The sequence below is a fragment of the Kogia breviceps genome, chromosome 17 (assembly GCF_026419965.1).
Source record: "Kogia breviceps isolate mKogBre1 chromosome 17, mKogBre1 haplotype 1, whole genome shotgun sequence".
Taxonomy (NCBI): Eukaryota; Metazoa; Chordata; class Mammalia; order Artiodactyla; family Physeteridae; genus Kogia; species Kogia breviceps.
In genome coordinates this window covers 52289097-52361185 of record NC_081326.1, presented here as the reverse complement: position 1 = coordinate 52361185, position 72089 = coordinate 52289097, and positions in this window count along the sequence as shown.

Genomic DNA, 72089 nt, shown 5'->3' with positions numbered 1-72089 from the left:
TGTTTTTTAGACACAAGGTATTGCACACTTAATAAACTACATTATAGTATAAACATAACTTTTATATGCACTGGGAAGCCAAAAATTCCATGTGGCTTGCTTCACTGCAATATTTGCTTTATTGTGGTGGTCTGGAACCAAACCCACAATATCTCCAAAGTATGCCTGTATGACCCAACCTGCAACTATTTAGTGTCTTCCTTTTAGAGTCAGTTTAGGGGATTGAGAAAGCAAAGCCCATATCAGTTTTTTTTTCTTACCATTTTATTCCCATTCCTACTGGCATGGTACCTTACACATAGAGGTGCTCAGGAAACTAATGACTTCATTTTTCTTTACTTTGTTTTGTTTTTCTTGCAGGAAATTCAACAAATGTTTACTGAACGCTTACCATGCGCAAGACACCTGCTAAGCTCTAACTCACTTTTGTCTTGAACAAAAGGGACAGGAGACACTGTCCACGTGGAGCTGCTGTTCTAGTGGGTGGAAGTGAACAATAAACCACATTAAAAAATAATACACAGTTGGTTAGGAGGCATAAATACTGTTGATTAAAAATAGAGCAGAATTGGGGATAGTAATTTTTAAGGGTTGCAATTTTAAATTAGGTGTTCAGGGAAGACCTAGTAACAAGGTAATATTTTTAAAATGTAGATTACATCACAAATATGCATGTAGGCAAGGGACAAAAATAGTAGCTAGTTCAGTAGAAGCAATTCTTGGAACAATATAAGTTCAAAATGTGTGTTATTGAATATTATTTTATTGAGAGGCTATTTTGGTCATATACGGGAACGACACAAAATCATACATCTGGAAAACAGAAATGCGTAATCTATAATTAGGCAGCCTTGGGAAAATTAGAGCAAATAGAAAATCAGCATTTTGTGAAATCAGTATTTTGAGGAAACCAAGCAGCAAGGACATTTTAATGTGGTGTCTATCATACTCTAATCTTCCAGGCATAGGTTGAATGCCATTTATAAAATATGTACCTATGTCTTCCTTTTATGTCAAACCTAAAAGCATGTCTTTGAAGTTTCTATTCTCTAGGGTAAATCCAAGAATCAGTTAAGGTTTCCTGCTGCTGATCATTTAGAAACACAGGGAATCACAAACTAACATAACAAAGAAAGTCTCTATTTATTAATATTAGGTTGGAAAATATATTTTAATATTTTAGTGGAAAGTGTCTTGGTCTGCAAAAGTTTAAGGATCACACATATCATTAAGGAATGCACCATATGAAGAGATAGATGTAAGGAATAGATTTTTTAGCAGATTTTGGTTAAATCAAATATTCTAGGTAGTACAAAAAATAAACCTTTTGTAAAGTGGCTGTCATTACATGTTAAGGTGCATATTCACCATGAGATGTCTTTAGGTTCCGATACTACTCAAAAGTAATAAACAGATATCCAAGAGTCTAGCTTTGATTTTTTTTTTTTGTAATGAACATGTCAGTTTTGATTTTGGAAAATAGGCCTGTCAACTAAGAGTGTAATACATAAAAATGAAATCAAATTGATGCAAAAATGTATGTGGAATGCAAACAAGACGATCTACAAGTTTTCACTAAAAAGTATTTTGATTTTTTTAACATATATACAACTTACAGTAACAAAGCATTAATATTAGGAGGTATCTTAGAAATACATAACTGAAGTGTCTTACTCGATGTATGAATCCTCAACAAATGCTCCTGTAGTCCATAAATGACCACCTAGAGTAATAAAAATTTTATTTCTTTGTGAGATTAGTAGCTCCATTTTTATACGGCTCTCAGTTTATAAAGCTCTTCCTAGTATTGCACTGTAATGAGATTCCTGGTTGGAAGTGGAGGGTTAAAGAATGTGGGGTTTGGAGATGATCAGTCCATACCAGCAGTATGATTCTGGAGAGGTGGCTTAAGGCCCTGAAATTTCAGTTTCATCAGCTGTAAAGTGAAGATGATGACAACTTCATCATCAGGTTATTGTAAAGACTGAGATAAAGAATGCATGTGTTAAGTATACATTAAGAGCTCTAGAAACATTATATTCAAAGAGTAACTATTTAGTCATACTGACTAGTTCTTTGGCTACTTGTAGAAAGTCTAATTACAATTTAGTTACATAAGAGCAACATGTAAATAAAGGGTTGAGCTATATAGCTCAAGTATAATTTCTGGATTTAAAGTTTCCGGGTTACTTCTAGCAACCCATCAAATTGCTGAGAGCTATTATCTTTTCTTCTCTGTTCGTCCTCCCTCCTGGAAGGCTTTTAACATGCTGACCCAGTATTCTTAATCCTTCCATTGCTCTTTATATGATGTGGCTTTAAGTTTCCTCACTATATTGACTTCTTCTTTTGGATCACTTCTAGTTTTCTGTGGCCTTTCTATAATAAAACAAAATACATAAAATTTCATGCAACATTTCACAAGCAGACTGACCAGTATTAAGCAGCATAGGGCTCTCACTTTACTTTTATCTAGATCTTATTTTTCACAATGAATACCAAAATATTTTCTTTGGGAGAATACACATATAATCTTATTTTATAGATGTATTAATTATAAATAGCGATTTAAATAACACTTCAGAAACTGAACTTGCAAACTTCCGTGCAAAAAACAAACGCATTTTGGACACAGGCTCCCATATTCTTCCTGGAACACAGAAGGCATGCTCCTGCTTTGGGGTTTTGGCACTTGTTCATTGCTCTCACTGAAATATTCTGCTCCAGTTATCTATTGATACATGGCTCATCATTATTTTCCTTTATGTATTTGTTCAAATGTTATCCTTTCAGTAATACGGTCATTGACCACTCCATTTAAAATTTCAGGGGCTTCCTTGGTGGTGCAGTGGTTAAGAATCTGCCTGCCAATGCAGGCGACACGGGTTCGAGCCCTGGTCTGGGAAGACCCCACATGCCGCGGAGCAACTAAGCCCGTGCGCTGCTACTACTGAGCCTTTGCTCTAGAGCCCATGAGCCACAACTACTGAAGCCCGCATACCTAGAGTCCATGCTCCGTAACAAGAGAAGCCACCGCAATGAGAGGCCCACACAACTCAACAAAGACCCAACACAACCAAAAATAAATAAATAAATAAATAAATAAATTTAAAAATACATAAATAAAATAAAATTGCAGACCCCTATCTTAGAATTCTCTCTCTTCTTCTCTGGCCCTTTTGATTATCTAACCTCTTATCTGCTTTACTTATTTTGTTCATTGGCTGTCTTGCCCTACTATTGTAGAATGTTAGCTTCATTGAGGGCTAGAATTTTTCTTTTTTGGTCTGTTTTGTTCATGGTTGTATTTCCAATGATACAACAGTGCTTGAATAAAATTAATATTCAATAAATATTCATTTAATGAATGAATTCTTTTGAAAACACTCAGTAATTTCATATTCTTTCCATTAAAAGTGAACTCAGTCTGGTGAGGTACAAAAGTCACTCAGAGACAAATACACTAAATAAAATTTGGACCCAGCAAATCAAAAAGCAAAAGCTAGCTTTTGCATATATATTAAAATATAAATGTTATAGAAATTCAACTTCAAAATATATGCTCTGCAAACATTGATGAAAGCATCACTGAAATAAATAAATGACTTCTTCAAGAGTACTCAAGTGTAAAACCATTTTAAATATACATCCTAATATTTCTATGAAAAATCAATCTCACTGCCCATTTGTGTAAAGGAAAAAATATATAATATTCTATTTTGAATCTTTATTAATAAAAATTACAATTTTGTAACTAAGGTAAAAATCAGTTTATAAAGTGACTCGAAAATTTACCAGAATGTTATTTAACATCATGTTACTTTTCATTCAAATGCCTTTGATAACTTCTTTATTTATATTTCAAAATGAAATAAAGTAAACATAGATACTAATAACAATAATTAATCTTCCATGAATCCTGTCACTAAAAAGAATTTTAAATACCTCTTTTTTCCTTCTATCAGGGATAGTTGCTTTAAATTATGTTAAGATAAAGAAAAATGTGACCTAATTCTAAACTATAAATTTAATATAAATAAACATATCAAAATACAATTGATCTTCAAATAGGTAGCAGTACTCTTCCTTGTTGGTTTTTGTTTTTTGGGTTTTTGTTTTTCTTTTTGTGATATTTGAGCAGAAGGAAAGAAATGTCAAAGATGAACAGACAAAAAAAGGAAAAAGATGACAAATTCTTTTGCTATCTAAATCATGAACTAACACTAGATTAAGGCAGTTTTTCTTTCCTCAGGCCAACTATAAAAATTCAGACCTTAAATGTCAAATCTGAGTGTTACGGTTCAGATCTGTTTGTACTAGATAAACTAAGGCTTCCTCAAGTTTTCCTGTTTTTAAAATGATGAATTATTTGCCTTCTTCAAATCAAATCATAAATAAAGAGGTACCCTTGGGGTTAAATGGACACGGTGTTAATAAATGAAAATTTAAGTAATAATACTGAGTCTCTCTCAAAAACAATAACCAAAATTAGTTCATTAGGGTCAATTGAACATTAGTCTCAAAACAAACTATACAAAAATTTGGAAGAGGAAAATATAAGATCCACAATTCTTATAGGAAACCTTTACTACTAGATATGTTATGGACTTGCGGCCTCTTTGTGTTTTCAAAAGCTGATATGCAACTACTATACATTGGAATCTAGGGTAGCACACTTTAAAAGAACATAGTAATATTTATCAGAGAAAAATACATTTTTTATAACTTTCTGAATTTTAGAAATGCAAATACAGAATTGCAGATCTGCATTTCAAAAACAAAATGATATGAGGTTATAAAATATATGAAATTGGTTAATGTGTTATAAGTCATGCTAAAAGTAATTCAGGAGTAACATAACTAAGGAATGCTTTTTTATACAGCTTAACTTTCCACTTTATGCAAAAGAGCTTCATAAAAAACACATCTAGATTCCCACCAGGGAGGTGGAAAAACAGAAACAAGTATCTACCACTGAGAAAGTAGCCCCAACCTCAAAAACATACCAGACCCTGTATCTCAATTTTCTTAACAGAGTATGGTATTCTTTCAGATAAACACGTTCCTGCTTTTAAGTTTGTCCCATATTTATTCAAACATCAAGCACAAAATTTACTGTATCATTTAGGTAGCAAAGCCTGATTATAAAGAATCACTGTGCTGTGTGACCGCCTGGGGGGGTGGGATAGGGAGGGTGGGAGAGAGGGTGATGCAAGAGGGAGGAGATGTGGGAGCATGTGTGTATGTATAACTGATTTAGTTTGTTGTAGAGGGAAAACTAACACACTATTGTAAAACAATTATACTCCAATAAAGATGTTAAAAAAAAAAAATAAATAAAATAAAATAAAATAAAATTATATTTATTTAAAAAAAAAAAAAAAAAAAAAAAAAAGAATCAGTTCTTTTCACCTTAATTCTTCTAAACTTAACCTAAGGGTTTCCATGATGTTTTATATGAGAATTCAAATAAAATAACTACAACTTTTCTATAGCATTCATGGGGGAAATGAGAGGTAAAGAAATATCTTTATCCTCCAAATTTTGTTAAGAGAAAAAGAAAACCATTGCAATGGCTCTTTTCAAGATTATTTTATCTATGTAGTTGAGAAGAAATATTTCGCAAATAGCCTCATCATTTTTTCAAAAATATGGCTGGTTGAAACGATGGGGCTGATTAGATTTTGTTTTGTTTACGAGAAATGACTTGTCATGTTTTCTGTTTAATCATTCAATACATATCAGAGAGAGGTTTTTAAAATAACCAGTACAGTCTATGTTTCCATGGCCAGGAGAGAATTCTCAGGTAGTTCTGATTGCTTTTCCACATACGGACCCTCTAACCTGTGCTGTTCAAAGCCTGTGCTGCTTGCTGTCTTTTCATCAGGTTGAATAGCTAGAAAAAAATACCTTTTGTGAAGTCTATTTATTTTTATCACCACTTATTTTTAGAGCGTGGATAAGCAGAAGCACTTAGGAAACCCACTACATTGGACTAATTCTCAAAAAAAAAAAAAAAATATCACCTTGAGGCTAAACTGGGATTAGACAATGCTTTGACTTTGGAAGAAGTTCTAGACCTGATCGAGCACTTCTTTTACCTCAACAATACATTCACACTTCATTTTCTCTTCTAGTAATGGTGTCCATTCCAGAGCCCCATTGCACATAAAACTTGAATATTCACAAAGTTTCCAAAAGGAGTATTTACTTGCCTAGTCATGTTTAGCGTATGAAAATAAATGCAGCAGAAATCACAGCTGTACTTTCTAAAACACTCTGGAAAATAAGATCTTGATCTTCAGTACAGAGAATTTCTACAACCTAACCTAGAATTTTGCCTCCAGGTATGGAAATTTGGAAATTTTCCATCAGAGTTTTCACAAGTCAGTCAGACATTCTTTTTAAGGAAACAATTATACTATTTCCAAAATCACTACAGTATAGGACCTAGAAGCAACAGCTGCAATGACTATTTAAAAGACAGATTGTACCATTATAGTCCTTGTGCAAGATCTCCAACAATCTTGTTGGCTACTCCTGCATATCAGTACCCATCCTGCCAGAAGCTTCATCTACAAAATGGATGGCATATATGCTCCTTAATTTCTGTCCTTACAATTCAGAAGGTGTGCAGTTTAACTGAAGTTGAAAAAAAAAAAAACAAAAAAGGAGGGAAAATGAGAAATATAGATCCATACCATATTACAGTTATTCTTCAATGAAATAAATTGTTTACTGTGAATTCAGTATATCTATACCAAGGACATAGATTGATATATGATTGACAGATGAATATTTAGATAGATATAGGGGTATATTCAACTAGCTTTATTCAGTCTAGTATAAACTTAAAAATGCCACTTGAAAAAAGTCAAGCCTCCCATCTGCCCCAATAACAGAAGTTAAAACCAGAGGTCAATAGTCAAACAGATGACCTTTGTTTTAAAACTTAAAACCAATATGAAGAAACTACTGTGGAGAAATGTGCATACTAGCCTTGATGAAGAAAAAATTTCACTCCTACAAGGACCCTGGCTCTTTCTTGATATGTATTATTTAGATTCCTATTTAGGTTTGATAGCTCAAAGGGCATGCTTTAGAGCTAACCCACATGCCTTATAAATAGGGCACCCAGAGCCACACCAAATGAAATACCTTTAAAAACTTCATTATCATAAATGTTAAGTTCATCTTCAATGCATCCCATTTATTTTTGTTTATTCACTGCTATTCCATGCTATAACTTTCGACCTTTTAATCCATTACTTCTGAAAAAAGCAAGGACCTGCTGATACAGCATCATCCTCTGAGTAAAAGTCATTTGTGCTTATTTCTCAATGAGCTATATATGTATTTTAATACTCTGATCTCAAAGTATAAAATGAAATGTGCTTTTACATATCAAAATAATTTAAGATAGGAGGTGGAGGGAAGGATAATTTTGTGGAGGTATTCTATTACACAAAGATACAATGTATTCTAGCATAACAAAATGTTGGTACAGAGATTTAGTATATTTCCTTAAATTTTAAAATTTTAGCATATCTGGACAGTCAATCACAAATTGATGGAATTCCATCTTGTTCTATATTGCAAAATAGTTCCCTTCTTCCTTGGAAAGGGTGACTGTTGAGCCAAGATAACTGCAGTCTCTCATTGAGAAAATAGCACAACCCACTAGCGTGTTATTCATTCATTCATTCATTTCCTCATTTGTTTATGCAAGCATTATTTGGTAAATTTTTATGGAGCACTTATTATGTGCCAGGCATTTGTTACCCAAAGAATGTCCTAAAATGATCAGACTCAAGTTGGAGGAAGACCGTTGGTAAAAGAAAATCCTAATTAACCAGGATTTCAACAGATTCTTCTTCTAATGTGGTGTGTGTATGTGTGTGTGTGCCCAGCCACAGAGATGCTCTAATGTTGGAAAAACTTGCACACTAAGTTTGACTCTCAGCCCTGATGCCTATTAACTGAGTTATCATGAAGATGTTCCTAAATATCCTTAAATTTCATTTTTCTTTTCTATAAAATGGGGATCATAATCATCTCATGGGTTTGTTATAAGGATTAAATGGTTAAAATATTACTTAGATAATTGAATGGAATACATATATTAACTGGTATATACAGGTTATCTTTTTTTTTTTTTTTTTTTTGCGGTATGCGGGCCTCTCACTGCTGTGGCCTCTCCCGTTGCGGAGCACAGGCTCCGGACGCGCAGGCCTAGCGGCCATGGCTCACAGGCTTAGTTGCTCCGCGGAATGTGGGATCTTCCCGGACCAGGGCACAAACCCGTGACCCCTGCATCGGCAGGCGGATTCTCAACCACTGCGCCACCAGGGAAGCCCCAGGTTATCTTTTATTAACTATGTGTTCAATATCATTGAGCAGGTGTGATGGTTAGTTTTATGTGTCAACTTGGCTAAGCTATAGTACCCAGTTATTTAATCAAATGGTAATCTAGGTATTGCCATGAATGTATTTTGTAGATGTGGTTAATATCTACAGTCAGTTGCCTTTAAGTAAAGGCCATTGTGCCCTCAATAATATGAGTGGTTCTCATCCAATCAGTTGAAGGCCTTAAGAGCAAAACTAAGGTTTTCCATTAGAAGAGGAAATTATGCTCAAGACTAGTACATTAATTCCTGCCTAAATTTCCAGCCTCTTGGCATGCCCTACAAATTTTGGACTGACCTGGCCATTCCCAACAATTAAGAGAGCCAATTTCTTAAAATAAATCATGTATATGTGTATATACAGACACATACACTATTGGTTCTGTTTCCTGTATATATGAAACATATGTGTAGATGTATGTACATATATGAGTATATATGTATTCTGTCATATACTACGGGTTCTGTTTCTCTGGAAATCCTGACTGATACAGCAGCGAAAGCACAACACTGATTTTCTATTAGTAAACTGTATCCTTTATTTTTGTCTTTGTGACTGATAATCAGCTGTCTTCTTCTCTTCAATTGCAAACATCACCTAAGTAAAATTTCACATGTGTAACAGCATCAGTGACTAAGCTAGAAATGATAGAAGCTTCCGTAGGTAAAGAGAAGAGAAAAGGTATTGTACAGAGACCACAGCCCTAAAATAATTTTTAAAAAGCCCTACAGCCCTGTAATGGCTAAATTATATCTCCTTTCTCAAGTTTTCCCTCTGAGCCATACACTTTACCTTTTTTATTCTTTTTCTCTTTCTCCTTCCTCCTTTCCAAGATGCTGCATTCCTCTATACACTGTCCTGACAGGCTTGGTCCCATTTATATGCAAAGTAATTTAATTCTATTTCCTATCAGTATTAAGCAGTGCACATAATCCCACATATAATTTTATATCTTCAAGCAAGTCAAAAATCATTATACTGAAGATAAAAACTTGCCTTGCCTTTAGAAAGTTACCACTACAGAGAATTGTATTGTACCTTCCTGTGATTAATACCATAGCTCACCATTTTGTTCAGTCATTTATATTCTTTTATAATGCTTGATGATATTTAAGTAATACATCTTAATATATGTTAATTTATTCTCTACCTTATAGTTTTGGGTATAATGGTAAATAGAATATTTCTATTTCCTTTTTAATTGTGTTTTGCTGATATAAAAGAATGATATTTAATTTTACATAATGTTTTTTATCCAATTATTTGGATAAATTATTAGTTTCAATTTACAGCCTCCTTTGAATTTTTTGTGGAAATTTTTAGGTACTGATGAATTTTCTATGGCTTTCTTTACAATTTTTAAGATTTTTATTTCCATATTTCTATGAAGATTAAACAATCATAAAATTGTATGCATCTGAAATTTGTCTTGAAAATGTAAAGAAAAAAACTAAAACTGAATTACAAGATGAAAATTTTAAATATTTTTTTATTTCTAATTTAATTTAATTTCCATTGAGAACATTATCTGTGAGATCCTCGTTCTCAGAAATTTATGGTTTACTATAGATGTATCACATGACTTTAAGTAGTAGAATATTTTTTAAGTATATGGAAATAAATACCAAAATAAGTAGCTAAAAGCTTGAGTAGTGTGGCTTATAGGGAGTGGGAATTTGGGAAGATGCTGTTTTTATATAATACACTTGGAAGGTCTATTTAACTCTTCAAATGTTTGAATGTATAACTTCTTAAATCTAACTTTATTTTTTTTGGAGGGGGGCTTTCTCTTCTGTGAATGCTTATTCATGTTCTTTGCCATTTAAAAAATATACCCACACTTCAATTATACCTTCATTTTGTTTCTACATTTCTTTGTTTTATTTTTTTATATTGGTGATTCATTGGTTTTAAATGCTGCAAATATCTTTTCTTAGTCAGTCTCTTGTCTACTAATGTTACCTGTGGTGTTATTCCCTGAAAATAATTTTTCCTTTAATTTTGATGTAGTCAGCATCTATATTTCATCTTATTGCTTGCCTTTAGGATCTTGTTTAGGTAGCCTGTCTTTAACCATATATCACAAATATACTCTCCTGTATTTTCTTCCATTAGCTCTATGTTTACCTATAGTCTGCCTATATATATGGATAAGATAGGGATGCAGTTGTATATTTATTTTAAAATTTTTATTGAGATATAATTGACATGTAATATTATATTAGTTTTAGGTGTACAGAATAATGATTCTATATTTGTATATATTGCAAAATGATTGCCACTATAAATATAGTTAATATCCATCACCATATATAGCGATAAGAACTTTTGTGTGTATGATGAGAACTTTTAAGATCTACTCTCTTAGCAACTTTCAAATATACAATGCAGTATTATTAACTATAGTCACCATGCTGTACATTATATCCCAAGGACTTATTTATTTTCTAACTGGAAGTTTGTACCTTTTGACCACCTTCACTCATTTTGCCCACCCCTCATCCTCCACCTCTGGCAACCACTAACCTGTTTTCTGTATGTATGAGTTCATTATTTTTTTCTAATTTTATTTTTAATCAAACTGTAATGTAAATTATAGCTATAGACAGACATAGCTGTGACTCTAGATCTTTCTACATATTTAGCTATGAAGTCTTAGGTAAGATTCTCAACCTCTTTGAATCTAAGTTGCTTCATTTGTAAAATTAATACAATAACATCTAATAGGGTTGCCACTAAGATTGATTAAGTTGTAGAGCATGTCATATTCTTAATACATTCTCCAGCACACTAAATAGATGAAGGTTAAAAATACACAGAAATGAAAATTTATTTTTAGAATATTTTGAAAGTTTTTATAATGGCTACTTTGCAACTTGTTAAGTTGCAAAGAGATTTATGTACTATAGAAGATTAAAAGTTAAGGCATGGGATGGACAGGATATATAGTTAATGTAAAACAAAACTATTAAAAATTCAAATACAGCTTTGTAGAGGTTTAAAAATTAGAATTAATAGTCAATTAGTAACCATTAAGAATTTAGTATTTTATTAATATATGTGCCCTCTTTGTATCATAAAATGTTGAATATACTTAATTTACTTTCCAGTAGAACTATAAGATTAATTAAATCCATTGCTTTTCTTTCTGTTCATAACTTGTCCGACTGCAGCATTCTTTGGTTCTGAATTGCAAGTCCTGAACCGAATACATTGCAACATTTTATTGCTGTTTTCCCTCCTGCCTGGTGCAGGACTAAAGCTATTTCAATCTCTGACTGGTCTTGCTGAACATCAACGAATGCTTACTTTCACAGTGAGGTTTTATATTATGTTCTACAGTTGAGAAACACTCATATTTGAGGAAAAGATATTGTTAAGCTCCAATAGAGGCAATTTGAAATGCAAATTTTATTTTGATTTTCTAAGATTTTTAAGGAGGGTACAATGGGAATAAAGTTGAATTGTGATGTTTATAAAATGGCATAAATATTTATTTTGAGAATTTGTAGAAGAGCTAATTGACTGATATGAATGGGAATGTTTTACCTAAAATTAAATATATCATTTCGCCCTCTCTCCTTTTTGTGGACAGGATATGAGGTGGGAAGAGAGAAACAGGTGTTCTTCAAGTTTTAAGACATTATTTTTTATGAAAAAGTTGTTCTTTTAAATCTCACTCTTATGGTGTTATTGTTGCTCTTGTTTCCCTTACTTTTGTGCAAGTAACAGCTAACATTTATTGAACATTTGCTATATACTGATCACTATGATAAATGCTTTACTTATGTCATCTCACTTAATCCAGACTACAAATTTTCTAACAATTGTTTTCCCCATTTTACATATTTTTTAAAAAGCCTGAAAATATTGGGGACAGGGAATGCATTGCCTAGAGCCTCAGAGGTAGTGATTCTTGAAGTTACACTTTGTAACCAGGTATTATTTGATACTGTGCCATACTCTTTTTACAAAGAAAAATAGATGGTTCATTTTAGAGTATGCCCAGACATGTCTTTTCCACAGAATTGGCATTGGCACCTGAAGTTTCGTCATTAAAACTAAATTATTTTGAATTACATAAGCATTACTTAAAAACAGGAGTATTCTTCAACTGATAACATATATTTAATACAGGTATTTAGTGTCTTAGGGGAGACAAGATTATCAGACCTTTCCCCCCCAAAAAATGAACTGGGAAAAGCTCTCTTGTTGCTTGAAGTAGTTTCATATCAACAAGGCCATATCTTCATCCAAAGAGAAAAAATAGAGTCTGCCTGCATTTTGCCAAACAATAATACAGCCTAAATCTTTTCAGTATTCTGTGAAATAATTTCTCCACAGTCCACCTGCTAATAACTATGAGCTTTTTTAAAAAATTTAGATTTTATTTTTGGCTGTGTTGGGTCTTCATTGCTGTGCGCGGGCTTTCTCTAGTTGCGGCGAGCGGGGGCTACTCTTTGTTGCGGTGCGTGGGCTTCTCATTGTGGTGGCTTCTCTTGTTGTGAAGCCAGGCTCTAGGGGCGAGGACTTCAGTAATTGTGGCATGCGAGCTCAGTAGTCATGGCTCGCAGGCTCTAGAGCACAGGCTCAGTAGTTGTGGTACATGGGCTTAGCTCCACGGCATGTGAGATCTTCCTGGACCAGGGCTCGAACCCATGTCCCCTGCATTGGCAGGCAAATTCTTAACCACTGCACCACCAGGGAAGTTCCCCAATGCTTTTTTTTTATGTAAGTAGTTCTGATACTAAGTTTAGTCCAAAGACTTCAATCAAAACTCCATTTCCCACATAACCTAAATAGAAAAATTCACTATCTTCCATTACTACTAGACTCTTTCCTTGTTTCCAGGTTTTTAGAAGTGAGGAATTGTCAGGGTCAGGGACTACTGGCTGCTAGGAGAAACTCAAGAATTTGAAGTTATAATAGATCCTATTCTTCTTGTCTAAGTCTCTCAGAATATTTTAAAGAATTCTCTCTGCAGGATGAAGTGAGAGTTCTTTTACCAGCTGGATTATATGAAATTAAATTTCTGCATGTGATTTGATTTTACTTAGAGCAAATGGGTTGTTCTCAGGTTGATAAGAACCAGTATCTCTCACTTTGCACACTACCCCCTGGCAGAAAGTTATGTACCTCAGAGAGTGCAATCATTCTTTCAAGCCCTAGGATATTATTTAGCTTATTGCAACAGTAATTTACTAAATGTTAAGGAAGCATTTAGCATAATCCAAGATTTCTACTCATCCTGGAATAAGCTTGACTATTATCTTATTTGTTCAAAAGAGTTGCCGTAACTTTAAAAGATAGAATTCTTGATGCAGCAGTATACAGCTTAAGCATTAGGAGAGCTTGACTCTTTTAGTCTCATGAATGTAATGTTGCTATTATGATTTCAGAGAAACAGCATTTTCCTAAGCAAAGAGAGACCTTAGAATTTGTGTGACCAAATTGTTTCATATTACAAATAAGAAAGCAGATTCAGAAAATGGCTTGCAGAATACTAGGCATCCATTCCTACCATTCACACACACACACACACACACACACACACACACACACACACACACACACACACATACACTTTATTATTTCACTGATTACCTTCTTTTCATCCTTTAAATTCAGGTTGAAATCATTTCCTCTAATGAAAATTCCTTAGCTTCCCAACTAGATTATTTCTTCCTGCTATGCCTTTCTCCTACCAAGACATTTACCATAATTCATAGCTTACTTAATTACCAGCCTACCCCCACCAGACTCTAAGTATTTAGTGTTAGGGACTATGTCTGTACTGTTCCTGGTCATATCACTAGAAGCCTGCACAGTTTAAGGTGATATGGCATATGCTCAATAAATATTTGGTGAATGAATAAATGCAGGAATTAATGAAACTTTAACTCAGGACTCAAATAGAGACCCATCATTACCTATCCAGAACTTCTGAAGTTATATTATGTAGACACATCAATGTATAACCCTATGTGTACAATTTCCTGATTGCCATCATATTCTACACAATAATGTTATTTTTTTGTTTCCTTCTTCCCAGAGAATATTTCAACAAATATATTTTATTAAAAATAATTTCTTTTAGTGTAATAATATTTTATTTTGTTCTATTTCCCACAAAGAACATCAGAAGAAGTGGGGGGGGGAGGGCGTTTCTTTAAGCCAGCTGATAAGACAAATTTTAGAGACGAGAAAGAATCTTGGATTTTGTTAATCACTATAAATCATTGGAAGGGCATACATCTTGCTAACTATAGCTACTCGGATGCTAATCAGAGGCTCATCAGCTTTAGAAATATCAACCTTGTATGATTTCTGTGCTATATATGTACTCAGAAGACTAATGAGTTGCATTAGAGATATCCAGCCAAGACCCACATATGAATGCATTTTCCCACTACTTGGATATTGCACCAAAGATGTGAGGAAAGTTAAAGCAAATGAAAAAGTTCCATTGAAAAAAATATCAACTTTACATTGCCCTAATATTTATGGGGACAGAGGAAGGAGGGAAAGTGAAGTGGAAAGGTGGTATGATCCCTATTAGCCAAATCCAACTACATCAAAAACTTGCTATTATAATTCAACAGAAAACTTCTTTACAACCCATCTCATTTTATTATCTCTCTGAGACAAAAGAGACCTTACATCTTCAAATATATTAAACATGTAGCTTTTATCATATAAATAGCAAATCACCTGCAATCATAGAGCATTATTAATTATGCCTATTTTAGGCTTATAGAAAAATATGAATGTTTGTCATAGAAATGCTAATCTTAAGATAATGTTAAAATTATACAAACCATTCAAAAACATCTGTATCTGATAAAAGAGCCACAACAATATAAGCCCAACATAAAAATGCTTGATCATGAATGAATGGGTAGCTGTCCTTAGTCGCACCACTTATTACCTATTTGACGTTAACCTTTCTAAGCCTTAATTTCCTGATATGGAAAATGAGAATAATAATAACCCCACCTAATAAGTTATTGTGATGTTTAATAATGAAAAGGCCTATAGTATAGTATGTGGCACACAGTAAACATCCAGTGAATATTAGCTATTGGTGTTTGCTTAAGTTTCTAGATTTAGTGTATAAGAAGACTCAAATGTACATATATTACCAATTATGCTATGATAACACTGTTTCTAAAATGCCAAATTAACTTCTTGAAATTATTCCTGATTTAGAAAAATAAAGCATCGTTTTTCTCAGTAACAGATAAGCAAACAATGGTAGTTTTAATACCACTTCCAGGACTGTTTGTTTTGTTTTCTGTTAGGTCTCTATCATTATATATTTTATTTCCCCAGTGTTTAAAAGATTGGAAGTGAAAAAACATAAACATAGATATACAGGCTAAAAAACGAGAATCCCAGTGTTAATTTAAGTCATTTCAAGAGGATTTCAACAAACTCCTTTCTCATCAGTCCAAACACCCTTTGGTATTTGGTATTTAACAGAAATCCTAATGATCAACTTACTTTGGCAATATGAACTAACCCAATTCAGCCATGTTATTTGAACATTGCTCCTATTAGCTAATTCCCTCTGGCTCAAAAAAGAGTAATACAAAGATTTGAAAAAACAGAAGCCCATAACTCAGTTCCAGACATGTTTCCACTTCCTCCAATACCCAAGCACGCATCTATCCTGTGCCTCAGTTTCTTTTGGTTAAGTGGGAATTAAATTACTAAATATGGAAGAGTAACAAAATAGATAGCCAGAACACTTTCCAAAACTAAATTTATGGGTTGCTGCTAATTTGCATATTGCTGCCCAATTTGAAGTCTGTTGAGATGCCGTACTCTTAAAGCAAAAATATGAGGTAATCACCAAGTCATTAAGTGTTGAGAAAGAAGCAACTCTATCCTCTAATCTGGAATGGAGGTCAGGGCAAATGAAAAGTAAGAAGAAGATTCGGTGGCTTCTCCCAAAGAACGTATTACAGTATATAAACATATGTAGAGTTTAAAAGCGCATGATAGTGTCACATAACAATATAAACAACAATTCAAGAGATGCCAAAAGGAAGGGCATGTAATACAGGGAAGTAAGAGGGAAGAAGCAACCAAGAAAAACAAACACACTGAATTAACAAAACTTTCCATGAGGGCTTCCCTGGTGGCGCAGTGGTTGGGAGTCCGCCTGCCGGTGCGAGGAACGCGGTTTCGTGCCCCGGTCAGGGAGGATCCCGCATGCCGCGGAGCGACTAAGCCCATGAGCCATGGCCGCTGAGCCTGTGCGTCCGGAGCCTGTGCTCCGCAACGGGAGAGGCCGCAGCAGTGAGAGGCCCGCGTACTGCAAAAAAAAAAACAACTTTCCATGAGTAATTTCCCCAGGTAACCTACGAAAAAGGAAGGTGATGATGCCGGAATATACAAGAAGTAGAGTTTCCCAGTATATAGACAAATATATGACAATAGATAACACTACAAATGGAAAGAAAACTTCTAAACGCATTAAAATACCATTTTTTTCCAAGAGAGAAAACCTGAAGCATTTATGCTTAGTTGGAATAAGTTTGCTACATACACTTTTCTTAGTGTGGATAGGTGGAGCAAAAAGCAAACTGAGAAGCTGAGCCTAATATATTTTGGTACATATTTTAAAGAACTGTAAATGATTTGTGAAAGGGAAGATATCCAGTCAACTTTATAGTAAAAAATATTTATTCACAGAGAATTTTGTAATTTGTCAACAGCCCAATGCTGTTGGGGATCATCAGTTCCAAACTTTTCTGGGCATTTACATATTTCAGACAGGAAAACCAGAACTGGAGCTGTCTTTTTAAAACTAGTGCTTTGGGCCACTGTCCCAAAAAGAATAATAATAGGTTGCTCCTTCACGAAGGATAGTAAGACCTAATTAAGAAAAATGAGTTCTGTACAATTGCCTGGGTAGTAATGACTACTATATTTTACATACTATTGTATTACAGTAGATCAAAGTGAATCTACATCAAAAATTTCTGTATTTGTACATATTAACAAGAGCATAGAGAGAATGCTAGAAATAGAAGATTTTTTTTTTCATTTTTGTGAAAGTAAAGCAATACAGGTCTTATTATTTACAGTGCAATTATATGAGGTGACAGTGACTTATGTGTTAGTCAATAGAACAATACTCATTTCTCTCCAGGATTTTGTGTTTAGAGATGATCTGGGTAAAATGGGACTGATCCCTAACTCAAGATCAAATTTGCTTTATAGATGACATTTTTCTCATACCTTCTAAAAGAGTGTATTTGTAAGTGGTATTATTCAAGTACTATCTACCATCATTACAGCACCTCATTTACAGTTGGCACTCTGACTTGATTAGCCTCAAAGCATACCTATATTTTTAAAGGGAGTATAAAACTGCCCCTCCCCCACCAACACCCCACTACAACCAGTCTGGATTTACCAGAAATCTGATGATTATGGAACTTGGTAAGGATGTTAGCAAAATTGCACTTGAAGTGTCCTTTTCGAATATCCCCTTAGCTACTGAAAATTAAATATGACCCAGAGCATTACCTTTGAAATCAAAAGGTTGGTTCATGGAGATGTAGGAAAAAAAGTTTATCTTATATATGTGATACGTCTATATTTAGAACCCAAGTGCATATCATTAACTAGCATATTTATGCACTTGAGCAACAGGCTAAATTAGATTGACAGAAAATTAAGGGATTAAGGAATTATCATACAAATGAATCTGCATGACACACAAGTTATTTTTACATTCATGTGGACAAATTGTCTTTTAACCAAAGCAGCTGTAACTTGTAGCTGATATGTGAAATCAAAATACTTAACCATTGCCATATTAATTGGAGTATATTCCTTCCAACATCTTGCCATATTAATTAGAATACTTTCCAAACAATTTAGCCATGAAATATGGCATCAAAACGTAAGATCAACTGCTGACTGGTGACTTAGATGATAAAGGTCACATCTGAAGTTGGAACGAAAAAAAAGTCCAAGGAAAATTGTGAACTGCAAATGAAGTAAAATCAAAGCTGTGTAAGGTCTTCAAAAGAGTAGATAATAATTTTGAATTTTAATATTTTATGCTCAAGAAATAAAAGAATTTCGTTTTTAGGGTAAACATTTCCCTTAAAATTACATTATATATGTGTGTGTATATATATGTATATACATATATAGAGGAAGAGAGAGAAACCCTACAGTATTTACTAACCTACAAATTTTTTTGCAGCCCTAGACCTGCTGACATTTTGCCGCAGAAAACATTTTTGAGTGAATTTTATCAATGGCACAGCTAATAACACACATAATAATTTATAAGTTAGGATTAGATTCAGCTGCATGTAACAAAAATATCAAAAAATAGTGGCAACAAACAACAAAATAAGGTAGGTGTTTATTCTTCTTTCCCATAAAACAAGATTCCTTCAATATTTCTGCTTTACCACCTTGACTACATTGGTTCCTTTTCCAAGGGTACCTATAGTCCAGGAGACTTCCTGTTGTTTGCATTACAAGAAGCAAGAAACAGACAAGAGAAGAAACAATTCCCATTTCGATAAAATTCAGCTCCCATACCTTTCTTGAAATGCCCCACTACAATTTTATTTGCATTTCACTGGCAAGAAACTGGTCACATCACCCCTAGCTATAAGGAATTTTGGAAATGTGGTCTTTTAGCTGTCTTATTGCAACCTACGTGAAAATGGAAATTCTATTACTTAAAAAAAAAAAAAGAATGGATATTAAGTGAAAAGATATAATCTGCTATAACGTTTTAATTTATATATGCTTCTGTGTGTGTGTGTGTGTGTGTGTGTGTGTTTCTCATTTTACCACACCCTAACTTTTTAAAAATAAATTGGTAAGCCCTTAGGTCAGTGTCTTGGATACCCACAATGTGAAAGGAGCCTAGAGAAAGTTCTGTTAGGAAGGCTGGGACTACAGTATCATTTTTACTCAATCTAGAGTCAACTGAAAAAAAATGCACAATGTGAGAGTTGTGAGTTAAGTTTTACTTGGGGCAAAATGAGGACTATAGCCTGGGAGACAGCATCTCAGATAGCTCTGAAGAACTACTCTGAAGAGGTAGAGGGGGGGAAGTCAGTATATCTGTGACTTTGGTGAAGGCGGATACATGCAATCACAAACACACATTTTTGCAGAAGCTAGCTGCTAGTCATGTGAAATTTGCCACTAGTCATGTGATATTTGCCACTAGTCATGAGAAGCAGGTGTCTCCGTTAATGATTTTAGTGCTTTTCTACATATGAGAATATGCAAGAATTTGGACCCCTAAAATCTTCTGAAAATCTCTGTCTGAAAGCCCGTTCTGCAGCTTTCCCAGAGCACAGAGTGCCTCATTCCCGATATCCACCCTGAAATCCTTTCAGGGCTGTTGAAGGTCAGTGACTGCAGTGGCTAGTGACTTCATTCTTGTAGTGCCAGATGGTGAGTGACAATTTTTGTTTGACACTAGGCATCCGAACTGTCACACTGTTGTGTGGGCAAAGACTACTCTGTCAAGTTCCTCCATGAAGGGTTACTTCAAGTTTTCGGTTCTTGTTTCTTTTTACTTACAGGTTTTATGAAGATTAAAATTGATTTTGTTGGACATGGTCAAACCTTTGCTATGTAAGAGACCTAATCCCACAAACTACAGGCAATATCTGATAGCACCCTGATGATAACCAGGCTGGCTGGAGAAATAATTCTCTGAGTTAGTGTTGCCGGTCGCGAAAGAATTCGGAGGTGAAGTGATAGGTATAAAGTGAATTTATTTAGAGAGTAACACAACAAAGACAGAGCGTGGGCCGTCTCGGAAAGCGAGAGGCCTTGGGAGGAACACACTCCACAGACAGAGTGTGGGCCGTCTGTCTCGGAAGGCAAGCAGCAGGAGGCTTTGAAATACGGTGTGGTTAGTTTTTATGGACTGGGTAATTTCATAGGCTAATGAGTGGGCGGATTATTACAACTATTTGGGGGAAGGTGCGGGGACTTCCAGGAATTGGGCCACTGCCCACTTTCTGACCTTTTATGGTTGACCTCAAAACTGTCATGGCACTGGTGGGTGTGTCATTTAGCATGCTAATGTATTACAGTGAGCGTATAATGAGGCTCAAGGTCTACTGAAAACTGAATTTTCCACCATCTCGGACCTAGTTGGTTCTCACTATTTTTCATCCTGTACTGTGGCTATGTCATTCTTCTAAAGGTTGTGCCCTGCCCCCTTGCCTCCTGTTTCATTAGTACTGTTGAGATGCTCTGATTTCCCTCTCTCTCCCTGATATACTAGGACGGCCAATTCTTTCTTCATGGCTTTTATTAGTAAGTCTTAGTCATTTTCTTATTTATATGCTCTAAATATAGTTATCAAATATTGAGTCTTCTCTTGTTACTCGGGCATTGTTGGATTTACTCTGTATCCCTATCCCTCTAACTTGAGCACTGTCTATACTCTATCTGGAGGAACAAGATTTCTCAACTCTTGGGAATATATACTCTCTGGCTTCAATACAGAAATATTTCAATGACACTTCAGCTGTTTGAGTTCCTTAAAGCTTAGAATTTGGATGAAATATGGGTACCGTATTTGTATGGTGCCAGGGCAATTTAACTAAACAGCATGAAACCAGTAGGAGGTTGGGTCCCTGAATGCCCAATATCATTTGGATTATACTTGGTTCTTGAATTACCTAAATCTTTTATTTTATGAGATTTCTGTAGAATCAGGAGGGCTTTCTAATTTCAATGTTCAAATAGTGTTTCAGTTTCTAATTACAATGTTTCAAGTAGTAAAAATGTTCACTACTTCTGCAAAGAGTAAAGTTCAATCATGAAGGAAAAAGAAATGTTTTACTAAATGCCTCTGAATTAGCCTTCCTTATTAGGCTAATTTAGGACCGAATAACTAAAGAGTACTACCAAAGAGTAATTGGTGAGCACAGATCTTTGGTAACATTGCAATGAGAATTGATAATTGTAGTAGTTTGAAAAATGGACCCCCAAAAGACATCCGAATCCCTGGAACCTGTGAATACTACTTTATATGACAGTCTTTGCAGATGTGATTAAGTTAAAGCTCTTGTGATAGGGAGATTATCCTGGATTGTCCAGGTGAGACCTAAATGCAATCATATGCATCCTCTAAGAGCAAAGCAGAGGGAGATTTGACACACACAGAGGAGTAGTTAATATAAAAAGGAAAGCAAGGGCAAGCTGAGACAAAGTGAGAGAGTGGCATGGACATATATACACTACCAAACGTAAAATAGATAGCTAGTGGGAAGCAGCTGCATAGCACAGGGAGATCAGCTCCCTGCTTTGTGACCACCTAGAGGGGTAGGTTAGGGAGGGTGAGAGGGAGGGAGATGCAAGAGGGAAGAGATATGGGGACATATGTATATGTATAACTGATTCACTTTGTTGTAAAGCAGAAACTAACACACCATTGTAAAGCAATTATACTCCAAAAAAGATGTTAATAAATAAATAAATAAATAAAAAGGAAAGCAGAGATTGGGGTGATACAGCCACAGGCCAAGGAATGTCAACAGCTACTACAAGCTGAAAGGGAAAAAGAATGGATTGTTTTCTAGAGTCTTTAAAGGGAGTGTAGCCCTCACTGGCACCACGGTAATGCCAGTAATGTATCATTTTAACGAATTTGGAATTGATTTCTTCTTCACTTTTCTTCATATGTTATATCTGAATAACATATATCATACTCACATAGGATTGGCATAGGTATGTAATTGTATTGAAATTAAATTAAATTAACTTTCTTTTCTTGGCTCAATATGACCTAAAATTTTCTGATTGACCTCATTCTCTTATATTCCATCAATTTTCTTTGTGATTTTCTAAAAAACATAAAAGTGTTTATAATTTAGAGAAAAATAAAAATGAAGAAAAATAAAACTGTCTAAGGAGCAGCATGCACTGTATCATTTATTTTCAGAATTTCACCTGGCTGCAGCTGTCAACTTTAGACAGAAGTCAGCTAGCTGATTCCAGGACTGGTGGTGCCCCTAAAGTTACACCATTCAACTTACACATCCCTGTTTTTAAACTATACGATAGGCCAGTGATTAAAATTTCTTTGTTGATAGTTTGCTTGATTTTGCTATGTTTTGTTTTTATTTTCCATTTGAACCTGTTTTCTACATTTTTCCTAAACTGGACAGGCATAATCGCTAGATATGCAAGGAATAGGGAGTAGGGTGATGTTCTGAGTTAATTGGCACCATATTTCAATGTATTTCAGTGCTCTTCTAGTGACTTCTACAGACCGAGAATAATTTTGTCTCTTAATCCACTATACCTTATGTGCAAAAATAAGGGGTAGAGAGAATTGCTAGGAGAATTTGGCATGTGCAAATTAATTCACATTTTTTCTGCCTATCCTGGGCACCGCTTCTTTTGTCATACATAAGGGAGCCTGAGGGTAGGGACATTTTATTTAATGAGGATGAGTTCTTCACTCACTGTGTATATTCACCCTGGTCAATTAGGTCCACAACTGACCCTCGAATGCTTTGGAAAGGGAGAGCCAGCTTCACGCTTTATTGATCCAGCATTTCACTAGTCTCCCATTTAACTAAGGAAAGCTAATTTGGCAAGCTACAGGTATACCTTTATGCATTTGGATAGCAGCAGTATATTTGTGCATGAAAATTAACACCTCTGTGCATGGGTGTATTTCGCAAACATAGCTTCTGTTCAGAATTGCTTTAGCTTTTCCTGGAGCAAATAAACTCCTTATTTTGGAACTTTTGGATTTTGAATGCTATGTCACCCTTTTAAGTATTTATCTGTACAATTTTACAAGGCTAATAGGCAGAGAAAAGTTTGAGGCACTGTAGTGTACATGGAAAGCATTAATAATCCAGATACTATAAATATCCCTTAGACTAATTCACTCAAAAAAATGTTGTTTTACATCATATCTATAACAATTCATTATTGCAGGAACAATTTCATCCTGGTCAAGAGTGAATAGCACCTGACTCTGGGCATATTTGAGCTGCTCACAAAAAGATGATCCAAGGACTCTCCTAAATCTTGATCTAGTGTGTGAGTACACCTTGCTTCAGTGACAGCAAAGTCAATACACACAGATAGTGGCCACCTGGGCTCCTCGTCGTCCAATTCAGAATTCCAGGCTAATACAATTCAGTACAGAAACATCAAGTCATGTTGGTTTTAATGTATTATTATTCCACATCCATCAAAAAAAATTTTAAAAAGCAAAAACAAGAGAGGAGCGAAGATAAGGTAAACAGAGAAGTCACTTTAATAAGCGCCACTTACATATTTTTTCCCTTTTCCTTTCTCACTCCCTTCTTATGGGCATAGTGTCTCCTTATAGCAATATGAAAATTCTGGAAGAAGTGATTAATCTTATTTCCGGTCATTGTTATAGTCATAGGTTTGTTCAGGAGCTTGTATTGTGTTCTGCCTTCAAAATCCATTAAATGCCTTTTTTCTTGTCATAAAATCTCTGCTATTCTACATTTTTTAAACAGAAATCCCTCTAATGGAATTTACCAATAAGCAATTACTCCGCACTCAGTTCTGTGAGCCGAGACTGGCACCTACTGGTAAAATAAATTTGGTTCACAACTGGGATAAAAATTTTTTCAGCTCATAGCTAGTAGTGTATTGTCTTGTGAGCTACTGTGATATTGCTTTCATTTTATTCATTAGTATTATACAGAAAAATTACAAAATATTATCTATATTCATATTATCTAAGTTACATTTAAAGGATAAAAGCTGGCTAATGTCCACTGAATTAAAGAAATTCAGTAACTGTAGATGTTACTATTTGAGTTTCAAAACAAATTAGAATCAATCTGTCTGGACTCTTAGTGTGTTCCAAAAGAACACAAACTTAGTGTGTTCCAAAAGACCGAGTTAGGAACTACAGAGGAACATTTGGACATTACATAGATCTCAGATAAGCCTAAAACAGTTTCAAATCAGGAATATGTTATCTCACAAGGTAGTGTTACATCACTGATGTTTCTAAGCCTAGGCTATATAAATATCAATTTAAAAAATAATAAATACAAGGTAGGCAGTGACATTTAAGATACTTGTTTTCTGTCCTCCAGATCTGTTTTTACAGATATGGAATGTAGCACCATTATCTATCTAGTTGCTCAAACCCCCAAACTTAAGATTCATCCCTAATTTATTCTTTCTCTTAACATTTTTCATCCAATTCATCAACAAGTCTTCTTAAATCTCCACCCAAAATATATCATATTTGTCTATCTTACAAACTTTACTGCTAACCTATGTCAAACAACCATCTTCTTATCTGGAATACTAGGCTGTTAACTGGGGAATCTTGTTTCTACTATATGCAATTCTAATACTTAATCCTCTTCTCAATGCAGCAGACAGAGTGAAATTATTTTTTTAATGTAAATCTCATATTTAAATTGGATCTTGAGCTGCTGAAGGGGAAGTGCCTGCCACATATTATAAATGTTTTGCCTCACACACACATGCATTTAATTAGGTATTTTTTAAAGATATATAAACACACATTTACAGGGTTAAGCTTGTGATTAAATTAATTACATTTTGATACATTACATAGTCTATATCATGTTTGATACATTTTAAAAAATATCTCAGCCAAGGAAAATATTACTTTTATAATTGTGGTTCCACAACTTTGCATTCTAAGAGTAATAAAGTAATACATGTTATTTGTCTTTACATTTTTACATTAGGTAGTATGAATATCTAAATTATAGCCGTCAAGTACCACTCTCAATATCCAGAATATTTTTAACAGCTTTATTGAGGTATAATTGACATACAGTAAACTGCATATATTTAAAGTATACAGTTGATAAGTTTTGACGTGTAAACATGCATGAAATCATCACCAAAATCAAGATAATGAACACATCTATAACTACCAAAAATTTATTTAAGTGCCTTTGTAATTTCTACCTTCAGCCCCTTACTGTCTCCCTCCATCCCCACACAGATAACAACTGACCTGCTTCTGTCTCTGCATTTTATAGAATATTATATAAATGAAATCATATAGTTTTTGACTGGTTTATTTCATGCAGAAAAGATTTTTGAGAATTATACCTATTGGAGCATGTATCAATAGTCAATGCTTTTTCCTTGCTAAATAATGTTCAATTTTTTAGGCATTTACTATACATTATTTATCCATTCATCTGTTGGTAGATATTTGGGGTAAGGTTATGTCTTTAAGTATACATATGTATGATTTTATTTCTCTTGGATAAATATATAGGAGGAAAATGTCTGGGTAATATGGCTTGTATACGTTTAACTTTTCAAGAAACTATGAGGCTTTGTCCAGACTTCTTCCACATACTACTAAACTCTTGATATGGTCAGTCTACTTAATTTTAGTTACGCTCATAGTTGTGTAGCGGTTCCACATTGTGGGTTTGATTCACTGTTTTCCTTAGTGATTAATGGTAATCAGCATCTTTTCTTATGCTTATTTCTCATATGCATATCTTCTTTAGTGAAGACTCTGCTCATATCTTTTGTCCATTTATTACTGATTTGTCTTCTTATTTAGTTTTAAAGTTTTCTGTCTGATACATATGCAAGTGCTTTATCAGATATATGGCTTGCAAATATTTCCTCCCAGTTTGTGAGTTGTCTTTTCATTCTCTTAACAGTATCTTTCAAAGAGTTTTTTTTTTTTTTTTTGCGGTACGCGGGCCTCTCACTGCTGTGGCCTCTCCCGTTGAGGAGCACAGGCTCCGGATGCGCAGGCTCAGTGGCCGTGACTCACAGGCCTAGCCGCTCCGCGGCGTGTGGGATCTTCCCGTACCGGGGCACGAACCCGTGTCCCCTGCATCGGCAGGAGGACTCTCAACCACTGTGCCACCAGGGAAGCCCAGAAGTTCTCTTTGATTCTTAATTTTCTGAGTTTTTTTTAAAATAAAGAATAGATGTCAAATTGTGTAAAATGCGCTTCCCTGGCCGTGCAGTGGTTAAGAATCCACCTGCCAATGCAGGGGAAACTGGTTCGAGCCCTGGTCCCGGATGGTCCTGCAGGCTGCGGAGCAACTAAACCTGCGAGCCACAACTACTGAGCCCACGTGCCACAGCTGCTGAAGCCCTCACGCCTAGAGCCCATGCTCCACAACAAGAGAAGACCCTGCACCACAACAAAGAGTAGCTCCCACTCTCTGCAACTGGAGAAAGACCATGTGCAGCAATGAAGACCCAACGCAGCAAAAAATAAATAAATTTATTTTTAAACATTCTGCATCCATAAAATAATCAAATGTTTTTAAAATTTTGATTTTTAAAAATGGTGAAAAATGATGCATTATATTTATTGATATCCAAATGTAAAACCAATCTTGCAATCCTGAGATAAACCTCACTAGTCCTGGTATATATTGTATACATTTATATTTATATATAAATATTTTACATTATTTATATATTCATTTATATTTACTGATATTGTATTCTTTAACCTATAAACATATATATACATATTTATGTATAGATATATTTACATATACAGTTGACCCTTTAAACAGCATGGTTTTGAACTGTGCAGGTTCTCTTTTTTTTTTAAACATCTTTATTGGAGTATAATTGCTTTACAATGGTGTGTTAGTTTCTGCTTTACAACAAAGTGAATCAGTTATACATATACATATATCCCCATATCTCTTCCCTCTTGCATCTCCCTCCATCCCGCCCTCCCTATCCCACCCCTTTAGGTGGTCATAAAGCACAGAGCTGATCTCCCTGTGCTATGTGGCTGCTTCCCACTAGCTATCTATTTTACGTTTGGTAGTGTATATATGTCCATTGTGCAGGTTCTCTTATACACTATTTTTTTATTAGTAGTAAATATTACATACAGTACTACATGATCCGAGGTTGTTTGAATCTGTGGATGCAGATACAGAGGAACCTTTGTTAGGAAGGGACAACAATAAGCTATACGCATTGTTCAAGGATCAACTGTATATAGCTGGATTCAATTTGTAAAATTTTTTTAAAGAAATTTTGCACAAATATTTCTGAAGAATATTGTTTCTAACTTTATTTTCTTTCAAAATTTGTCTGGTTTTGATACCATGACCTCATACTGGCCCTGCTATAAAAGCTTTTATTGAATTGCTATTATCTCTTTCTTCAAAGTTTGGATGAATTCCTTAGCAAAGCCACCTGGACTTGAAGTTTTCTTTATGGGGAAGTTGTTAACTACAAATCAGCTTCTTTTTACGGATAAGTGGCTAAGAAGGTTATTTTTTTTCTTTTCTTTTTTATGAATGTGTATTTATGTATGTGTTTTTATAACACATATGAGAAATACATACAGTTGTACTTTTTCTTTAATTGGGGTATAGTTGCTTTACAACGTTGTGTTAGTTTCTGCTGTATAACAAAGTGAATCAGCTGTATGTATACATATATCCCCTCTCTCTTGGACCTCCCTCCCACGCGCACCCCTGCCACCCATCTAGGTCACCACAGAGCACTGAGCTCAACTCCCTGCCCTATACAGTAGGTTCCCACTAGCTCTCTGTTTTACACATGGTAGTGTATATATGTCAATCCCAATCCATCCCACCCCTCCTACCTCCCCCATGTCCACATGTCCGTTCTCTACTTCCGCATCTCTATTCCTGCCCTGCAAATAGGTTCATCTGCACCATTTATCTAGATTCCACATATATGCATTAATATACGATATTTGTTTTTCTCTTTCTGACACTTCACTCTGTATGACAGACTCTAAATCCATCCATGTCTCTACAAATGACCCAATTTCGTTCCTTTTTGTGGCTGAGTAATATTCCATTGTATATATGTACCACATCTTCTTTATCCATTCATCTGTCAATGGATGTTTAGGTTGCTTCCATGTCCTGGCTATTGTAAATAGTGCTTCAATGAACATTGGGGTACATGTGTCTTTTTGAATTATGGTACTTACTATACCTACTTTTCTAAGGAATTGATTATTATGGCTTTAGTATAGTTCAGTAATTTTCCAGAAATACAAGTTTCCCTATATTACACTAACTTTATTTAGGTGAGTTTGTTTTTCCTTTATTCTTTGGAGCAGTTTCAGGTTCACAGCAAAATTAAACAGAAGGTACAGATGTTTCTCATTTATTTCCTACCCCCACACATGCATAGACTCTCCCACTGTCAACATCACCCACAAGAGTGGTATATTTGTTATAATTGATGAACCTACAATGACACATCAGTATCAACCAAAGTCCATAATTTACATTATGGTTCACTCTTGGTGTTGCACATTCACTGAATTTGAGCAAATGTATAATGATATCTATTATTATAATAGCATGTAATGTATTTCACTGCTCTAATAATCCTCAGTGCTCTACCTGTTCATTTCTCCCCACCCCCATGTTTGTCAACCACTGACCTTTTTTCTTGTCTCCATAGTTTTGCCATTTCTAGAATGTCATATAATTGGAAAAATGCAGTATGTTGGCTTTTCAAAGTAGCTTCTTTCACTTAGTTATATACATTTAAGACTCCTCAATAGCGCATTCTTTTTAGTCCTAAATAGTGTTTAGTTGTCTGGACCTACCACAGTATATTTACCCATTCACCTACTGAAGAACAACATATTGCTGCCAAGTTTTTACAGTTATAAAGAAAGCTGCTATAAACAACCATGTTCAGGGTTTGTATGGACATAAGTTTTCAGTTCCTTTGGGTAAAGACCGAGGAGCATGATTGCTAGATCATATAATAACAGTGTGTTTCATTTTATAAGGCAGCATCAAAGAGTCTTCCAAAGTGGCTGTACCATTTTGCCTTCTCACCAGCAATGAACGAGAGTTCCTATTGCTCCAATCTCACCAGCATTTGGTGTGGTCAGTGTTCTGTATTTTGGCCATTCCAATAAGTGTGCAGTGGTATCTCATTATCGTTTTAATTTGCATTTCCCTGATAACGTATGGTGTAGAAAATCTTTGCATATGCTTGTCACCTGTATATTTTCTTTGGTGAGGTGTCTGTTAAGGTCTTTGGCCCATTTTAAATCTGTTTGTTATTTTGAGTTTTAAGAGTTCTTCATATATTTTTGATGACAATCCTTTATCACATATATTTTTTATAAATATTTTCTCCTGATATGTGGCTTGCCTTCTAGTTTTCTTGACTGTCTTTCACAGAGCAAAAGATTTTAATTTTAATGAGGTCTAGCTTATCAATTATTTCTGGATAATTGGGAATAAAATGGATCATGCCTTTGGTGTTATATCTAAAAAGTCATCACCATACTGAAGATCATGGAGGTTTTTTCCTATGTTTTCCTCTAGGAGTTTTACAGGTTTTCATTTTACATTTAGGTATGTGATCAACTTTGAGTTAATTTTTGTGAAGGGTGAAGGTCTGTGTCTAGATTCATTTTTTTGCATGTTGATGTCCAGTTGTTGCAGCACCATTATTGAAGAGACTATCTTTGCTCCATTGTATTGCCTTTGCACCTTTGTCAAAGATCAGTTGACTATTTTTATGTGGGTCTATTTGTGGACTCTCTGTACTGTTCCATTAATCTGTCTACTTTTGCCCATACCACACTGACTTGATTACAGTAGCATTACAGTAAGTCTTAAAGTCAAGTAATGTCAGTCTTCCAACTTTGTTCTTTTCCTTAAATATTGTGTTGGTTATTCTGGGTCTTTTGCCTTTTATTATACATTTTAGAATCATTTCATTAATATCCACAAAATAACTTATTGGAATTTTGATTTTGAATACATTGACTCTCTAGATCCAGTTGGGAAGAACTGACATCTTGACAATATTGAGTCTTCCTATGCATAGACATAGACTATCTCTCTATCTCTCCATTTATTTAGTTCTTTGATTTTATTCATCAGTTTTGTAGCTTTGCTCATATAGATATTGTACATATTTTGTTAGATCTATGCCTAAGTATTTCCTTTCCATGGTTACTAATGTAAATAGTATTGTGTTTATAACCTTTAATTCCACTTATTCATTGCTGGTATATAGGAAAGCAATTGACTTTCGTATGTTGGCCTTATATACTGCAACTTTGCTTATTATTTCCAGGAGTTTTCTTGTTGATTCTTTTGGATTTTCTATATAGATGATCATATCATATGTAAACAAAGACAGCTTTATGTCTTTCTTTCCAACCTGTATACCTTTTACTTCCTTTTTCATCTTATTGCACTATCCAGAAACTCCAGTATGATGTTAAAAAGGAGTGATGAAAGGGGACTTTCTTGCCTATACCTCATCTTAGTGGGAAAGCTTCAGGCTTCTCACCATTAAGTATTATGTTAGCTGTAGGCTTTTTTTTGGGGGGGGGCAATCTTTATCAAATTGAGGATGTTTCCTCTATTCCTAGTTTACTGAGGGTCTTAAAATGAATGAGTGTTGGATTTTGTCAGATGATTTTTCTGATACGATCGCGTGATTTTGCTTTTTTAAGCCTGCTGCTGTAATGAATTACATTAATTGTTTTTTGTTTGTTGAACCTGCACCTCTGGAATAAATCCCTCTTGTCCATGCTGTATAAAATTCTTTTTATACATTGTTGACTCTGATTTGCTAATATTTTGTTAAGGAATTTTACATCTATGTTCATGAGAGAGATTGGTTTATAGTGTTCTTTTCATGTAATGCCTCTGTCTGATTTTGGTATTGGGGTAATGCTGGCCTAATAGAATGAGTTAGGAAGTATTCCCTTTGCTTCTGTCTTCTGAAAGAGATTACAGAGAATCGGTATACTCTTTTCTTTAAATGTTTGGCAGAATTCACCAGTGAAGCCGACTGGAACTCTTGTTTTTAAAGGTCATTCATATTACTTCAATCTCTTTAATAGATAAGCCTATCCAAATTGCCTATTTCTTCTGTGAGTTTTGGCAGACTGTGTCTTTTAAGAAATTGGTTCATTTCATCTAGGTTATCAAATTTGTGTGTGTAGAGTTGTTCATAATATTTCTTTATTATTATTTTAATTTCCATGAGATCTATAGTGATGACCCTCTTTCATTTTGATATTAGTAATTTGTGTCCTCTCTCTTGTTGCCTTAGTTTGCCTGGCTAAAGGTTTATTGAATTTATTGATCTGTTCAAAGAAGCATCTTTGGTTTTGTTGATTCTATTGGCTTCCTATTTTAATTTCATTGGTTTCTATTCTAATTCTTATTGTTTATTTTTTTCTTCTTCTTTTGATTTCATTTGTTCTTCTTTTTCTAGGTTCCTAAGGTGGACACTTAGGTTATTGATTTTAGATCTTTCTTCTTTTCTAATATATGCATTCAATGCTATAGATTTCCCTCTTTTGCCTTTGCTGCATCTGAGAAATTTTGATAAGATGTGCTTTCATTTTCATTTAGTTCAGAATATTTTAAAATTTCCCTTTAGATTTCTTCTTTGACTCATGTGATTTGTTTTTAGAAATTGTGTTGTTTAATCACCACATATTTGAGGGGTTTCCAGTTTTCTTTCTGTATTGATTTCTATATAGTTTAATTCTATTGTGATCTTGGAGCAGACATTGTATGATTTTTATTCCCTTTAATTTTTAAGGACTAAATAAAATAACAAATATATTTGCTAGTTGGGAGTTTTTTTAAATATCTGTATGCTCTGAAGGCATTCAATATAAAACTATAATATCTTACCACTCATGGGCAATTGAAATAAATTTTTCTTCTGGGAATATAGAGTTTAATGATCATGTTGGACTTTCTTCATTCAAGTCGTACTTTTTCATGTATATATATATGCATATGTGTGTGAATATATATTCCTCTTAGTCTCTACCCTAGAGATCCTCTGTGTGCAGAGGTCTAGCCAAGTCTCTTGACTGTCATAGCAAGATTCCAGATATAGAAACAGTTATTCATCAACCCTCGTTTTTAACCCCAACTCCAGGCCCTCTACACAAAAGAAATGTATGCAATATCCTGGGAAGGAAAGAGCTGTGTGGAAAACTGAAGAATTGTTTCACTAAGCATGTCAACCCCTCTGCTGGAGACCCCCTTTTGTCCTTCCCCAACTTCTGAAAAAAAGTATGCTTCTCTTCTTGCCAGGAGGTAGAATAAACAATGCCCATCATAGGAGGGAACAGCAAGTAAGCTATGGAAGGAAGTAGTAAAGGGAATAAAGGTTACCTAAGTATCAAAAAACTAGAACTAATTAGTGGCCCCCATGTTGGGACCTCAGCAAAAACAATGGCGGTGTGAGTAAACAAACCCAAAGATGCAATGACTTCTTAAGTCAGGTTCATATATTTATTAGGTGTGAGGGATATCCAGGTTACGTGCACAAATATTTGGACTGCTCTCACATTTTACAGTAGCTTGAACTTTAATAACTTCACTGGGATTCATGGCTTTTTTCTACGAATGTTTATTTGTATTTAAACAGGTGTAATTTTATCTGGTGAAGTAAAACTATGAAATAGGGGTAGAAAGATCAGTATCTAAAAAAGACATTTTATAGGAACAGAGGAGAACAAAGACTGTGAAACAGCAAGAAGAGGGTTAATCTAGGGAAATTATAAAGAAAGACATTACTATCTCAAAAAATAAACATGTAAAAGAAAAATGAACTGTCTAAATATGTCTTTCTTATTTTTTCTCTTTTAGTTATCTCATATTTATTCATTCATTCAACCAACGGTTATTATGTGTCAGTGCACCATTACTATGGTTAAAATATATTTTTATTGGTAATATATCACACATATTCTGGTTTCGAAGAATATAATATAGGTAAAGGATTCTAGGAGAAAAACAAATAAAATAACACTAAGCAGGTAACAAGTAGTAATGGATCAACAATCAGATCTGGTCTTTTGTCCTCTGTTTAAGGTTGTTGAGAATCTTATACATGAATTATTGAATTTATGTTGTGTTTCAGTCTACATGTAACATTAGGTTGAAAGCATTTTTAAAGTATTATGTTACTGGAGAAATCCATCTTTGGTTATTCAACTCATTTTCAACAGAAGGGAAAAAAACCTTTTGTGTTAAGAACTAAATCAAATGAAGTCTCCTCAGAATATTTTCTTTATTATTTCAGAAAGTAAATATTTGAACTTTAAAAAGCTAACTAAGTACATTCTAAGAACTGCTATTTTTTTTTTTTTAATGAAGTTACTGGCAAGAACAAAATCTTGTGAATCTTTTCTCCTGCTTATTTTAAAAATTCTTTGTAGAGAGCACAGCATATACTATACAAATAACAAAATCACCCACAATCTCTTTATTTTTACATTCTTTTATTTATTATTCCAAGTATATAATGAAATATATGTGTTTTCTTATAGAAGTAGTATCTCTGCTTTTAAATTTTTTTCAACAAGATAATACAATGTGAACATTACCCATAATCACAATTATACCTCCATAACATTATTTTAAATGGAGACACAGTATTCCATTATTTACTATATCGTTCTTCCTAGATATTTAGATGATTCCCAGATTGTCACTTTATGCCACAAGCACATTGCAGTAAACATACTTGATGCATAAATGTTAGGTGACAACTTCATGTCCTTTTGACCCATTCCTAGCAGTGAATTTTGTGGACCAAAGATATAATCATTTTTAAAGATTTTGACCTATATTCAAATTCCTGTATTAAAGGTTGCAGCAATTTGCATATTTTCCTGTATATTTGGCAACATTAGATGTAACATGGAAAGAAAAGGTGATCAACTGAAATAGATTAAACACAATTTTACTTTCTTATCTTTGAGACACTTTAAGAATTACCAAAAAAATCAACATAAAACTTTATGCTTTAACTTAACAGTTACAACCACAATCAACAAACATATCAAAAAGTTTTGTGTATTTGTTCTGGTCACACTGAAAAATGAGACCCTCCTGGTTTGAGCAGCACAATTGAAATTCAAAGAAACATTGAAATAATGAAACCAAAAGATAAACCTGATGAAACTACATTTCAAAGGTGAGGCACAATGAGAAAGGGACTCCACATATCACTAAATGAGCACTTGGAGAGTTTCGGGCTTGGCCATGGGTTTTCTGACCCACTGAACATTAAAAACTTGGTGGTAGTGGTGGGGGGTGGAATTTGGGGGTGGGGGAGAGATGTGCCCCATGGCAAGGAAATACAAATTATGTGAGAGGGATTTGAGCCAACCAGAATAATTTGGAGATTCACTACTACAACTCCACCCCACAACAAAATCTGATGCATTGAAGATAATTGATAATTAGGAAGAAATTGACACAAAACCAATGTATAGATACTGTAAAAGAAACAAAATGCAAAACCATAGAGAGGTAAAAAAGAAAAAAGTGAAAAACACGTTGAATATTAAAATCATTTGTCACCATCATCTTTTATGCAAATTCTTATTTTTAAAATCTTCCTTTTAATTTGTTTTAGAGTTTAAAGTATAATAAGCCATTCTGATTCCTCTAAATACATATTACTTTTAGATACAAGAAGACATTTCTCAGTAATAGAGAGTGAATTTTAGCTGGGCTCTAAATATGAAGTCCTAGAAAAGAGTAAATGCAAGTCAAATTTCTAATTTCACAAATTTAACTAATTATCTAACAGGTTTCGCTGATCTATGGTAACATTTTCTGAACCAGTCTCTTACTTTTCTTCTTATTTCTTTCTTTTTTGTCTTATGGTCTCTACTTGTCTCTAAGATTACAGTAAGAATCTCAAAACTTGGGATATTTTACTGAAGATAGTGCCAGTTGTTTTAGGGTTCTTTCTGTACCAAGGTAAAATATATTCCATTAATGTCAGTATCAGGAAAATAAGTTTCTTACTTTAGGCATCAGTAGACTGTAGTTGAGCCTTTTTCTATGTTTTCATCTCTTCTGGACTGTGAAATCAAAAGACTGAAACAGTTTAATACACATACGGAGAAACACAAAAACATGTCACTAGATTTAGTGCAAGATGTAGATATTTTCCAGTAAATATAAAAGCTGATTTCTTTCAAGTAAGTGTGTAAATATAACTGATGTCATCACTCTGGTAGCTCCACATTTATTTCATACTACTCAAGCTGTATCCAAGAATACAGTGAAACTTTTCAGGGCAAGGATCCTATCTATCTCACTCATTTTAAAATTTCTGTGCCTTGCAAATTGTGGGGCATAAAGTAGGTGCTTGCCTTAGTCATAACAAAATATCAGGTTGCCATAACAAAATATCATAGACTGAGTAACTTAAACAATAGGCATTTATTTTTCATAGTTCTGGAGGCTGGAAAGTGTGACATCAGGGTGCCAGCACAGTAGGGTTCTGCTAGAGAACTTCCTGGCTTTCAGACGGCTGTCTTCTTGCTATATCCTCATATGTTGGAGAGAGAGCTCTGGTGTCTCTTCTTCCCAGCATGGGGCTTCCACCTTTATGACCTCATCTGAGCCTAATTACCTCTCAAAGGCCCTACCTCCTAACACCATCACACTGCGGGGTGAGGACTTCAACAGATGAATTTTGGGGAGGACACAATCAGTCCCTAACAGTGTTTAAACATATTTGTCAAATAAAAGTAGATTAAAATAAAGTATCAATGGCAGGAGTGATAAATCTTACCATGTCCATACAGATAGGTCAAGCATAGCAAATTGATCAAATGCTGGGTCCCATTTGACTCAGCATTGTACTAGTACAATTAATATATTGATCTCAGATATAATAATGTCTTATGTGAATTATTTAATTCTCATATAAAGATATTGACACTTTATTGTACATATAATTTTAATGGAAGCTTCCATTAAAGATTCTTCCATAAATATTCCAAGGGTCTTCTCTCCATTTTTCACTTAATTTTTCTATATGCTCTTAATCTTGCTAGAAATCTGCAATTAATTTTTTTCATGGAAGAGAGACAATACTTATTGAGTATTAGTTCTCAAACCTGTGCATAATATTTTCTTCCAAATATTTTGTGAAGTGGACTTTGCAATCCTGTTTTTTGGTTGACGAATCTAATTGTTCCAAAATATTAAAATGTCTGTGCCACTCTTTCAATTCCCACTGTATAGATGTTAGTACTATATTGTGGGTAGAATTTTAATGGAAGCCAGAATTTTTTCCTTATGCTTCACAATACGTGGAGTCCCCAAAGTACAGTCTTTATTCCCTTCTTCACTTTCACCATAAAGGCCCTTACTTTCTCCACTGATTTTTGCCAACTGGTAATTTCATGACCACTTTTTCCCCTTCCTGAGAAATTTTGAGAATTAGACAATGATATATCATGAAGCTGGAGAGGCAGTAGAATTGGGGTGTAATTAAGCAAGCCCTTGGAAATTTTTGCCTAATACCAAATTGGACTCAGTAAAATCAAATCAAATAATTTATTCTTCCTCCTCTTTCTTTAGCCAAAATATGATTTCTCCCTCAATTCAATTTTATTACAACTAGTAACACAAGTAGACTGTACAATTTCTAATAAATAGGACTTGTGGAGGGTTATATATTCACTCACCAGTTATATAATTTTCTTGCTATAAGGAATATCTTCTAAGTTTGAAACAATCAGTGTTCAAATAACCATTTAGAGGAGAGAAAATATGAAGTCTGCTGGTAGCATGGTCTGAATTTACGGTATGGAATAAATACAGCTATTTACATGTCCTTTGCTCTCTGTTATACAAACACTAGAGAAAGGAATAATTTATAGACTCCTGCTTCCCTGGAAATGCTGTAGTATAAGCTCAACATCTCCTAATACACATTTTAAAAAATGGTTTAGTCTGTAAAGAAGTTAGTAATGGACAGATCAAAAAGCAAACCCAGATTTTTTTTGTTATTCACTAGATAAACTATCATCATGTCAGCAAAATTTTCAATAACTATCTATGCACATAATGTTGACATTGTTCTTTTGGTAAGAACGGTTTAAATTGTGAAGGAAGTTTGAGGAATTCTTAGGGTCACCTCTCTTAACTTTAGAAATAATTGCAGAGAATTCTGAACAGAAATCTAATTGTCCGAGCCACAGATATTGTTAACATTTTTTCATTTAGCAACCCTGCCCTAGTTTCTTTTAATAAAGAATAGCGAGTCCATGTTATTTAAGGTGTCATATATTAATTGGTTATGAGAAACGCTCAGCGACTCCTTTGAGACTTGACAGTTGCCTTGCATAGCAAGCACAGCCCTGTTTTACTTGCTGCACTCAATTAAAATCTGGGTCTGCTGAGCAGTTTCTAGGTAGAGACCCAGTCTGATAGCTAATTATTAGTTCATATCCTAATGACACAAAAACATTCCTGGAGACATTTAATTTCTAGCGCCAGAGGTTTTCTTGATAGAAGATTTTTTTAAATAGCTAATAAAGTCTTACTTTAAAGTCTTACTTTAAAAATCAGAAATGGCATCACTGTCTGGTAAAATAAAGGAACAACCACTGAAAGGAGAAGAAAAATAATGGTTGTTGTCATCACTTGACAATGTATTTAAAATGCTACTTTGTACAATAAGAATTTCTTCTACACTCAGGAAGGAAATAAGATGGTAGAGCTAAAATTATTAGGCCAAATTATGCTTAGTTTTTCAGCTCGTTTTAGAGGTGTATCTGCATGTTTATTACTGAAAGTGTGACTTTCGTCATCAAGACTTGTTCCCATTATATGCCGAATCAGAAAGAGCACATATTTTCATCATTCTCCAAAGGAAAGTTTAAAAATTTCTCTCATGATATTATGAAAGCAATAGCTCAAGGGAAAAGACCCATCCTTTAAATTTAGAAATGCTTTGAAAATAGTTTTAACTCCAAGCCATTCTGATGTAATCTCTTAGTGACTAGATGTCAACTCTTTGCATTATGCAACATGTAGCACCCCAGCTTTTGTCCATTTTTACTCTACCATGAAATTAATGGGCTAAGCACCTCTAAAACAATATGTCATTTTATCAGTGAGCTAAATTTTATCTTTGAGGTTTGCATAAAATGTACTCACTCTGTAGATTCATGAAAAAAATATAATTGGAAACATTTACAAATTTCTTTCCTGGCACTCCTCAGATCCTGGCATCAGTGCTGCTTCTCTCTGTCCCTTCACAGCCATGCTTTCTTTTAAAAATTATCTTGTGCTAATGCTCTGTATTTCTTTAAGCCCATTCGTGCCTTCCTTCTTCAATCTGACATCTCTTCCTGTACCTACTTAAACCACTCTCATTTAGGTCACCAATAGCCTCCAGATAGCTAGATCCAAAGGACATTTTTATATCTTTATTTTATTGCACTCTGTGGGTTTTGATAATGTTGACAATTTGCCACCACCTTAAATTTTCTTTTCGCTTAGCTAGTGTGACAAGATTCATTCTCATTTTGTAGGTCTGTGTTTAAATGTCACCTCAGAGGCTTTCTTTGGCCACCCTGTTTAGAATAATCTCCTGTCCAGATCCAAGCCCTGTTTTATTTTCTTCACATTACATATAACTAACTGAAATTAAGTTGTGTACTTGTCTCCTTGACTATTGTATATGTTTATCCTAGGTTCTAAGCTTCATGAGAGCAAAGACTGTTCTTTGCCACTAACCCTCGTACCTATAACAGTGCCTTCCACACACAAAAAGGAAGCTTAATAAACAATGACTGATAAACATGAGTGAATGAATACTAGGTCGCAGACCCTTAAAGCTAACTGGATATTTTCACTTAGATATTTTGCAAGTACCTCAAAGTCAAGATTTTAGAACTTAATTCTTTCTTCCCAAACATGATCTTTGAATGCTTCTTGTATATCTGAATTCCTTCATTTCATCACCCTTTGCATCTCAAAGGTAGACAGGATTTGGGGGTGATAATTCTGTAATTTTCTTGAGTTGTTTTTCTCTTATTTATTTCTATTTCTTCTGTCTTAGTTCAAACACTCCCACCTACTGCAATAGGCTTCTAACTGGTCTGTTGTCCCCAGTCTTGACTCCATTCAACCTATCCTCTACATTTTTCCCTCCACAAACTTTCCAAAAAGTAAACCTACTCATTTTCATCCTTAGGTAGAAATCTTTCAGTATTTCACTAGGCTTCAACAATAAAGCGGCACTTCTTTTGTTCAGCCTTGTGAGGACCTTCATGACCTCTAGTCTCACCCTTCACCATTCTCCTCCATGTTGTCTTCATGCTATAAAGGTACTTCCAGTGACCTAATTGCAATATGCTCTTTTATTACTCACTACCTTCATATATACTCTCACATGTTAATACTCCTTCTCATTCTTCTCCTCCAATTCTTCTAGCTATTAATCACTCATTCTTTAACAACAACACTTATTGAGTACCTACTACATGCCAAGCACTGTGCTAGGTGCAGAAAGTATAGCAGTGAGGAAAAGCTAGACATGGTCTGTCCCTTCGTGAAGTAATAGTGTGATAGGGGAAGAGGCCATATGGTAGGGGTAGGGCTTGAGGAAGACAGAGGCATGCATAAAGTTATTTTAGAAAAGGTCATTTCATATTAAAATTCTCAAGAAAATTTCTGTGTTACACTAAAACAACTCAAAGACACAGAGGGAAGAACATTAAATTGCATGTATTACTTGATATGAAAACAAAATCCATAAATATCCCTTTAAAAAATATTCAACTTCTAATTGCTACTTTCAATAGTTGGGTAGAATGTCACATTAAAGAATCAAGTTGCATCTGGCTAACTTTTACTTTGATCTAGGAATACAAATAACAAAAACCAAATAGGTTCCTTAATCTCGTGTGTGTGTGTGTGTGTCTGTGTGTGTGTGTGTGTGTGTGTGTGTATTGATATCTAGATAGATAGATAGATAAAATTTAAATATATATATATTATTTAAACCCATCAAATATATTTCACCTGGGGATTATTGTTCATCATTTATACAGTGATAATTTATTAGATTAATCCAGAGAATAGGCCAACATTGCTATAATCATATAATTTATAAATGTAGTTATTAAAACAAAGATAATTATGTGAGTTAATTATATATTTTTGTGAAACTCTCAAATTTGTAGAAATTATGTTCATTCACGCTCTTGTTTAGTCAAATGCAAAGCAAGTTATATATTCTTGTTTTGGAAGCTTTAAAAGTAATTTATTTTTGTTCCCAACAATATTACCCTCTTTCCAAATACTGTGTAAGGCGCCAATATATCATAAAAGCTTTAGAATAAGCAAATAAAATATATCACTGTTGTTATCCTGCAGGAACATTACAGTTCTGATTTGTGCGTGTGTGCGTTGAACAATCCATCCTTCTCCCACAGGCTTTATCTTGAACTAAAGCCTCACTGATTCTTGCAATAAGAAAAATCTATACAACAAATAAATGGAAATATTTACAGAACTCAAAATAGAGAGCTTTTTTTTTTTTAATTTGTTTGGTTGTGTCGGGTCTTAGTTGCGGCAGGCGGGCTCCTTAGTTGCGGCTCGCAGGCTCCTTCATTGCAGCTTGCCGGCTCCTTAGTTGTGGCATGCGAACTCCTAGTTGTGACTAAGAGGGATGTGGGATCTAGTTCCCAGACCAGGGTTAGAACCTGGGCCCCCTGCATTGGGAGCACAGAGTCTTAACCACTGCACTGCACCACCAGGGCAGTCCCTAGAGAGTTTTTATAATAAACAGATATTTTGAGGAAAAGCAGGATAAAAACTTTTTTTTGAAGTCAGTTACCTATTTTTATACCATACTCTCCATTCAGTTATAAATTTGCTATTTAATGAGTAGCTACTCTAAGGCTCAGTTTTTTCATCATGACTACTTTGGTTTGTAAATAACCAAAATGCAATTCAATTTTTTAAATAAAAACAGGAACTTACTGGCTTACATAACCTAGAAGTACTTGAATAGATGCAGGCATGACTGGATCCACCAGATAAACAACATTGTCAAAGTCCAGGGTCTCTTACCTCTCTACTCTCCTTTCCTTTATCTCATGTCCAGGCTTCATGGGTTGAATCCTTATCAAGCCCTGGCTTGAATCAACTTTATTACCAACAATCCCAGTTGGAAACGATGTACCTTCTCCCTAAGCATTCCATAAGTGCACATTCCTGAACCCATCACTGGAATAGGGGGAGATAGCCAGGTAACATAAGCTGAAGTATAGAGCTGGAATCAACTCCATAGGAGGTTTCTACAATAAAAAAAGAGGGTGTTTTCCCAGTAAGGAGAAGGAGTTTTTGCAATAAAAAGGTTAAGTTGCTTAGGCAGCAAAAAGCAAGAGTCATCATCTAGACATGTAGCTCAAGGAATTTATACCTAGTGAGAAAGAGCAATAGATTCATAATTATAATTTCCACCCAGTTCCACAATTAAATTTAGCTTTTTACCAAATATTAGAATAAAATTGTATCCAAAAATTTACCGATTCAATACTGTATTCAAAGCAGTGCTCTAAGCATCTAGTGGAATCAATGAGGCATAAGTAAGACAGTCTCTGCAGTTAAGTTTCTCTGTTTTAGGGGATGTGGCTAGATTTCATGTAAATAAATAGATGGTAGATAGATAGACAGTAGATAGATAGACTGAAACTGCAGCAAAGTACAAAACAAAGGAAGTAGAAATCAATTAAAATGTATGAGATTAATTCCTCCTCTCTTTTACTAGTTATGTGACTTTGAGCAGTGCAACTAATTTCTTTTGTTTACCTACATAATGGAAATACTATTTTCTATATATCTTGTACTCTTATGGGAATTAAAAATGATAAAATATCTGAAAATTCTCTTCCAGTAGTAAAACACTTTCCAAATAAGGCTTTTTAAAAGTTTTACAACAAGTAAAGAAGTAGTTTATGCTACTTTGTACTAGTATCGTACTGTCATTACAGTTCAAACAGTTATTTACTGTTGGTTTTAATGACTGCTTGGAGTTTCACAAATAATAGTAAACTGAAAATAAACCAGTATATGTCATTTAAAGTAATTGAGGTAACGTTAGGCATCAAATTTCCTAAAAGCACTGAGGAAAAACTAAATTAGAAGTGGGAAATTAATTGAGGTATTTTTAACATCCCATGTAAGGGAAATAAGATAGTTTTAAACATATTAATTGAGAAATGCCCATTTCAAAAGAAAGAGTATAATTAATGGGATATACACTGACAGAGTCTCAGCAGAAGGCAAGGAAACTGTTTAAATTATTGGCTATTTTGTGGTAAATGATTAAGGCACAGGTTGGCAAACTTTTCAACAAAGTGCCTGATAGTAATTATTTTAGCCTCAGAGTAACTTAAGTTCCCTGTCACAATGTTCAACTTTACCAGAATAACACAAAAGCAGCATAGATAGTATATACACAAATATGTGTGCCAGTAAAATTTCTACACAAACTATGGCCCAAGGGCAATAGTTTATAGACCCTTGGTGTAAAGCAACAGAATCATTAACATATCTAACTGGATATAAGCCAGTTTTTTCCCTTCTAACATCTAGCGTTTGTTAGCTTTTTTGCAAAAAGAAAAGTGGAAGGATTATAAGAAGTGTCTTATTATGACAAAATATCATTGTAAATTATAATCTAGGGTAGAAAATGTCCTAAAAGTCATTTTACAAGCCCCATTTTGATATGATTTAACTGAACCCTGAAATTGTATCCACAAAAATTACTCCATATTCTATTTCATATTTACCCATCTCGTCACCACACACACAAAAAATGTCATTTTAGTTATCAGATACAAACCCAAATTCTTGATTCACTAGAGAATCATTCCAGATCAACTTCATAGCTTATAAATGAGCCAAAAAAACTTAACAGGCAAAGGTCTTGATGAACATGGGTTGCTCTTAAAATTAAGTAGAAAAGGCCAATCATCTATTATTAACTAAAAAGAGAAGGATACATGGTAATAGTTATGTGTGTGTCTGTGTTTGTGTGTATGTATTATGAGAAAGTGTGATATATAAATACACACACATATACGTGGAAATTCATGAAAATAGTAGAAAATGTGGTAGCCATCTTTATTTTTTGTTTTTTGTTTTTTTATAACTTGCCAAAACCATTTCACCATTTTTCTGGCAATAGTTCCCCTAGTTTTGAGGAATTATTCTTTTTCACTCAAGCCATGAGGGTTTCCCAGTTTCTGTACACAGGCCTGAATATGTGGCACAAGCTGAGCCAATAAGAGCCTCTGTTCCTTCCAATCACAGTGGTTAGCTGAGAGTTGAGGGAATAGATATGGCCCATTCAAAACTTTCCCTGGAATTTTATGATTGAAGCTGGGAGAGAGTCTCTGTGTATCTTGCCAGAATTATGCTAGATGCTTATGGAAATATTCTCTAATAATACATTTCTCTATATATATGCATACAAAAAGATAAGCTTTTTTAAAACTAAAATAAGATCATGATATAACTGTAATTATCAAATTGTCACGTAAAAATGTACACTTTTATTTGTAATTACATTGTGAGCTACCTTTATTAGTACCTAATTCATTTTTATAAGATATTTTATACACACACACACAAATTGACCTTCTAAAATAGTGTACCATATTTTTCTCAAATTTACATTTACAGGTGCATTGTTCATTTGTTTTTTACATTTATTTATGATGTTTTTCGCTGTAAAGACCTTTCAAACATTTTGTGTAGTCAAATCTGCCAATCATTTCATTTATGGTTTCTTGTTTTTGTGACTGGCTGAAAATGATCTATTACAAGAGAATACAAACATTTTTTCTCCTAGTGGTTTCATTGTATTATAATGTTAAAATCTTTACCATTTTGAAGTAAGGGGCCTTAATTTATGTTTACTGAAATTAAGAACCAATTACCCCCATCTCTTGAAAAACAAATGTTTTCAGCTGATTTGAAATGCCACATATATTATTCCAAAACTTCCACAAGTCCTTGGTCCTGTTTCTGGACTTATTATTTTGTTCCATTGATTTATATGTCTTTTCCTGAATCAGCAGCTTACTTCTTTTTTCTTTAGAGATTTATAATGATTTTGACACCAGTTAAAGCATGTCCCATGTAATTGTTCCTTGTTTTCAAAACTTTTAAGCTATACTTAACACTTCTTCCAGATGGACATTATGGTTAGTGTACTTAACATTCTTCCAGTATTAAAGCTTTACACTCAGAAAATGTTCTTTCTCACTACAAGGCTTTTACCTTTATGAGTCATATTACATGTTTCCTCATATACGACCTAAACATTTACTTTCTTTATGTTTTGAGGCTTCTCTATGTGAGTGGTGTCTTTTTCCCCCCACTGTATTTTCTTACTAGTTTTGTATCATCATTTTGCCTAGAAGTCAGCCATCCTATTAGACTCTCATCTTAATTATAACAGTTTGTAACTGAATCAATTGAGTTTTCCTGGTAGACAACCTTATTAACTATCAATAAGGATAATTGCTCTCCTTCCCAAATCTGTAGTTCTTTATCTTATTTATCTCGTCTAAAATAATTGACATAAATGTTCAGAAAAGTAGTTGAACAATCTACATCCCACTGCAGTAATATCATACTGGGTTGGATGGAGTCCACATAAACTCATGTCCTTCCCGGAACCTCAGAATGTGACTTCATTTGGAAATAGATTGCTGCAGACATAACTAGTTAAGATGAAGTCATACAGGAGTAGAATGGGGCCTTAATTCACATCACTGGTGTCCTTATAAGAAGAGGAGAAGGAGACACAAAGATAGAGACTAAGGGGAAAGAACCTTTTGAAGACAGAGGCAGAGATTGGAGTGATACAAGCCAAGGGATGGCAAAGACAGTGGGAAACCAAAGACAGAAAAAAAACCAGAAGAAAATAATAAAACATTCTCCCTCAGAGGGTCCAGTAGAATCCAACACTGCTGACACCTTTATTTTAGACTTCTAGCATTCAGAACTGTGAGAGAATAAATTTTTGCTGTTTTAAGACACCTAATTTGTGGTACTCTGTTGAGCTAAACCTAGGAAACTAATACAAATATTAACTACAGCTTTTATTATCAGAAAATGGCTTCTTTAGGTTTCTAAATATCAAGTTTAGGAAATTTCCTGCTATTTCTCTTTTACATAAAGTTTGTATCATATTTCTTGAATATAATGATCTTTCAGCAGGTATCATTGTTATTATTCTATTGTTATTTTCTCCTTTATTGTATTAATATTTAACATTACAAAAACTTAAACAATTCTCCACCTCTCCCAGCATGTACATGCTTTTGAAGCTCCTGACAGTAATAAGAGGAATCAATTTCTCTAGACTTGGAATTTCTGCTGTCTATACACCTTACCTTGTCCAACAGAACAGGGCAAAGGCAACAATTTTCAATTCTGAGCCTAGGCCTCAAAAGAACTTGCATTCTTCCATGCTTCCTCTCGAAACCTGACCACCACAGTCTGAGCAACTTTGGGCTAGGCTGATGAATAATGGATTTTGCCTGAGCCCAAAACAGCCAACTACCCATTGAGTAAATGAGGTTATCAACGGCTAGCTAACCACAGAGGCATGAGTGAGTCTAGCCAAAGTCAGCCAAGCCTGGCCCAGACCAAGAGCACTGCCTAGCTGACCCAAGGACTCAAGAGAAACGATTAATGGTTGTAGTTTTGGGCAACTAAGACTTGGAGTGATTTGTTATGCAGCAATAATATAAATAAGAATAAATACATATAGTAAACATAAATGACCATGTAAAATATATGTGTCTATATAAACTATATTAACAATATAAAATAAACAACTGATATAAAGTTTATCAGTAGATTTTATAAAATTAAAGCATCCTTGATTTCTTATTAAAGAAATGGTCATAGTATAGAATTATAATAAAAGTACTAGATTCGGTTACTAATGTTTTATTTAGAATTTTGAATTTCTGTTCCAGAATAAAAGGCCTTGTATTTCCAGTAATTAAAATATTTTTAAAATGATATTAAAATTCAAATAATACTGAAAGTGATAAATGCATCCTTTATAAGTCAGTAAAAGATATTGTTACAACTACCAAATATAACCTTTACTTTATCATTTGCTGAATCCTCATTATATGCAAGGGACCTTATGTCATTTTTCTATTCAATAATCTATACATAAGATTATTAATCTCAAATTTACTATAAGGACTGAAGCTCAAATAAATTAAGTAGCTTGTCCAAGATCAAGCTATTAGTAAGTGCGGTAATTAGGTTTAAACTCTTATGTGAATAATCCCAAAACTTAATTTCTGGACCACTTTGAGGAAGTCTGGAGAACAAAGGAAGATCAGAGGAGGTAAACTGGTATGGCTTTACATCTGCATCATAATTTACTCTGAAAATCAAATCTCTTCCTCAATATTTTCAATACTCAAGGGGTAATACTATACCCCCTTTTCTCTAATTTGGGATCCATAGTTACTTTGTATAAACATGCTTAATATTTATTTTAATACTTAATTTAACTGGATTGTCACTGTTAGAAGAAATACGTGGGCTCATAAGAATGTTTTGAATTGGTAAGACACGCTACCTAGCCTTTTCCAAGTCCATGTCTATGTTTTGAATAATACCCAACATAAAAATAAATTTGGTGAGTATAAGCTTTCTACTAAAGTCAGTAAATATTCACAATATTAACACATGACTCCAATAAGGCCATGAATAATTAAATCTTAATGGGATATTGTATATAAATGATTAAATATGAGAGTAAAAAAAGTAAGCTATTGTTATGATTGATATTAAAAATTGTGAATAATAAATGCATCAGAATTCTCTGTTCTAGAAAGAGGCACAATATAGTTGACCTCATGGGATCTATAGGTTGAAACCATGAGCAACCATATAAATAGCATATGTTAGTGCCAAAGAAGGGATTCCATTTGTAAATCCTATGTAAGAAGCCAGTGATTATTCTGGGCTGCGATAGATGGGATGGTGGGATAATTATAGAAGAGGTGGGATTTGAGCTGAATCTCTGAAAAAGTTAGAACTTAGAGAAGCAGAGAAGGCCATAAGGATATCTTGTTAGGGGAAATGGCATAAGTCAGAAATGACAAATATCTCTGATACTCCTGTCCCCACTCCAGAGCCCATGGCACACATTACTAAAGATCTGTAGCTTTTTCCTCTTCCTGAGTTGAGGCAGTCTCAGAATGCCCATCAATAGACAGCTGCCAATCAGAGATGGCACACAGAGAAAATTTTCTGTCAATCCATGATGGCTAAAAAAATTATGTGTGGAGTAAAATAAACAAAAGTATATTTATTTGACTGAAACACGAGTTAAGGAGAGTACTAATTGGAAAGTTTATAAGAACTGTAACTGGTGGCTAGAAGTTTGGATTTTTCTTATGTACAATGGATAATGATTAAAAACTTCAGCAAAAAAAGTAAATGAGGAAGCAATTGAGGACAGAGAAACCAGAGGAGGATTGTTACAGTAATCTTATAATGAGCAAGGGAAGCAAAATAGCATTAATGAAAAAGAAGATACAGAAATAAGATGCCTAGAGCAGAAGCAAGAAGAGCTACAGTCCTGCAGCCTGTGGAACAAACACCACATTCACAGAAAGACAGACAAAATGAAAAGTCAGAGGACCATGTACCAGATGAAGGAACAGGGGAGTGGCACAGTATAGCTAAAGTGATGAAAGGGAAGAACCTACAACTAAGATTACTCTACCCAGCAAGGATCTCATTCAGATTCTATGGAGAAATCAAAAGCTTTACAGACAAGCAAAAGCTAAGAGAATTCAGCACCACCAAACCAGCTCTACAACAAATGCTAAAGGAACTTCTCTAAGTGGGAAACACAAGAGAAGAAAAGGACCTACAAAAAAACCACAAAACAATTAAGAAAATGGTAATAGGAAAATACTTATCCTGAGTGGATTAAATGCTCCAACCAAAAGACACAGGATCACTGAATGGATACAAAAATAAGACCCATATATATGCTGTCTACAAGAGACTCACTTCAGACCTAGGGACACATACAGACTGAAAGGGAGGGGATGGAAAAAGATATTCCATGCAAATGGAAATCAAAAGAAGGCTGGAGTAGCAATACTTATATCATATAAAATAGACTTTAAAATAATGTTACTAGAGACAAGGAAGGACACTACATAAAGATCAAGGGATCAATCCAAGAAAAGATATAACAATTATAAATATATATGCACCCAACATAGGAGTACCTCAATACATAAGGGAAATGCTAACAGCTATAAAAGAGCAAATCAACAGTAACACAATAAAAGTGGGGGACTTTAACACATCACTTACACCAATGGACAGATCATCCAGACAGAAAATTAATAAGGAAACACAGGCTTTAAATAACACAATAGACCAGATAGATTTAATTGATATTTATGGAACATTCCATCCAAAAACAGCTGTTACACATTCTTCTCAAGGGCACATAGAACATTCTCCAGGATAGATCACATCTTGGGTCACAAATTAAGCCTCAGTAAATTTAAGAAAATTGAAATCATATCAATCATCTTTTCCAACCACAACACTGTGAGATTAGAAATCAATTACAGGGAAAAAAACATAAAAAGCACAAACACTTGGAGGCTAAACAATATGTTACTAAATAACCAAGATATCACTGAAGAAATCAAAGAGGAAATCAAAAAATACCTAGAGATAAATGACAACAAAAACATGATGAGGGGCTTCCCTGGTGGTGCAGTGGTTGAGAGTCTGCCTGCCGATGCAGGGGACATGGGTTCGTGCCCCGGTCTGGGAAGATCCCACATACCACGGAGCAGCTGGGCCTGTGAGCCATGGCCGCTGAGCCTGCGCATCTGGAGCCTGTGCTCCGCAACAGGGAGAGGCCACAACAGTGAGAGGCCTGCATACCGCAAAAACAAACAAACAAAAAACACAGTTATCCAAAACCTATGGAATGCAGCAAAAGTAGTTCTAAGAGGGAAGTTTATAGTAATACAAGCCTACCTCAAGAAAAATCTCAAATAAACAATCTAACCTTACACCTAAAGGAACAAGAGAAAGACAAAAAAAAACAAAACCCAAAGTTAGTAGAAGGAAAGAAATCATAAAGATCAGAGCAGAAATAAATGAAATAGAAACAAAGAAAGCAATAGCAAATGTGAATAAAACTAAAAGCTGGTTCTTTGAGAAGATAAACAAAATTGATATACCATTAGCCAGACTCATCAAGAAAAAGAGGGAGAGGACTCAAATCAATAAAATTAGAAATGAAAAAGGAGAACTTACAACAGACATCACAGAAATACAAAGCAACATAAGAGACTACTACAAGCAACTCTGCCAATAAAGTGGACAACCTGGAAGAAATGGACAAATACTTAGAAAGGTATAACCTTCCAAGACTGAACTAGGAAGAAACAAAATATGAACAGACCAATCACAAATCGTGAAATTGAAACTGTGACTAAAAATCTTCCAACAAAAACCCAGGACCAGATGGCTTCACAGGTGAATTCTATCAAACATTTAGAGAAGATCTAACACCCGTCCTTCTCAAACTCTTCCCAAAAATTACAGAGGAAGGGAACACCCCCAAACTCATTCTACAAGGCCAGCATCAGCCTGATACCAAAACCAGACAAAGATACTACAAAAACAGAAAATTACAGGCCAATATCACTGATGAAAATAGATGCAAAAATCCTCAACAAAATACCAACAAACAGAATCCAACAACACATTAAAAGGATCATACATCATGATCAAGTGGGATTTATCCCAGGGTTGCCAGGATTCTTCAATATACACCAATCAATGTGATACACCATATTAACAAACTGAAGAATAAAAACCATATGATTATCTCAATAGGGGCAGAAAAAGCTTCTGACAAAATTTGACACCGATTTATGATAAAAACTCTCCAGAAAGTGGGCATAGAAGGAACCTACCTCAACATAATGAAGGCCATATATGACAAACCCACAGCAAACATCATTCTCAATGGTGAAAAACTGAAAGCATTTCCACTAAGATCAGGAAGAAGACAAGGATGTCCTTTCTTGCCACTCTTATTCAACATAGTTTTGGAAGTCCTAGCCATGGTAGTCAGAGAAGAAAAAGAAATAAAAAGAATACAAATTGGAAAAGAAGAAGTAAAACTATCACTGTTTGCAGATGACATGATACTATACATAGAGAATCCTAAAGATGCCACCAGGAAATTACTAGAGCTAATCAATGAATTTGGTAAAGTTGCAGGATACAAAATTAATGCACAGAAATCTCTGGCATTCCTATACACTAACAATGAAAGATCAGAAAGAGAAATTAAGGAAACACTCCCATTCACCATTGCAACAAAAGGAATAAAATACCTAGGAATAAACCTACCTGAGGTAAAAGACCTGTACTCAGAAAACTATAAGACACTGATGAAAGAAATCAGAGATGACACAAACAAGATAGAGAGATATACCATGTTCTTGGATTGGAAGAATCAATACTGTGCAAATGACTATACTTCCCAAAGCAGTCTACAGATTCAGTGCAATCCCTTTCAAATTACCAATGGCATTTTTTACAGAACTAGAACAAAAAAATCTTAAAATGTTTATGGAGACAAAAAAGACCCAAAATAGCCAAAGCCATCATGAGGAAAAAAAAACAGAACTGGAGGAATCAGACTCCCTGACTTCAGACTATACTACAAAGCTACAGTAATCAAGACAATATGGTACTAGCACAAAAACATAAATATAGATCAACGGAACAGGATAGAAAGCCCAGAGATAAACCCACGCACCTATGGTCAACTAATCTACGACAAAGGAGGCAAGGTTATACAATGGAGAAAAGACAGTCTCTTCAGTAAGTGGTGATGGGAAAACTGGACAGCTACATGTAAAAGAATGAAGTTAGAACACTCCCTATCACAATACACGAAAATAAACTCAAAATGGATTAAAGACCCAAATGTAAGGTCAGACACTATAAAACTCTTAGAGAAAAACATATGAAGAACACTCTTTGACGTAAATCACAGCAAGATCTTTTTTGATCCACCTCCTAGAGTAATGGAAATAAAAACAAAAATAAACAAATGGCACCTAAAGAAACTTAAAAGCTTTTGCACAGCAAAGGAGACTATAAACAAGACGAAAAGACAATGCTTAGAATGGGAGAAAATATTTGCCAGTGAATCACCGGGCAAAGGATTAATCTCCAAGATATATAAACAGCTCATGCTGCTCAATATTAAAAAAACAAACAACCCAATCAAGAAATGAGCAGAAGACCTAAATAGAAATTTCACCTAAGAAGACATACAGATGGCCAAGAGGCACATGAAAAGCTGCTCAACATCACTGATTATTAGAGAAATGCAAATCAAAACTACAATGAGGTATCACCTCACACCAGTTATAATGGGCATGATCATAAAATCTACAAACAACAAATGCTGGAGAGGGTGTGGAGAAAAGGTAAACCTGTTGCACTGTTGGTCGGAATGTAAATTGATATAGCCACTATGGAGAACAGTATGGAGGTTCCTTAAAAAAGTAAAAATAGAATTACCATATGACCCAGCAATCCCACTACTGGGCACATACCCAGAGAAAACCATAATTCAAAAAGACACATGCCTTCCAGTGTTCACTGCAGCATTATTTACAATAGACAGGTTATGGAAGCAACTTAAATGCCCATTGACAGACTAATGGATAGAGAGGAGGTGGTACGTATATACAATGGAATATTACTCAGCCATAAAAAGGAACGAAATTGGGTCATTTGTAGAGATGCGGATGGACCTAGAGACTGTCATACAGAGTGAAGTAGTCAGAAAGATAGAAACAAATATCGTATATTAATGCATATATGTGGAATCTAGAAAAATGGTACAGATGTACCAGTCTGCAAGGCAGAAATAGAGATACAGATGTAGAGAACAAACATATAGACACCAAGAGGGGAAAGGGGCGAGGGGAAGGGGGGGAGATGAAGTGGGAGATTGGGATTGACATGTATACACTAATTTGTATAAAATAGATAACTAATAAGAACCTGCTGTTTAAAAATAAATAAATAAAATTAAATTTTAAAAAAAGAAATAAAATGCGTAATAAATTATTGTCAGGCATTAGGATTAATTTATATGAACAAAAGGATAGAATCAGTTAAGATTTATTGAATTCTTACTATGTCCAAGATTTATGATAAATATTTTAAATGTGTTATCTCATTTGACCATCATAATATCCAATGAGATAGGGATCTTTCTATCTCCATTTCACCAAAAAAGAAACTGAGGCACGTAGATGCTGAGAACCTTGACACATTTTGAAAACTAAATAAAATATTGAGTCTATTTAACTGGTTTTGGTTTCAGAGTAATCTTTAATTTGACTTTAGTTGTCAGTTTACTCTTACATAGCTCTGATCTCTCTGTTGAGGTCTATAGACTCCTGCTTTGTGAATGTTTAAAATAGTTTCCTCCAAGAAAAGAACATGGAATTTGCTCAATTTCAGATTTTGCTCTCAACAAAAAAAGTCAGTTACACTTGGGAGAAATTACATTTCAATTAAGAAATACAACATATAATCACAGTTGGATATATTTGTAATATATTCTTGTCCTCTACATGGTAAAATTCATTATATCTTTTAAAAATTATTTTGTTTTTCCTTATTGGCCACAAACTCATAGAAAATAGCTAAATATTTTATGTGCCTACTAAGTGCCAGGCACTGGACTAAGCACTTTGCACATATAATCTCTCTTAAGCCTCACATACTTTAATTAGGTGAGTAGATATACTTGCTGCCATTACACAGATAAACAAAATGAAGCCTACGGGGTTTAAATAACTTACCTAAGGTGAAATAGCAAAGCCAGGATCAAATTTAGATTCTATGGCTACAAAGCACAAAGTGTACTTCAGGGAACTAAATTCTATCTTTCTTCACAAAATTATACTGTGCCAAATATACACTAGAGCACACTTAGTGCTTAATTCATTTAGACAAATCTACCTCTTCTTAAAACCAGAGACACTAAGTAAAGACTAAGAAACCCAGCATTTAGTGGGTAATTGTTATATATTCTGGACTCCATGATAAGCACTCTAGGCATGTGATAACATTCATTCTTTCTTTGATTCCACGTTATGTATTAAGCATTGTTCTAAGTGCTAGGGAAGCAGCAGAGAATAAAATGGATGAAGTCCATGCTATCTCATGAAGAAAAGGAAATAGATGCACACATACACAACAACCCTTGTTTCTCACTGTTGTAGTATACATGGATTTCAAATGGCAAGGTATAGTTAAATAACAGCAGTCCCACAATAAAAGGATTGAAATTTCATTTGCCAAAGGCAAGGTTAGGGTTAGGGTTACAGTGAGTAAACTCATAAAAATTTCATTGCTAGCTCTTCAGTCCACAAATTACTCCATAATTAATAGATGCACAGACAGGTGACCAGTCACATGGCTTCTTTCAGTATTTGTTGGTGATCAATCACAGCACATTTTATATTAATTACACATACTGATAGCATAACTGATAGTTATCTATTGACATTTGATAGGAAAGCTGCTGTCTTCTTGTCTCCCAGTGATATATCTAGGGGATATTGTACAATTGTAGGTAAACAAAAGAAGTAACTGGCCAACAAAGATAAAAGGGCATCAAAGAAATGAAAGTGAGTGTGGCTGGGCAGGAAAGGTATCTCTGTAGGGGCCATAAAATTGCCCTTTGAGTTAAGTTCTATCACCACCACCCCTACCCATTTTATATGTGAGTAAACCAAGACCAAGAAACAGTGAAGTACTGAGCCATGGACATGCAGATGTCAAGTGCCAGGTTTGAAATCAGACTCATGTTTATCTGAATATTTAGTCCATATCCTTTTCAATATACTGAGTATCTTTCCCAAGGGACTTTTAGGTGTGTGAAGTTTGAATGCATATTTAATATGACATATCTCTTAAACAACTTTAATTGATAGACTGCAGTACAGCTACAGTCTGCAGTTAATACGGTCTGTATTTAGTACAGCTAAAATAATTCATATCCAAGTTTTGCTGATTGAGAGACCCACACTGCACAATAAACCTGGCTTTTCTAGTCTGAATAAACAAGTCTTTTGGCAGCTCACTGCTGACACCATTTCAGGTTTTCCTTAGTCCATTTTTTTGGCCAAATATTGGCATGCTACCATAGGACAAGAAAGAGTACTTGCTTAAGCTAACACATGTCCCAGAATTTTCCATTTAGAAAGAAAGGAAAATCATACAGCCATACAACTTCACAAAGGAGACTGACTGTAGATAGTAGTGTAAGAACTTTGGGAGATGTGGATGGAGATGCACTATGATTTCAGAATACTGCTTTTTCCTGGTGGGAAAATCCAAATCTGATAAAGATCTCTAAGTTTAGAGAACAAAAATTGGTCTTTGATTTCTTTGCACTTAATGGTCTTTAATTCCCTTGCATTTAAAAGTCTTTAGGGGCTTCCCCGGTGGCGCAGTGGTTGAGAGTCCGCCTGCCGATGCAGGGGACACCGGTTCGTGCCCTGGTCCGGGAAGATCCCACATGCCACGGAGCGGCTGGGCCCGTGAGCCATGGCCGCTGAGCCTGCGCGTCCGGAGCCTGTGCTCCTCAACGGGAGAGGCCACAGCAGTGAGAGGCCCGCGTACCGCAAAAAAAAAAAAAAAAAAAAAAAAAAAAGTCTTTAGCAATCATGCAATCATCAGAACATTGCGGCAACTTCCTAACTAGGAAATGTAACACCCACTTATGCTGCTGTTAGCTTCAGTATTTCAAAGAATGCAAAGTCAATAGCAATTAGGAAAGAAAACCTTTGAGAAAGGGAAAGATAGCTATAAAACACCTAATTGTTTCTTTTAAAATCTACTCTCTTCGTACCTCCAAAAGCTAATGAAATGTCATTTCCCCATGACAAGTATCCCACAGGTCTTTCTTTCTCTTCTTGGTTAGGAAAAAAGGCATACTGTGACAACATATGTAATACCCTTCATTAAAACTTGCATTATTCTAATGTTTCTGACTTATAATTAATGTGTAAGTGATTCCAGAAGCTTAACTTCTATCCCCTATTTGTAGCTTAGCAACAATCAAGCTGAGGGAAACACTGCTAGGGTATAGACTATGGGTCATGATGGGGAAAACTGCTTGGAAATTACTGAGTTAGGACTGCTCTCTCTGGAGTCCTTTAAGCATTGTCTCTGTATAATTTAGTTGAAGCAAACTAGCTTTGGTAATGGAAAATCCTAGATAAATGTGAAAACAGCTCTATTGTAGACTTTTTACTACAATAAATATGGCAATTATTTTTCAAGAATACAGTGAATTCCACTGTCTCTAAGGATTTCTTGCTTAAAAATAAAAACCAGTTTTAATTGTCCTCATTGGTGCAAAGACAATGTTTTTGTTCTTTCCTTGAGTCTCAGCAGAATCAACAGTTGTAACTCTCTGGGCATTCTGTATGGTCACAGGAGCATTCCTGTGTCCAGTCTACGTGTGCAAAGTGAAGTAGGGGATTGTTAAAAAGTGAATGTTTGTGTCCCCTAACATTCATATGTTGAAATCTAATCCACAATGTGATGGTGTATGAAGGTGGGACCTTTGGGAGGTGATTAGGTCATGGGGGTGGAGTTCTCATGAGTGGGACTAATGCTGTCCAGGAGGAAGAAATGTTCCTCTAACTTTCTAGATTCTTCTGGCTGGTCTAAGAATTAAATTGGCCTGAGACTGATTAATAGGAGGAAAACAAACAAAAGTGTGATAAAATATATACATGGGAGAGACCCAGGTAAACTGAGTAATTTGCCAAAATGGCCAAAGTCCTCAATTTAAGTACCATCTTCAGCTAAAAAGCAAAAGAGAATGTTGGGTGTATTGCATTGGAACTTCAAAGAGAAGGAAGACAATTCACATAGAGATGGAGGAATAAATGTTCGGTCAAAAATGTTTGCTGGACCATGTAGAGACAGTGGGGCAACAGAGTGGACTTTGATCATTAAGCCCTGCAGAGTCCCTCCCACTACACTTAGCCTATATTCTTTGAAGATATCTCTGGTGATAGCTCTATTCAGGAAACAGGCCCTTTATCTAAATTCTTTTAGGCAGTTCAGGGGAGGTAACAAGAAAAACTTCTTGACTCTTCTGTTGCTTAAAACTAATCAGCCTCAATTCACCTTCATGCCAAAGAGACACGTTTTGAGGTGGCAAAGTTTGCTTCCCTACAGTGCCCTTATAAAAGAGACCCCAGAGCACTCGCTTGCTCCTTCTGCTATGTGAGGACGCAGCAAAAAGACTGTCATCTGGGAACCAACCAGAAGCTGGGCTCTCACTAGACTCTAAATGTGCCAGCGTCTTGAATTTGGACTTCCCAGCCTTCAGAACTATGAGAGATAAATTTCTGTTGTTTATAGGCCACCCAGTCTATGGGATTTTATTATGGCAGCCCAAGCTGACTAACACAGGGAAGGAGCCAGTTATTCAAAAGAATTCAGGTCTACATCTCTTCCAATAAATCACAAAGAAAATAAAGACAAATATATGGGGGTTTACTGTGCTAAAATTGTATAATAATCATGTGGATGTGTACACAACTTTCATGACTATTTTGAGACCTAAGCATCTCAAATACTACCTTTGATAGCCTAAAGGCTTGATAGAGAATTTTGATCTGAGTGAAGACTAAAGTCAAATAGCTGTAGGGTTACATGACTCTTTCTACCTTTCACTCCTGAGCTACCAATTTATATATGGTAAATTAATATTTATCATATATACTAGTTTACATGACCAAAATTGAAATATGCAAATACAAGAGATATTCTCAAGGCAAGGAGTCCAGACATGTAGATTCCCACTCTACATGGAACTATGAAAACAGGCAACTAAAGTGGGCTTCAATTGAGTTGACTTTCGTTAGACCTCATTTAAATATTGGAGTAAGGGAAACAAGTTATTTTTCCCTTCCTATTCCTATATTCTTCATTCATCTCTTTTATACTTGGAGTGTAGTATTTTTAAAAACTCTACTATCTAAATAAAAATTATTTCCTTCATTATCTTGTTACCTTTATTAATTGTGTTACTAAATTAAATGTGTTATGAAAGTTAGATAATACATAGCAATTGGTTACCCAAATTTGTAGTAACTTAAGCATTCTGTTAGATATAAAACTATAACCTCAAAATTATTTTGATCCTCAGCCAGTGTTGGAAAAAGCAATGTTATATCCATCTTTCAACTTTTATCTAGGGTGCTGCTAAAATATCAATGATAAAGATGTTCTGTATTCTGGTATTAATATCATTTGATAGTATGTTGCTCTCTTAATTATAAGCCTCCATACAGAAGTAGCCTACAATAGAAGAGATTTTAAATATGTGCTGTGAAAAGACTGTGTATAAGCAAATCCAGTCATGAGACAATAACTAATCCTGCACTTAAATTGATCTTGTTAATTGAAGATCTGAAGGGAATCTAGAATAGGTGCAACCAAAAAAGAAAGAACTGTCAATATGTTTCTAATTCTGGCTGTTGAAGAGTGACTGATTGCCTTGTATATTTGAATTCACTATGTCAAGTGTAATCATCCAAAGGAGAAGGAGATATTGAGCTCTCATAACCTAATCAGATTAACTGTATTCAATTACTTAGCTTTCTCTGTCCTAATTATCTACTCTTTTCCATTACAATTTGACTTCACATGTAAATGTGTCCAGAAGAGTGTGCTAAATAACTGATATGATAATATTATATTATTTATCATTTGAAAAGTTATATCTGTATATATATGTATATTATATATATATATATGTAACTTTTGTGTTGATTCTATAGTTAGGTTATCAATTAAACTTGATTATCTTATTTCAGGAATATGAACGTAACCGAAATCATAGACCAAATCATAGACTTGCCAAATATAATTTTATCTCAATCTTGGTGACCATCATTATTCATCATGGGAATTTTATGAAGTAGACACTCAGTGGAATCCCCTCCAGAGATTCTGACTAATGAGGTCTAAAATGATGTATCTCTGCTTTAACTAGAGATTTATTTCTGGCATAATGGAGTGAGTAGATCAACATAACCTCTCTCCATAAAACCAGCTAAATCCAGAACATGCAGAAATAATGAAATAATAAAGACTAAAGGGGAGATAAATGAGGTAGAAAACATAAAGAATAGAAAAAATAATGAAATTAAAATTAAAAGTTGTTTCTTTGAAAATATCAACAAAATTGACAAACTGTGCAAGAAAATAAAAATACAAATTACCAAAATCAGCAATAAAGGAGGAAACATTACTACTTAACTACAGATATTAAAAGAATATTTAAAAAATATATATTTTTTTCTTTTCTTTTTAAACCCAGTTTACAACTGCTAAGGCATAAACTTATGCATCAGAGTTCCCTATGGGATCAAGCTTAAGTTCCCCTTTGTGGGACTTTTGCCTGAAATTATATCTTTGCTTGACCTCCTCACCTTTCCTGGCCCTCTCCCCTGTTACTCTTTTCTGCTGGGAGCATTTGTAAAATAAATCACTTGCAAATAAATCCCCAATCTCAGGGTTTGCTTCTGGGGAACTGAACCTACATCCAGCACCTACAGTGGGCCCGACGCTTTGAAGGACACTGGCAATTCAAAAACAATGATTAAGGCACAGCCTGGGCTTTCAAGGAGCTCACTGTCTGGCAGAGAGACAGATGCATGCATTGATGATTTCAGCAGAGTGGGTGAAAGTCCTGTAAGAAAGAGATTCTGGGGAGTTAAGGGAAACATGAAAATAAGATCAAGGGCTATTCTTCCATCTGAGGGAGGCAAGGAAGACTTCACAGAGGAGGTGATCCTCTGAGGGAATATTGTGAACAAACATGCTAGCAAATTAGACAATTTAGATGACATGAAGAATTTTCTAAAACAACAAAATTACCAGAACTAACTTAATAAATAGAAAATCTGAATAGCAAATATATTCAGTTAATAATTGAAAACTTTTCCACAAAACAAAGCCCCAAACCCAGACAGCCTTGTTGGTGTATTTTATTAAGTGTTTCAACAAGAAGTAATATGAGTACTTCAAAAAATGCTTTCTAAATGGAGGAAGAAGGAATCTTTAATAACTTATTCTATGAAGCCAGTAATAGTGGTCCCAAATCAAAAGACATCACAAGCAAAGAAAACAAGGGCCAATATCTCTGATAAATACACCAAAGTCCCTAACAAAATGTTAGCAAAACAAATTCAGCAACACATCAAGATTATATATCATGACCTAGTGGTATTTATCTCAGGAATTAAATTTGATTTACTATCTGAAACTCAATGTAATGTTCCATATTAACATAATAAAGGATAAAAACCACATGGTCACCTCAAAAGACAGAAAAAGCAGTTGGCAAAATGCAGCATTTGTTTGTGATTAAAAATCTCAGCAAACGAGTAATAAGATAGAATTTCTCAACTTGATAAAGGGTATCCAAGTAAAATCTATACCTAACATCACACCTAATGGAAAAAGACTGAATTATTTCTTCCTAAGATCAGAAACTAGTTAAAGATGTCTCCTCTCACCACTTCTATTCAAATTTTAATAGAGTTTGGCCAGTAAAATGAGGAAAGAAGAAGAAATTGAAGGCATATATATTGGAAAGGAAGAAGTAAACCTCTATATTTGGAGATAACATGACCCTGTACATAAATATTCTAAGAATTCCACAATAAAACCACCAGAACTACTAAACAAGTTTATGAAGGTTTCAGGAAACAAGATCAGTGTAAGAAAATCAGTTGTTTTTCTATACAATAGCAAGAAACATTCAAAACATGAATATAAGAAAGCAATTCTACTCAAAATAGCATTTAAAAGAAAATAAATCATGAACAAATTTAACCAAAGAAGTGCAAGATTTATATATTGAAAATTATACATTGCTGAGATAAATAAAAGAATACCTAATTGAATAGAGAAACTTTCCATGTCAATGGATTTGGAAACTGAGTAATATTAAAATAGGACTTCTCCAAAATTGATCTACAGGGTCAGTTCAATCACTACCAAAATCTCAGCAGGGATTCTGTAGGAAAAAATTTTTGGAAAGATTTTTTGTAGAAATTAAAAACTCTTTCTAAAATTTATATGGAAACATATAGTATGTAGAGTAGACAAATCAATTTGGCAACTGACTTAATATTTTAAAATGAATATTATTATCTCCCAATAAAATAAATGAAATAAAGTTTATTCTTCCCATCTCAATAAATTTTATTACAAGTCAGAATCACACTCCATTTCCCTACGTATACTATACAGCAATAATTAAATCTATATATGTATATACATATATAGCAAAATATGATTTCTCTACTGTCTGGAATTATTGCACATCATTTTATTTTTTAATGGTTCAAATAATAACTGCCATACCTCTCTCTTCAAAGAAATTCTGATGTTTTGTGATTCATACCTTCACTACATGGATTCCGGTAGACACTTTGCCTATAATCTTTGCTGTTCAAAAAAGAGTCGCCTCATTTTTGCCACTGGAAAATGTATTAGTACAAACATAGTTTTATAACTTACAGGCATAGTTTTTTTACATTTAGAAATATTTCAAGTGTCTGCTATCATTTTAATAGTATTTTACAAGCTTTTTTTCCCCTGTGTTTGATTTTTTATTACTGTTCGCTAATTTCTTTTTTTGAAAATTTATATTTGGATTCCAATTTGATGTTTTCCCTCTGGTTTATTCTTTTGTTACAGGCCTTGCAAGCAATTAACTTTCCTTGCATGGCTGCCTGTTTGGCCTCCCATACCAGTATTGGGAAACATCAGGAGAGCAATTTTCTTGCGAATATTTTTTTCAACTTACTCAGTTTTCTCCCTCCTTATGATTGCAGTCAAGAATTGCCACTCATTTCTGAGAGATGGCTTTCCTCACCTTTCAATCTCCTGCTAACTAGCCTGGATAGTAATTCTGTTTCCCTCCAGGGTAAATTCCTTACTAGGAGAAATTTTATGTAGTTCTGACCTTACCAATGGTTTTTAAAACTTTCTAGCTGTTTCTAGGATAGTTCTTAATCACTCAGTAATGGGTCAGAGTGTTCACACTTCATAATGTGAACGTTGGATCAGGTATCCAAGGCCAAGAGAGGTAAAAAAGAGAGTGAACTCTTTTTGGTGAGTAAGTTCAGTTACCAAAGAGCTGAGACCGCAAATTCTGCTAAATCCACGCTATTTGAAGTTATTTTAAAAGCAAGAAATTCTCTTCCACCCAGCATATATAATTTAAAATCAGAGGGACCAATTTTTCAGAACATAGATGGGACTGCCCGACAAAAGCTGAGAGGTATCACTTCATGAAAAGTCTTGTGGCTCTCATAATTGCCTGGGTGGTAACACAAGGTAATGATGTGATGTATGTGTGTCTATATCACTAGGATTATTCTGACAGCGCTTGAAGTACTTTAAGTAGGAATAATATTTAAACAGTTTTGTTTAAAATTTCAGATATCATTAGGGAAATCTACACCAGGGTGTTTGTTAATTAGCAAGAGGATGTTAAAAGCAATATTTTTATTGGTGAAATAGTGATGTTCTAGAAAACTGTTTGATTAGGATATATGTACAGGTCTCATTTTAAGATTAGGTAGAAGAATTTGGCAAGTGGGGTGTGCACTCCTGAGTTCTATAACCTAGTTAGTCCTTGTGCTAGATTGTTTTATGGCCCTAATTTTTCACCTTTCCCTATATCCACATCTTTTGTGGATATACACATCACATGACTTGCTTTATCCAATAGAATGTTAGTGTGAGTGATATAACCAAAAGCTTAAAAAGCACTTGTGCCGTTGGTCTTGCCCTCTTCTGCCTCTACTAAGTGAGCTTTCCCTAGGTGGCCACTTCTCCATTTGATGAGCTTTCCCCCAGTGGCCGCTTCTCCATTTGCTTGGGCCCTAGGCCAAATCGTATCCCAGCAAAGATCCAAGCCCAGCTGAAGCCATAGCTTAAAGCAGGCACACCCAGCCAAGGCCAGTGTAGATCAGCCAAACTCCTCACCCCAAACTGCCAACGTGCAGAAACATGAGTTAAATAAACATTTGGTTTTTTTTTTTTTTTATGCCATTTTGATTTGTGTCTCTCATGTAGTGTTATTGCAGTAATTGCAAACTAATACATTCCTACATCCAAATTCACAGGGAATGTACTTAACCTCACTATAGTTGGCCAGTTTTGTCCTCAAAGAATCCAAGAGTCCACCTTGGAGTCACGTTTTCACACAAAGTGCCACTGAAAAAGTCTAAGACAGAGAGAGATATTGTCCAAGCTACTGAATAGGTCATAAGACTGTTCTGAACATTCTTGCTATTAATATTTGTACATTAAGCAATGTTTGCCTTCTTTGATACCTACCACCTGGTGCTAAGGATATGAAGGAAAGGAAATACAGTTCCCACCTCCCTGTAAACCGCAGAGATGGTGAATATTTATCAAAAGATCCCTGATGTTTACTGAATGGGTAAAAGGACTTAGGTCAGTTTGCAACAGTGAAAAAGAACAGTAATGTTCACTTTTTTAAATTATAAACCTTTTATCAGAGAAAAGTTCATGTCTGCTTCATGGGAAGATATCCCACTTTTATACAGTTATATTCTTCCTGCCCCCATACACACAAGGATCCTACCTGTTTGGAAGAGATGTCTATTTGTTGTTGTTGTTACCCTCTTCCTCAGGTAAAAGAAGTTTTCAGAATTTGCAGCTAATGGTCCTAAGGGTTTGAATTATACAGTATTTTTAATGTAAGCTATAGCCAAAATTGTTTGAACATTTATACTGTCTTAATACTGCCTTAATTTATGATTTGTGGATTTCTATGATTTATGACAAGTTTTCTCAATGTCTTTCATTCATATATATATATATATATATGTATGTTTTTCTCACTTCTGGAATAGATTTAGCACTTGTTTATGTTTTTCCCCTCTCCATTCCTCTCATATTTAATTTACATCAGCTCCCATTTTTCAACCCTCAGAACTATAATTCAAGTTAGAAGTCACTACCTAGAGATGTCTTCAGTCATTCAATCCACATTCCAAATCCTCTAATTCCCAAAACTCAATTAATTTTAATTCATCTGATTCTAAGATAAATGTCATACAGCTATTTTAAAAAGGAAAAGGAGAGTTCTTTAAAAATAATGATGAATGGATAAAGAAGATGTGGCACATATATACAGTGGAATATTACTCAGCCATAAAAAGAAACAAAATTGAGTTATTTGTAGTGAGGTGGATGGACCTAGAGTCTGTCTTACAGAGTGAAGTAAGTCAGAAAGAGAAAAACAAATACCATATGCTAACACATATATATGGAATCTAAAAAAAAAAAAAAAAAAAAAAAGGTTGTGATGAACCTAGGGGCAGGACAGGAATAAAGATGCAGATATAGAGAATGGAATTAAGGACACGGGGAGGGGGAAGGGTAAGCTGGGACGAAGTGAGAGAGTGGCATGGACATATATACACTACCAAATGTAAAATAGATAGCTAGTGGGAAGCAGCTGCATAGCACAGGGAGATCAGCTCAGTGCTTTGTGTCCACCTAGAGGGGTGGGATAGGGAGGGTGGGAGGGAGGGAGACGCAAGAGGGAAGAGATATGGGAACATATGTATATGTATAACTGATTCACTTTGTTATACAGAAGAAACTAACAAACCATTGTAAAGCAATTATATCCAATAAAGATGTTAAAAAAAAATAAAAAGAATCTTGCCCTCCTAAAATGGTACAGATGAACCAGTTTGCAAGGCAGAAAGAGAGGCACGGATGTAGAGAGCAAACATAAATAAATAAATAAATAAATAAACATTTAAAAAAGACTCATAGTACAAATTACCTTAAAAATCTATTATAAATAATTCTACTTGTGAAAGGGGGGAAAAGGGTTTGCTGACATTGACTTGGATGTCATTTGATATGAGGGATAGTAAACAGAAACAAATTTTAAGGTTATGTCCACATACCCTGAAGCTGGAGGAATCTTCATAGGAAGATCAAAGAGCTCTAAATTCTAATTTAGGAAAGAGTGTATATGTGTGAGGAAAAATAAGAGCTTTCTATTGCATACACATTTCCTGGAATACACTGAATTTATTAGCAACCCAAATATTTGAAGACTAATCTGAATGCTGACATATGAAATTATCAGAACAATTAATACACTTCTATTTTACTTTGAATTACACAGAATAAGGACTATAGTAAAACTGCTATCACTAAATTCACTCTGTGACTTTCAAACCAGCTTATCATTCACTAATCCAAGTTACTTCAAGTATCAGAATTAGATATTTTGTCCTGTCTCCAACCAATTTATCTACAAATGCCTTTATTATTTCTCTTTTGTAGATAACTACCTTGGCCATCTCACATGTGTGATGAAAAAGCAAATACACCTGGCTACAAAGTAGTCATTAGCAAACCTGGAGGTGACAATATGTTGAAATTTGAAGAGAGTGATGTAGAGGTGCAGATGTCAACAGAAGAAAGGCAGCTGGCCAGCTTTGGGGAAGCATCACTGCATACCCTTGCCTAGGTAAATTCACCATGGTCTGAGGACTAACCTTAGCTGTGAAGGTCAAGACACACAAGTTTGTTCAGTCAAGGAATGACTGGACTGTAGTGAATGACTTTGACAGCTATTTGTACAAATGAGCAATCCTTTATCAAGAAAATCACTGATTGGAATGGAAATATTTAGGATACCAAATTACAAATCTGCAGTTTGGATAATGGCCCAAAGTGAACTGAGATAAATGATTATGGAAATTTTTCTTCCACCTCCCAAACAGGAGGTATCACTTTCTCAGTAACCTTTTTCTTGTCTGTTAAGTTGAATATCTCTTTTCCCTGGAAAATCCTGACAGTGTCTAGTTCTTTGCATTTTCCCCTTAAGGTGACCATACCTCTCTGTATATTATTCTTCCAGGTATGGTGACATACAATTGATACGGAATTTCAATCATGTTATGTATGCCTGAGATCACAGTCAATTTATTTTGAGGAGTTATGCTGATCCTTAGGCTCATCAGTATCACAGTATGAGGACATTGATCATTTATCTGCTAAAGACATATCAGGAATATCAGTTGTATCAGCTAAATATGAGGTCTTCTTGTTTAATTTTAAATGATTTTTTCCTTGTTTCTAAGTTTTAAAAGGTCACCTTATTATCACTTACATTGAACACATACTCTATCAATAACTACTGACAGCTGTTTAGCAAATAAATGTTTAGTGAAACGTTAATTGCTAAAGAGCCAAGCCTGAAAAGGATGAAACATGATTTACACAAAGTTTAAAACTTTAAAAGATGGAATGTAAAGATGGAGAGTGAAGTTTATTTTCTTCCTTTTCCTTGTCTTTTATCGCTTTGAATTTAAAGCCAGGCCATATGCTTTTAGTTTAGTGCTCTTTCAACAATACGGTTTTTTTGATATTTAAGTCTTTGACTTTTTCACTTATGGTAGGTTTGCTATTACAAAATCATCACTTGAAATAAATAAGATTAGCATCAATTTACCTAGGTCACAACTAATAAAATTTATTTATTTTTCTAACGTGAATATTAAGCTATCATTTTGCAAATGGTTTCTGTCAAAGTGATCTGCTCTCCCAAACTCCCTGAACAGAGAAAAAGTTCTTTTTTATGGTTTTTTACTTTTATTATCTTTATATTATATAAGTAATATAGAATTATTGACAAATTAGAAATGTTAGGTGAGTAAACAGAAAATAAACAGAAACAATCACCTTTAAAGCCTCAGTCAGAGATAATCTTCCATTAGCATTTTAGTGTATAACCTCCTAGATGTTCTTCCCTTTCCTTTCTTTTATTTTTTAATGGGCTTACATCTTAATTAATTAATCTGGGAAAAAAGAAAACCATCTAGAATATCAACAATAAATTTACTGTCAATATTCTAGAACTTGCAAAAGGTGGCAGAGGTTTATTAGACTATTAAATTAAAAATAGAGTCATTGATGAAAATGTGGGATTATGTTCTTACCAGAAAGACTAACGTGGAAGTGTTGGGTGACAGCTCTCAAGAACACTTTCAAAAGATAAATGATGCATAGCTTTTTCCCCTTCTGTATCTTGATCCTTCCTCAAATTTGCTGCCTGAAAGTCAATTTGTACCATGAAAATAGAACTCATGCAAGTAATCACTGAGTGGAACAAGAAGGAATGCTTCCTGAGTTTGGAATATTCATGTCTGAACAGAACTGTCCGCCTCTGAACTTAACTTAAATAGCAGAGAATTAAGCTCTGTTTTCTTTAGGTCACTGATATTTGGGGTTCTCTTTTTCATTCAGCTCATCTTTAAACCTAATTGATATACTCTTTAAGTATCAAATAATATGTATTTATCTGCATAGTTTGGGTTTGATTCTTATTTTGGAATCACCAATGGAAAACAGTGTTCACAATTCAGGCACCACCATTTAGGGAAACAATACTCAAATTCCCTGAAAAGTAAGGCAGAAATAACTAATGAGGGAAAATGACTTTTTTTTTTTTTTCTGCCAGGACAGATCATCTGTCACAGAACAGAGATGTGGTCACCAAAGGAACACACTCTCATCAGTAACCATAGCTCATCATACAGCTTTTGCACATTCCCAGGCTCTCTACTGTAACTTCCTCCCATTTCTCTATGATCTATGACAGAACTTGCTGATTGAACTATATTCCCTTGATTTAGGGAGACAGCACTCCTCCACACACACATACATACATGCTTGAACATCTATGCACTCATGCAAACACACATCTAGTTCATGTGCACACAAAAACAACAGTTTACAGTACTTGCAAATTTGCCAATTAATTGTAAAATAACATTGTATAAAAGCTTAAAGACATAAGAGTTCACTAGGGAGCTAGTTTCCCACAATCAGAGCAGCTTAAACATGGCCAAAAGTTTAGGTAGAATATGGATGAGTAGAAAGGAAAGAAAGTGATAATCATTGAAAGCATTCTAAAAAGGCAAAATGGCTAGAGAGAGTAAAAATATTAAGGAATTATGAGAAACTACTGTTTTGTTTGGCTGGTGATAGCTGTATTGAATATGGCCAGAATTCTGAATATCTGATTCCTCCAGAAGCCATACGCCACCATTTAAATATTCTGAGAGCTATGTTTAAAATAAACCAGTATTTTCTAAAGAATATTTAGCAGACTGGAGGTCCTTTTGAGATTTTCTGAACAATAAAAAGACTCAATGATCAAATAAGCTCGGAAAATGCTTTGTAATGATCGTCTCCTGTTTTGAATGGCCAATAACATTTTCTCTTTGCAAGAGCACTCTGTTTTTCTATTTTGAGTTCTTCATTCCTAAGCTTTAACCATATGGATCTAGGGGCTGACTAATTGTAATATTCCACTCCCAGGGCATGTCCCAAACCAAGCCCATTATATGCTTCCTAGCTTTTATTCTTTTAATTGGAAAAAAAAAAAATGTTTAAAAAAAAAAAAAAAAAGCAATCTCTCTGTGTTGTCAAAACCCTAAGATACGAATTTGGAAATGTTAGTGGAATGTTCCATGTCACTGAGAAAAATCCAGTCTAAAAAAAATAAAGAATGAAACTGATAGAGAGAGACAAATAAGATTGGAAAATAAATCTTTACAGTATCCCTCTCCTTGGTTCCATGTCTGTTTTGAACCAGTGATTATCTTTTCCATGCATTTCTATAGTCTGGTATCCATAAATTGTTTTTCCCTTCTTAAACTCATTCCAGCTGGAGTTCCCTTACTTACAACCAAAATAAATCTGATTAATTCAAGTTGTAGACTTCTCTCATCTGTTGAAGATGAGCAGTGCAGATTAGCATATGCAAGGCTCTAAGATGACGTTTAGGCTGTTTAACTTAACCCAATGTTTCCCCAAAATTGATGAAAAGGAAAATTTTGTTATTTGTTAGGATGAAGGCTCCAAATTCATATATACTCTTCTTTCCCTGGTGAACTAAACTACATTATGGATGATATTTGGGAGCTCTTTTTGTCCCTCTATTCTTAGAAGGGATAAAGAAATATGCTTCACCTTGAGTACCAATTCTGATGAATTAGGAGAGGCTATTTGGAAAGCTGTATTGGGAAGGATTTGGTTGCAGAACATAGCCTAGTGAACAAGAATGCCATTCAATTAGCAGTATCAGACATTGGGATTATCATGTAGAGTGATGGTGCAGGTGACACAAGTTTGCCCTTCAAGCTAGCTCGGTATGCTGACATTTTCCCTTCAAGCGTGAAAAGATGGATCCAAGAAAAAGAGAAGAGAATTGCCCCGAGGTGCTTCTGCAGTGCTCCTTTTTCTTAGAGATCACCTTAGCTTCTGCTGTACCTTCTAAAGTTAGGGAGCTCTCTTATGTTGGGACAAGATCGAGTTCCTTATGTATTGCCAACAGAACAGAATCCACGAGAGATGGAAGGAAACCTGAGGAAAAAGAGTTCCCAGATGGCACCAAACAAAAAGTAGCAGCATTTAACAATCTGGTTTTTTCTTCTAAAAACATATATTTTACTATCCCTTTGATTCATATAAGCTCTCCTCTACTGAGGACATTCAGTGAGGTGTACTCTGATCCATTGCAAGGGCAAGTCCAAACCAAAGGACAAGAAAGCCTAGGTGCTGCAATCTATAAAGGTCAGCCACTAGGACATAGCGAAGGTATTAGGAGAGTGGACCTGAAGGAGTAAATGGACTATATCCAGCACAGAGGTTAAGAGCCATTAGTGGAGTCAGAAATGTGAAACAATAGGAAAAAAGAATTATTAATACCTTTCTCTCTGAGCCAGCAAAGTGGAACCAATAAAGGTTTTAGGTATAAAATTAGAACCCTTCCTCTTTATAACTGTAAAGAATTAACATGACCAGGTCTCAGAAATACTGGAGTAAGCAAAGCATCGCTGTTATAAGAAGATGGGTTTGAACCAGGAACAGAGGAATTTGAAAATGGATTAGAAATGAAGGAAAATGCATTATAACAAGAACTGAGTATAGTTTAGGCAGCAGTTTACCTAATTCTAAAGAGATATAGCAGACACGAAGACAGACAGTGTTTTTTTGTTTTGTCCTGTTGTTGTTCATGTTACATTAATAAGCACTGTTACAAATGACTTGCAAATGTTAACTTTGATTTATGTAACACTATTACATAGATGCTTTTTTTCCTTTTAGGACAGAAACAAATTCAGTGCAAGAACAGTTGCTGCCCTTAGAAAAAAGAAACAAGTAAGCAGTTTTCGCTGATAGGCTGCCTGACCAAGAAAAATCCTATTCTGCCTAATAAGGAAGACAGACAACCACAGGTAGGACACAATCCCCATCTTACAAACATGGCTGCAAAGACAGTCAGATGTTAACTCTTTCCTTAACAATATTTACTTGGATAACAAAGGACTCAAACAAGCTATGTATGTTTTCATTATATTATTATTGCCATCCCTTCCTCCATGACCTCTCCCTTCCCCTGTCTTTCTCCAAAACAAAATTTGAATTAACAAAAGAAGTCAGAATAGCCATGTTTCAGTGGGCACTTTAGAATCCTAATTATTGGCTGACTCTGCAAGTCCATACAACTCTGCTTTTGCACAGTTCTGCTTCAGTGTCTGTCTGTTTCAGAGGCAGTCTCTAAGAACAAATTCTTCATCCATTTTTTTTCATATTATTTCTATCAACTGGACTCTCCTCTCTTCTTACTGAGATGTTTCTCAAAGTGTGGTCCTCAGACCAATCCATTATAATCACATGGAGAGTTAAGGCTGTAAATTCTAGGTTCATCCTAGAAAGGGCAGAATATGAACTGCATAATTACCAAGGTCCAGAGATTCTAATACTCACCAAAGTTTAAGAAGCACCATTCTCAGTTAATACAGAACTTTTTCTTTCTTGTGACACTCATCAATTTCTGCTATGGATTGTAGTTATTTTGTATCCATTATTTTATCCTCACGATAAAATAATGGATACAAAAGCCATGGACCATGACTTCATGTTTGTACACTTAATGATATTTGACATATTGCTCTGTATTAGATAGGTGTTTAATAAATATTTGTTTTATTTTCATGATTTTTTGTGAAGAAAGAAATAGTTTTATTTCAGAAATAGTTGTATTGTTCTAATCAACAACTTACAACGACTAATTTCTTTTTATTTAAAGATAGATGTGTAGATCTGCATAGATAGATTTAGAGATACAATATTTTGTGGATATTTGGAATTCTTTCTTATCAGCATTAACGAAGAAGCATGGGGCTTGAAAGTTACTATTCAGATATTTATACAACTGGACTCAGCAAACTCAGGAAAGTAGTAAAATATAAAAAAAATAAAAGATTCAAGAAGAGTCCAAGATATCCCTTGAGCTAAACAGAGATCCTGCCTCAATGGCAGGAATAACTCCAAGGAATATGCTTCCCATCTTTATCCCATGCTTTGCCTCCGATCATTTAAAGAAGAACCCAACTGGGTTGTCTGCCTCCTTCTAAAATTATATCTGCTTCAGGCAAAGCTGGCCTCAAAGGGACCAATTACAGTGCAAACGGGATGGTTATTTCCTTTTAAATTCCCCTGGCTCGGTAAAGTTAGCATATCTTTATCAGGCTTTCCGGAGGTCCTTCTTAGGACAGTAAACCTAGTTGGGCAGAACTGCTTTCTTCCTTATAATTCCCTGTAGTACCTCACTTAGTGCTCCCTGTATCATGTCCAGGACCTTTAATAAAGTGTGTTAATGAAGTTGATGATAAAATAATCACCTCTTTATTTGTACTCAGTAGTGTTTAGTTCATTTAGTAGAAGTTTAGCTTTACATAGCAACGTATTTCAAGCAGGGAGGATTTAACTCTGAATTTTCAGAAAGGTTAATATCTACCTACATATTTAGAAAGCTTCACATGAAGATCAATTAACCTATTTTTTTCTTTCAAAATAGGCTTTCCTGTCTTTGAGGAGGTTAAGTATCTTGAAAGTCAATCAGAAGACTTTTATTAAATAGCTCTATAGTCTAGCAACTTTCTCTTGAAAGTTGAAAACCTTAGCCAGATGTATTACTACAGAGGAGACTTCAGGCAATTAAATCAAAGAAACCCAGAGCACACGCCCATTATCTGTGTTTCAGCAGTTCTCTTTGTGAGAGGTACAACTCAGGTGAAACTCTTTTGTAATTCTTCTCAAATTTGACATGATTCTGTGAAGTCCGTCACAGAGCAATTAAAAAAAGAATCCAATCATACAATTCAACTGTATCTTAAAGTTGCAGCTTGTTCAGCAAAGACAAGTGAGACTTTTAAATAAGAAAAGAAAAAAAGCTTATATAATGCTCTTTCTATACCATTTTTATATACTATGAATTTGTGTACAACATAGAATGACATCTAGACACCTGTAATAACATATTACAGTTTTTACTATGATCTTATTGCTACAAGTTCAATGTGTCAAATACTTAAATACAAGCTTAAACTTACACTTAGATACATATATTTCTTTTTAATTTTTTTAAATTTTATACAATTTTTAAAGGTTGCTTTCCATTTACAGTTATTACAAAATATTGGCTATACTCCCCGTGTTGTACAATACATCCCTGAGCCTATCTTATACCCAGTAGTTTGTGTCTCCCACCTCCCCACCCCTATATTGTCCCTCCTT